This window comes from Squalius cephalus (assembly GCF_949319135.1).
Source record: "Squalius cephalus genome assembly, chromosome: 7".
Lineage (NCBI taxonomy): Eukaryota > Metazoa > Chordata > Actinopteri > Cypriniformes > Leuciscidae > Squalius > Squalius cephalus.
Genome location: NC_137128.1, coordinates 4,220,365 through 4,292,453, shown reverse-complemented (window position 1 = coordinate 4,292,453; position 72,089 = coordinate 4,220,365). Strand labels below are relative to the sequence as shown.

The 72,089-nt window shown below is 40.5% G+C and overlaps 1 protein-coding gene across 2 annotated transcripts; it reads right to left on the bottom strand.

The window, feature by feature from the left end:
• Window positions 1-43,444: 43,444 nt before the first annotated feature.
• On the bottom strand, window positions 43,445-59,653 carry LOC307162255 (peroxiredoxin-6-like). Of its 2 annotated transcripts, XR_013821885.1 has the most exons (6): window positions 59,323-59,653; window positions 46,296-46,452; window positions 46,078-46,224; window positions 44,515-44,661; window positions 43,911-44,421; window positions 43,445-43,733 (listed from the first exon to the last, which is right to left on the bottom strand). XR_013821885.1 is itself a non-coding variant. In XM_079877466.1 (5 exons), exons 1-5 carry the CDS (start codon window positions 59,412-59,414, stop codon window positions 44,278-44,280), a joined length of 687 nt encoding a protein of 228 aa, XP_079733592.1. In that variant the 5' UTR covers window positions 59,415-59,653; the 3' UTR covers window positions 43,445-44,277. The 2 variants fall into 2 exon arrangements, 1 of the variants encoding a protein (XP_079733592.1); XM_079877466.1 differs by having other exon boundaries at window positions 43,445-44,421.
• Between the last annotated feature and the right edge of the window lie 12,436 nt (window positions 59,654-72,089).

Below are 72,089 nucleotides of genomic sequence, written 5' to 3'. Positions count from 1 at the left end.
ACTATATTTTGAAGCAATTAAGAAACTACATATAAAGTTGTATTTAAGTTCCACTTAAGTTATTGAAATAAATCACTCTTAATTTCTACTAATTGCATTTAATATGAACTTGATCTATTATACATTTGAAATCAATTACATGAATGTAACGGCACCAGCTCAAAAGAGGGGAATGGACAATTATTGATTATTAATTATCAATTATTAATTATTAATTATTAATTATTAATTATTAATTATCAATAATTAACAATACTGGTTATCACTTACACCCTTTAAATCGCCCAAAAAGGGAATTCAAAGCCCATATTGTTGTATCTCTATATATAAACAATTAACCACAACGAATTACAATTAATTATGAATACAGATGGGCTATATATCAAATGTGTGAATGCCTACAAAATTTATGTCCCATCGAATAATTTGTTTGTCCGCCAAACGAATCATGCGATTTTTAATAAATGAAACTATAAGTGTACAACTACATCTAACAAAGAATACATATATGACAATAACGAAAGTACAGAAAGGAAGAAAGAAAGATTACAGAATAGCAAATAAATCGCAAAGAATGAACCTTTGAGAACCAGACAAAGAAACCAAATTCCCTTTTATCATTCATGTAAACACCTTGTTCGGATTCATCAATCGTATTAATTTCATTCCGATTGTGTCCATGTAAACGTAGTGACTCAAGATTAATTTATCTTCCAGGTACTTACAGAACTTCTAGAACAGAGATTAATGCGCATTTAAAAACTATACTGTTAAAAGTGGTAACCTGCAATTGTTATGTAGAGAGCTATTTCTACCAGTCCTTCTTGGTGTAGCGTAATATATTTAGTTTGAATCAGCAATATTGATTGTTTGCCCACCATCGACAGATTGTTATGTCATTTATGAGACAATGTTTTAACGCCAAAGACTCTATTTTGATATAGTGTTTGGGTCATTCTATGAAAATGGTGGCTTTTTGAACAGACAACTTTTTAAAAATGTAATTCTTTTTTTTATACCAAAACCTATAGTCAGATAATAGTTAACCTCTTAACATTATAAATCAACTTAAATGACAGCTTAATGTATTTTTATATTTTTACTACATTAGGCCTACATTAAAAAATGCTTGCGCTGCTTTTTTGTCACTGGTGTTACCTATATTTTAGATGACAATTCAGGCTTCCCAGAATGTAATTTGACTATTTAATTTGCATACATAATCAAATAAAGAAAAATTTAATGTAATATTAAGAAATTGTCTTAATTAGTAATAATTTACTTTAAACAGGCATTTGTAAAGTTCTATTGTGTGACATTTTTCTATTTCTACCATTGTGGTTTTTGTTGTAACATTAGAAATAATTGAGGTTGAGTGATCAAAATTGAATGATCATATCCTTAAAATGCTTACTAATGAATGCAGCAACAGTTAGGTAGATACAAAAACCATATTCTATGAAACTGGGCAACTCTGATGCCAGAAAACCAATATGCCATGCGGTAACACCAGTGACGCAATGTAACACCAGTGACGCAAAGTGAAACCAATGACAAAAACATAAGATTATTTCAAACAATTTGATACGTTTATTAGTAATATTTTACATTACAAATAATTTCGTATTCCATAAAATGTGTAAATTTAATATGAACAATAAAGTAAAGGTTATTGGCCAGATTAAGACCGAAAGATGAAGCCTTTTGACTAAAATGTGTCTTTCATAACACAACATTGTCATAAACAAAACATGTCTACTAGAACATTAGAAACAACTAACATTGAACGCAAAACTAAAACTGTTTTCCCAACAGCACTGATACGAACATTTTGTATGCAGTAAAACATGTTGATGAAATATTTCCTATACTTACTGTTCTTCACTTTTACTTGAGATATGTTTGTCTTTGCCATGTTATTGTGCTGCGTCCATCTGTTATCATTTCCGAGCCAGTCTCCATTGAAGCCACTGATGGCTTCTTCACTAGTAGCCAGTTCATATCTGACACTTTCATACATTCAGGTGCTCCTCCAAGTACTTCCAGATACTGTGGTCAATCTGAACCGATCTTTTGTTCACTGGCAGCGGCTCTGGCATCAGACAAACAATCTGGTCATCTCCATAACAGTTGATATCATCTCTTGGGCTTGGCCAGTAGAACTTGTTTACTCCATTCCTGTGCATGCACTTAACTTTCACATTATGTTCTTCGACATCCAGTATAATGCCAGGGTATGGTTGTTCGTCATAGTTCACGATGCACCACTGTCCACTGTGGTGAGACTCGATGACATCTGGACAAAGTGGAGCTGAGGTATCCGGGTTGATGACACCTGGTTGATGTGGAGGTGAGAGATCATGGCCATTAGCCAACACTGTCGGGAGGGTGACTTCTTGGAGTCCATAACATGGGCAATCCCACACGCCTTCCACTGCTTGGCAGATGCAACTTATGTCTCTAAATTTTAGGATGCCAGGTGTGATACTTATAACCTGGTGCATTCGCATGGTTCCTTTTATGGTTACCAGCTGTACCCCAGACATCATCTGTGCCTTTCTTTCCACCTCTTCCTCGCTGACATAATACAACTGTATTTGACTGCCAGAGTTCCTCAACTCCTGGTAGAAAGACATTGCATCCGTTGTTATGTCTCTCCCGTGGCGGACCAAGAGGTCGGCTGACCTCTTTAATGAACCCCCCACTCCATCCGGGGCACCCTTTCCGTGACTGGCCTCGAAAAAATTCCATGTAGTCCCCTGGAAGCCCTTGTTGTAGGGTTCCGTGCAAACCATGTAAAAGTTGCCCTTCTGTTTATATTGTGTGGCCGGACCATCACTGAAGAAGTGAAGGTGTTGAACGGAGGACAACCAGGAGAGACTGGTGGCAGCAGGATAGACTGCACCGGGAGAGGTGGGCTAGTAACCATAACCTCTAGTTTTCCAAGAGGAAGACACCCAAAGCCTACTACGAAGAAGAAACAAAGAAAACAACCCGAAGGCCCTCCGAGAGGCGGGATGAAAGAAGGGCCAACAAGGACGGACCACACGGTAACGAACGCAAGGATATCGGCAAAAGAGAAGATCCCAAGGAAGTGTAGGTGTGGCTGGGAAAAAACAACAACTTTGAGGGGACTTCACATCCACATGGGAAAGATGAAGTGTGGTGGCGGTAGCCTGATGCAACCTTGCACTGCTCTGGTAAGGGCAGGTCAGACAAATGGGATCCAAGGCCGGGTTGACAACCACAGTGCCAACGGGCCCAATGTTGCAGAGGTAGAGGAGGAGGAAGAAAGGGAGGTTGATTTACCCCAAGAAGTGAACCCAGTAGCACCCCCGAGTGACTCAAGAACGGAGTTGAGCCAGGGGCCCAGGAACCTGAAGAACCCACTCCGAAGGAATAAGATCAAGTGGCCAAAGGCCAACGAAGCTGAGGAGTGGAGAAAGTTGGACGAACATCTGAGCAGGCTACTGCAAAAAGCTCTGCGTGGGTCAGTGATAGCCAAGCTAAATCTGTTCGGAGAAATCCTGTATGAAGAATGCAGCAACAGGTATGGCGAGGTGACCATCAGAGAAGCCGCAATTAGATCAAAGGGCAGAAGGGAGAAAGAGATCGATGACCTGGTGGCAAGCAGAAGGCAGCTTCGAAAACGTTGGAGGAAGGCAGAGGAGTCTGAGAAGGAGGGCCTGAAAGCTCTCTGGGATGAGATCAGAAGACGCCTTGCTAACCTCCGGAGGGCAGAACGCATTAGAAGACGGAGAAAAAGGAAGGAGAAGGAAAGATCAAGTTTCTTCAGGAATCCATTTCGGCATGCACACGGGCTCCTGGAGGAGAAGACAAGTGGAACCCTGGATATCTCTAAAGAAGAACTACAGGAGCACATTCGCACTCAGTACAGTGACCCAGCAAGAAACAACCCCCTAGGCTCGCCAGGGTATGTGCCTAGACCCTCAGAACCATCAGCCCTGTTTGACGTATCACCACCCAAGCTCAGTGAGGTCAGGCAGGTGATCCAGCGGGCAAGATCTGCTTCAGCACCAGGCCCTAACGGAATACCATACAAGCTGTATAAGAACTGCCCAGGAGTGCTGAAGCTGCTATGGACCCTGATGAGAATCACCTGGACTAAACAGACCATACCATCTGAGTGGCAGAGGGCAGTGGCAGTCTCTATTCCCAAACAACAGAACGCTAAGACCATCGAGCAGTTCAGGAGTATAGCTCTACTGAATGTGGAGGGGAAAATCTTCTTCTCCGTGATGGCAAGAAGAATGTCCATCTACCTCATGGAGAACAGCTACATTGATACCAGCTGCCAGAAAGCTGGGATTCCAGGTTTTTCTGGCTATGTAGAGCATGCTTCCATGATTTGGGAACAGATCCAGACCACTAAGAGGGAGAAGAAAGATCTGCACGTCATATGGTTAGACCTAGCCAATGCCTATGGTTCAGTGCCACACTTGCTCATAGCCTACGCTTTGGAATTCTTCTACATCCCAGACAACATCAGGACCATGATCATGAACTACTTCCAAGACATGCACATGTGCTTTGCACTGAAGAAGTTCACCACTTGTTGGCAACAACTGGAAGTAGGGATCGCAATGGGATGCTCCATTTCCCCCATACTCTTCGTGGCATCATTTGAGGTCATCCTGATTGGGGCAAGGCAGGTGGTGGGTGGGGTCCGGTTGTCTGCAGGCCAGAGGCTCCCGCCCCTAAGGAGCTATATGGATGACATCACCTGCCTGTTACGAACTGCCCCATGTACATCTAGGCTACTTAAGAGGCTGGATGAGCTGATCACCTGGGCCAGGATGAAGTTCAAGCCACAGAAGTCAAGGAGCCTCTCATTGCGAAAGGGGGAGAGAAATGACAGACTCACCTTCACCATCAGTGGGGAAGACATCCCCCGCATCGTGGATCAGCTCATCCGAAGCCTAGGGAGGCTTTATACATCTAGTCTCTCGGACAAGGATATGGGGAAAATCATCCTTCTGCAGCTGTCAGAAGGCCTATCCAAGATTGACGCAAGCCAGTTACCAGGAAAGTACAAGGTGTGGTGTTATCACTTCACCCTGTACCCAAGGGTGATGTGGCCTCTGAAGCTGTGCGAAGTCACCTCATCAGCCGTAAGCCGGATGGAGGCAAAAGCCAACTCCTTCATCCGTAAATGGCTTGGCCTACCACGGTGCTTTTCAGCTACTGGCCTGTATGGATTGAACTCACTCCAGCTACCCCTGAAATCCATCACCCTGGGCTATAGGCAGGAGAAAGCAAGGCTGGTAATGGAATTAAGGGACTCTTCCGACAGGACAGTGGCTGATGCAAATGCCAGAGTTGAGACTGGAAGGAAGTGGAGGGCCAAGGAGGAGGTGCAGAAGGTGATGGTAAGACTGCAACACCAGCAAGTCGTGGGCATGGTCCAGACAGGGCGGGCAGGCCTTGGATGGAGCAAGCCACCCATCCCATGGTCCAAGGCAAGTAGGAAGGAGAGGAAGGACCTTGTTGTTGCAGAGGTCACCAGGATTGAGCAGGAGGAGATCAGAGTGAGGTCTGTGGTACAGGGGCAGCAGGGGCGGTGGACAACCTGGGAGGGTGTAGCGAGCCGAGAAATCAGCTGGGCAGAGTTCTGGAAACTGCCACAGGCTCGGCTCAGCTTCCTTATTAGGGCAACGTACGACACCCTCCCGAGCCCAAAAAACCTCCACCAATGGCTTGGAACAGAGCAATCCTGCGATCTCTGCGGGACCATCAATGCCTCACTCCAGCATATTCTGTCGGGCTGTAAAACAGCACTGACACAGGGTCGGCTCAGATGGCGGCACGACCAAGTGCTCAGGAAGCTGGCAGAGGTGCTGGAGGAAAGTCGACAGGAGGCAAACAACCAGAGTCCACCAGGGAGCCAATGCAGGATCCACTTCATTAGGCAGGGGGAACACGCAATGCATACCACCAAGAGACAACCCACCAAGCTGTTAACACCAGGGTCGGTGTGGAAGATGGAAGTAGACTTGGGAAGGCAGCTCCAGTTCCCACAGGAGATATGCAGCACTACCCTAAGACCAGACGTGGTGCTGTGGTCTGCAGCTGTGAAGACAGTGATATTGATCGAGCTGACAGTGCCATGGGAGGAGGGACTGGAAGCTGCCTATGAAAGAAAGAAGGCAAAGTATGCAGATCTGGTTGCGGAGTGCAGGGAAAGTGGATGGAGTGTGAGGCTGTACCCGGTGGAGGTGGGAGCTAGAGGTTTTGTGGGCAGATCAACATCACGTCTGCTCAAGGACCTGGGACTACGGGGAGCCAAACTGAGCAGATCCACCAAAGAGCTCTCTGAGGAAGCTGAGAAAGCAAGCCACTGGCTCTGGCTGAAGCGACAAGATAAGGCTTGGGGTGTAAGATCTAATTAGGGCTTGCTGCAGGGGGTGTCAGGGAGACGTCCCTGTTCACTGCCCCGCCACCATGAGACGTTCTGGGTTAAGGGGCGAAACGTCAATGAGCGGTGGTCCCCAGCTGAAGACCCTGTAGCAAACCCTTGTGGTATGCGGACAGGTTTAGGCCTGCCTCAGAGAAGAGGACGCCTCTGCCATGCATAGTCCATCAAAGGCACCGTTGGAGGTGCGACAGGCCTAAGGCCCAGCAGAAAGACCATCTCGCTGTAATGAATAACGGCAGGGTACTGATGTTTTATCATGTCCAGGATGGGGTCCAGGTAAGCCCATATGGCTGCTGGATCATGCCTTCTGCTGGGTGAGATGGTGCAGAAGGAGATGGGGGGCTCCTTCCCCACATAGAGGACACCAGTGTGGAGCGTCACTTGCTTGTGTGACCCCCCAAAGTGAACTGACTGGATCTCTGAAGCGTACTTGCAAGTGAAGTTCTCACTAAAGTCTATATGGATCAGGCAATCATTGGTCAGGTTTTCCCTCAGGGTCCGGTAGATGCTGTACTGCCATCTGATGTTAAACAGATGTCTCCTGAATTTAAAGAGCCTATTTTGGAATTGGTTCACCAGCTCTTCCTCTGTTATGGTTATATCCTTCTTCACAGTGATTAAGCTACTTTTCTCTTGTTCTTCATTTGCTCTGGTGTGCTCTATCTTCTCCAGACACCACTGGGTGAGCGACACCTCTTTGTTGGATTGCTGTCTGGCCGGTGGTACAGTGGTGTATTCACATTTTTGGCATTCACCATAAGCACATGTCTTTGAATTGTTACAGACTGTGCTATCTGCCATCTCCTCCAGATTGCTGGACAGTGAAAGACCAAGTTTGTGAATTTTTTCCACCATAAACTGTAGGTTCTCATGGGTCTTGCACTGGCAAGTTTCTCGGTCTCTCTCCTTCGGTGTCACCACCCAAAATGGTCTCTCCCTACAGAAGAAGGCATATGAAATGTTTTGCCCATGCTCAGCAACAAATTTCCTGTGAAGGTTTTTCTGGGAATCACAAAGGAGCCTTCTCTGTTTCTTAATTTTTCTTAGTGTGATTGTGTTTTTCTTGCCAGGGGTTTGCCTGCTGACATCATCTCTTAGGTAGAACTGTCTTACAGCTCTCTTGTTTATTTCGGCCAAACTTGTTTGTCGAGCTCTGTTTTGTGGCTTCCAGGCTTTGTATGAAAAACCAATCATCTGCTCGCACAACCTTTTGAATTTGTATTTCTTTATCAGCTTTCCTGTCAGTACATTTACAACCCCCTGTTTGGCTTTGTCTGCTTTGGCTGCTTTGTACTTTGCTCTTAGATCCCCCAAGAGAGCATAATGGAAGTTTAAAGTTCTTCTAATTGATGAAGAGGCAGGACAGTCTTGTAGAGTGCTTCTCGTCTTCGTTCTTGGACTTTCAATGTCTTGATTTTTACCCTGCAAACGGTGACAACGTTTCTTGTATTTGTGGTATAGTCTTTTGTGCTTTTCTAACTTCTCTTGCAACTCCTGACATTTTCTTCGGCCTATCTGTGCTACTCTCCTACGCACTCTACGCCCTTGGATTCGTTGTCTGTAAAGCATAAAGATGTAATATAAAATTGTATTTGATTTCCAATGTGAGATGCATACAACATAATACAACCATGAAATCTTACTCCATTTCTGTCATGCTTTGGTTTTGTGTCACAAATGCTAAAAAGTTAGCATACATACAATGCACAATGCATTGTCTTAAAACCTGACCTTGCAGTACTGGGTTGACTGTCTGGAATGGATGGGGGGGGGTCAACACTGTTTTTCCTGCTCTCAATCTCTCTCTGTGTTTTGCCTGTCTGACCCACCATTTCCTTTGCTCCTGTCTTTTTTCCCTTTCTGTGAGATCCTTCACTCTCTTTCTTTTTTGACCCTCCAAATCTTTTAAGTAAGTCTGGTGTTTCTGTTTAAGGTAGGCTGCCCTGCGGTCTGGGTCAGCATCCCTGCGCTGCCTGTTGAGTCTTTGCTTTTCAGCAGCACTTAATTTCGCCATATCTGTCAAAAGGAAAGCAATTTTATGTGTTTACAATATTAAAACAGTAATGAAATGCTAACAAGTCTTTATTAATATAATTGTTGAGGCTTTTATGAAACCTTATGTTGAGAAAAAAGTTAGTGGTGTTATTGATTGTCACTGGTGTTATCATCATGTCACTGGTGTTACCAGCAGCAACAGTAACACCAGTGACGATAACACCAGTGACAAATCTGCAGACAACATGGCATATCTAAGATGGCGGCCACAGTAGCTCAAACCACACTTCTTAAATTGTAAATAAATCACTTAATCATGCAATTTGAAAAATTATATTAATAAAATTTCCTTTCCCCTTACTATAAACTGTAGAACACCAGTGACACATCTTAAGTCCTCGCATGAAATTATCAAATTATTTATCAAATTGCTAAAAGATGAAGAGAGAGTTCACACTCACCATGTGCTTTTCAAAACAGCCACGCCTACAATGAACTTTTGACCCAGGAAGAAGTTGGCAAGGATGTTGAATTTTTTCAAAGTGGTGTTTTTTTTAAATTGTAACACCAGTGACATGAAATTGAGGGACAGGTATTCCCTGTAAATTATTTATAATATTTAGTTTATATTTTAGTTTTTTAAATAGTCCACTAAATAACTATACTACTTCCCTTTGTATTATGACATTTAAAGGGGGAGAAAAATATATTTTTTAACTCAAAATATGTCACTAAACCACGACTCCTGACCCGAGGGACAAGCCAATTTCATGGTGCTGACCGTGTTCTACAATATATATAAAAAATAGTTTGCAATATAACTGTCTTACATATGTTTTATTAACAATAAAATACTTAAATTAAAACAAAAAACATATGTTTTGTGTCATTATCTGACACTTTTAAGTGTTTTTCCTAGTGATTGAGGCCGGGACAGGAAAGCCACCATTTTCGTAGAATGACCCGTTTGTGCAGATATTCATAGAGAAAAATATTGTAGGGCCATGAAAGTTGGGGTAAAAATCGTAAAATTCAGGTGGAGGTTTTAACTTTGTATAAAAAATGCTGGCATTGAAGGAGTTAACATGCTGCATTTAAATAAAATCAATTTATTTACAAGCTACCACATGAAGCACTTTTTTTTTTTAGGTTAACATTTATTTAGTTTAGCTGTCATCTGTATAAATCTAGGAAACAACAAACATACCGATGAGCGCATTCACTTTGATGGAGTCCAGTGCTGTTTTATGGGTTTTTTTGCCCGTTAGACTTGATGTCGCCAGAGCCTCGCGTCTGCCAGCTCCTGGGTAAACACTGACATTTTGGTCTTAGACAATCGATCAAATGTCTTTGTTGGAATGGTGATTCCTTCACCCAGGGACATCTATTTGAATAACAGTAAAATACAAAACAATTAGTGTGCATGTGTGCGCATCAATGACATTAAAGGTCCCATGACATGAAATTTTCACTTTTTGAGGTTTTTTAACATTAATATGAGTCCCACGAGAGATATCATGGCTTTTGAGCGAGTGAAGCATAACAATTGCTCAATAATTGGATGTACAAATGAACACTGAAGGGTCAATACAGAGCTGGGCTTGCTGAACGTCTGAAACTAAAGTCTGGATCACTCTCTTTAGCTCAGCTACACACCTCGGACAAGTAAGTCAACTAATGATATATAAGTGTGTTGCTTTACTGTTTATGGTTACCTAGATTGTTACACGTAGAATGTGGCTGTAACATTAGCTATGCAGCTATGCAGTTTATGTGTGTGAATACACACACTGTAACGCGAGTGTTGTACACTTCTTTGTTATTTGGATAACCGTTTTCCTGTTGGTTATATGGCGCGCGCGATATCCGCATTTCAAGATCGCAGAGCTTGATGTAATTGTAATAAGATAAATACAGACGTTACAGATCTCTCATGAAAAGGCAACAGTAGGTTCACGTTAGCTACATGATAATAACTGTAAACCATCCGAATAAAGTTCCGTATCCAGACATAATATTTTAAACTAACCATTCGGAGACGTCCTGCTGGAGCCGCTGAGTTGCAACTTCTTCATCCGTTGCTTCTCCATCCGGATCAGATTCTGGGTCAAACAAATGCTTGAAAGACTGCGTGTCTTCATGCCATTGCTATATCCAACGTAAACATGCACGCCACGGTACCGTTGCGCAAGATGGTCAAGGCCACACCCACCCTCCACCTTGCGCCGCCTTTCTCCTCCTCATTAGTATTTAAAGCAACAGACACCGAAACGGCCCGTCTGAAGGAAGCTCATTCTGGGACTGGCTTGTAGTGGCTATAATTCTGCACCGAGACTGAATTTTTGGAAAGAGATTTCAGATACAGTACTAGGGACCACTAAGGCCTATATTAAAGCCTACAAAAAGTAGCATGTCATGGGACCTTTAACAGTGGCTATATTATATATACACTCACTAAAAAAGAAACTTGCCTTTTCAGGATACTGCAATTAATTAAAGATAATTTTCATACATTTCATACATACATACAAAAAGTACATTTACAGATCTCTTTTGGTAAAATGTTTAAACAATATTTGGCTTTTGCAACGACTTAGAAACAATTAATAAAAATGCAACTGTGGAACAGTTAAGGGATAGCTCACCCCAAAATGAAAGTTCTGTCATGATTTCCTCATCCTCATGTTGTTCCAAACCACTCATATCTTCCTTTGTGTTCGGCAGAATAAAGAAATGTATACAGGTTTGGAAAAATTTATGGCATACCGAGCATGACCGAACTTCCATTTTGGGGTGAATCCCTTTAAGACACTACCAGTTATAACTTAAAGGGATAGTTCAGCCAAAAATGGAAGTTCGGTCATGATTTACACACCCTCAAGCCATAGGTGTGTATGATATTCTTCTTTCAGACGAATACAATCGGAGTTATATTAAAAAATGTCCTGGTCTTCCAAGCTTTATAGCGAGAGTCAATGGGTATATATTTTTGGAGGTTTATCAAATCGCATCCATCCATGATAAAAGTGTTAGAAACTGCTCTGGGGGTTAATAAAGGCCTTCTGAAGCAAAGCGAGGAGTTTGTATAAGAAAAATATTAATATTTAAAACTTTAAAATAACTAGCTTCCGGCAGACGGCCGTACGCATCAATTTACACCAAAAGAGTAATACTGCTGGGCAATTCCACGCAAAACGGTCACATCCATAACACCAACACAATGCAATGGTATTTAGTTGACGTTATGGATGTGACATTTTTGCGTGGAATTGCCCTGCTACGTCAGACATCGTCAAGTGTTACTCTTTTGCTGTACAGTAAGTCGACTTGCGTACGCTGTCTGTTGGAAGCAAGTTATTTTAGTCAGTAAAGTTTTAAATATGAATATGTTTCTTACACGAACGCATTGCTTAACTTCAGAAGGCCTTTATTAACCCCCCAGAGCCGTTTCGAGCACTTTTATCACGGACGGATGCGCTTTGATGGACTTCCAAAAAAAAAAAAAACATTCACTCAAGAGCCAGGACATTTTTTTAATATAACTCCAATCAGGGCCGGAGTGGGGCCACTTTTCAGCCCGGGAGTTTCAGGCCCAAGACCGGCCCACTTTTTCCATGGTGGAATTCCAAATTAGCACTTTTTTAAAATTGGATAAATGAAGCAACAGTTCAGCTCGTACTATTGTGTAGTTAGTATTAATACCATGGGTTAACAAATAATGTAAAGGTTAATTAATAATTCACTTAGACTTTATAAGAAGCATAAGAAGCAATTGCAACTTTTTCACACAATTCTGACTTTATATTTCGCAATTCTGACTTTATATTTCGCAATTCTGACTTTATATTTCGCAATTCTGACTTTATAACACGCAATTGCTACTTTATATCACACAATTCTGACTTTATATCTTGCAGTTCTGACTTTATAAGCAATTGCGACTTTATTTCACACAATTCTGACTTTATAATTTGCAATTCTGACTTTATAACACGTTTTATGATTTTATATCACACAATTCTGACTCTATATCTGGCAGTTCTGACTTTATAAGCAATTGCGACTTTATATCACACAATTCTGACTTTATATCTTGCAGTTCTGACTTTATAAGCAATTGCGACTTTATTTCACACAATTCTGACTTTATATTTCGCAATTCTGACTTTATAACACGTTTTATGACTTTATATCACACAATTCTGACTCTATATCTTGCAGTTCTGACTTTATAAGCAATTGCGACTTTATTTCAGGCAGTTCTGATTTTATATCTTGCAATTCTGACTTTATAAGAAGCAATTGCGACTTTATATCACGCAATTCTGACTCTATATCTCACAATTCTTTATAACACGCAATTGCAACTTTATTTCAGGCAATTCTGACTTTATATCTCACAATTCTGACTTTATAACATGCAATTGCGACTTTATTTCAGGCAATTCTGACTTTATATCTCGCAATTCTGAGAAAAAAAGTCAGAATTGCGAGATGTAAACTCGAGATAAAAAGTCGCAATTATCTTTTAAAATGTTTTATTCTGTGGCGGAAACAAAGCTGCATACCTCCTGGCCTCTTCCTCTCATCCATCCTCCCTGACGCGTACCGTTACGGCCGGCCCAGCTATCAGTAGGCGCCGGCGGAGCCGCGGTAGCCTCCCTGAGAAAACGTTTTGAAAAGACGGGCTATGGACCCAACCATTTCTATAGGAGGGGAGGGGAGAACTCCCTCACATGGTACAACCCATGCTGAGTTGCGCGCTGTGGTGGCAGAATGCGGAACGTGTGTATCCTAATGTAACTAATGTGACATTGAAATGTAAAAAAAAAAAAAAAAAAATTCTCGACCGGCCCAAAAGTGAAGCGGCCCACCGGGAATACTCCCGATTCTCCCGATTACCCACTCCGGGCCTGACTCCAATTGTATTAGTCTGAAAGAATAATGTCATACACACCTAGGATGGCTTGAGGGTGAGTAAACCATGGGCTAATTTTAATTTTTGGGTGAACTATCCCTTTAAGACGGACCTTTGTACTAACTCTGATAAACACCTTAATAAACTGCATTTAAAAAGTTAATTTTCTTTTTTGGCTGAGTTTATATTTCTTGTTCACAGCATTGTCGATAATGTATTTAATTTTAGTAGTTTGCTTGTATTTAAGCATACTGCACGTGTGAATGTTTAATATGTTAACATTAGAAACATATCTGTGCATGCAACCATACCATTTCTGCTGGTGGCGATACAGCTTATGTATGTTGCACTTCTCTTGATGAGGCTGGAGCCACCATCATGGCCACCACTATATATTTTAGTGTTTTACTACCTTTGGCAACTCTAGTGATACAAACATGGTGAACATTATATTGGTTTTAAACTCATGTGCTTCGTCAACTATAAAACAAACTACACTTCATCTTAAAATACCTTTCAATGCACTGACAATTTCATCGTCAAGCTTTGGTTTCTTTTTTGGGCACTGTGATGAGCTATCATCCTCACTTTCTGTTTCAAGCTGTCAGAGAAAAAGATTTCAGCATTTTGTTTAATATAAAAGTATTATTTTGATATTATTTCTTGCAACACTTACAATTCTTAGTGGTTCCTTCATGGGAGAGGATTCTGCATCAATGGCTGTTGCGTCAGAGTCATAAAGTGGTGGGGCCGTGTTAGGATCAGGTACCTTTTGTTTTCTCAGTTCCTCCTTCAGGGCATCAGCCATGTGTGTGTGTGTGCCTGTTTAATCAGGGTCTCAGCACAGGACAGTGTCAAGGTCAAGACTTCAAGACAATGTACCACTACACAGTAAAAATGTTGTTACTACAATCAAAATAAGAAACATATAATCTGTATCATTGTGACATAATCCTGTGATATAAGTCTCTTACATTCAGCTGGTGAAATTAAGTTTAAAAATAATAATAATAATATTAATAATTACAGTTCTTGTTAAGTCTCTCTTGTGTGGTTGCTTTGGTATAGGGGTTGAATCTGGGGGTTGAAATAATAATAATAATAATAATAATAATAATAATAATATATATATCTGTAAAAGAAAACATGCCTAATAATTCTGCACACCTGAATTAAAGGCGTTTTTCATTTCCAGCCCTCATGAACAATTATATATCACTTATAAATGATTAAATACAAAATCAATAGTAGTTATTAAGATTAATATGGTTTGGAATTGGCTAAATGTTCCTGGGAATAAAATATGATCAGAAAATCAACGTGCCTAATAATTCTGCACGCACTGTATATATATATATATATATATATATATATATATATATATATATATATATAGACACTTTCCAAAAAATTAGAATATCATGGAAAAGTTTATTTATTTCCATAATTCCATTCAAAACGTAAAACTTCCATAGATTATAGATTCAGGGCCCACAACTTAAACGATTTCAAGTATTTGGTTGTTTATTTGTACATAATTTGGGCTTCCAGCTCATAAAACCCACGAAAACAGGATTTCTAAAAATTAGAATATTACATGAAATCACACAGTAATTACACAGTGATACCATGGTCATTGAACCAGGTTTTGGTTATTTTGGCAGTGTGGGCAGGTGCAAATCCTGCTGGAAGATGAAGGAAGCATGAAGTGCTCTGGAAAAGTCCTGGTAGACGGCTGCGTTGACTCTGGATTTAATAAAGCACAGTGGACCAAAGTCCTCTTTTCTGATGAGAGCAAATTTTGCATCTCTTTTGGAAACCAAGGTCCCAGAGTCTGGAGGAAGAATGGAGAGGCACACAATCCAAGATGCTTGAAGTCCAGTGCAGTGGCGGCTGGTGCTAAAAAAAATTTGGGGGGGGCACAACAAACTGAATGATTAATTCAGGACTGAATGTAGGCTTATTGCTAAATAACAATTTAACAGTGATAATAATGTAGCTATCATTAGCCTAAAGTTTAGCTAAAACTTCAGCCTGTAGGGTTGGGAAATAGCCAATTGCCAAATAAATCTGAATTTTTGGGCTAAATGGCGATGTATGGTATAATCTGAGTATTTAATTATTATTTTTCTATTTGAATAAAAAAACCCTGTATTTAATTTTTTTTTTTAAATATTTTAATATCCTGATCAATATTGTCCTACAAACAATGTTCATATTGAAGGTTATAAAAACAAACATAGTGTAACCTTGCTGTCTATCTGCAGTCTATCCAAAAAAGGGGTCAAATCACATTACATTCTAACATTGCAACATTACAATCTAAAAACAAAATAATGCTTTTTAAAGAAGTAATTTACTAAACTTAAAAAAAAAGAAGCTAATATCATAAAAGTACACATGTAGGTTTGAAATTCTCTAGCACATTTATGTTCACCAACAACAACAAATATTCAACAACAAATGTTTTAGCTAAATATATTTATAATTTAGTGCTAATGTATATTTTAGTCAGAATAATTGCGCTCCTATTCAATTGCGCTTAGTCTGTTCGGCGCGCATGCACGCGGCGGCGCTCGTTCACGGAAGTATAGCTTGCAGAAAGCTCGCCCACTCATGACAGCAAACTGGAAATATTGACTTTCTAACATTTATAGATGGAGAATATGTCCGTGAAATGTAAGTTATGCACTGAGAAAATTATTGGATGTTCAGCTTATGGCTAAATACTATTAGAGGTACATTTGTTTCCACCAATCGTTGCACAAGTGAAGTTTACGTATGATGACGAAAGCACGTTAGTGCGAGCCCTCCCGGAACCCATAGAGAATTTATTTATTTATTTATTTTTTTATTTTTTTTATTAAATGCTTGTAGAGGATAAAAGGAAAAAGAGGGGAAAAAAAAGAAAGAAAAAAAACAAAAACACAAAAACATTAACAACAGCCATTGTCATTACATTACAACCATACTCCAGAGACCCTCAGTCCAGATTAAGTTCCTTCAGTCTTTCAGTCCAGATTAAGTGCCAAGTCCTTAAACACAGCCACTGTTCTTATAGCTTTTAAGTTTTTAGAGAACTCAATAGACTCTAAGTAAATTTTCATTTCATGTTTAAATCTCAAAAAAAGAGGATTACATTTAGAAAATTTACATTTGTGAATGTGAAATTTAGCTAACAGAAAAATAAGGTTTATAAAATAATTATCACTTTTCTTTTCACATTCATGAAAACCAAAAATTACATTTCTATATGTTAATTCAAAGTTAGGATTCACATAACATTTGATAAAATCACAAATGTCACACCAAAATGTCACTGTGAAAGAGCAGTTCCAAAATAAATGTAAAGTAGTCTCAGGTTTCTCTGAACAGAAAGAACAGAGGGTATCAATGTCATTCTTAAGTCTTTTGAGAGAGCACTTATCTGGGTAAAACCTATGAATCAATTTAAAGGTAATTTCTCTCATTTTGTTAGTTATCAGGTATTTGTGAGGTAATGTCCAAACTTTTTTCCATGGAATATCACTTACAAAACCATTCCAATAAGAAATTACATATGGCACAGAAACCAACTCCTCCTGAAACAAGACTCGAATTTTCTTATTGTTTTTGGATTTAGAAGAAAGGCATTGTTTACCAACAAATGTCTTACACAGATCCACTGAGCGACAAAGAGATGAAAAAGAAAATCCTTTATAAAGCATGATAACTCCTTGTGGCACTGCATCAGCCACGATTGCAAACTCTTTTGGAGTAACAGGAATTCCATGCTTTACCAAGAACTCAGAATAATTGCAAATTGAACCATATTGATTGAAAAGTTGAGATACAAAAATAATTCCATTACTAACCCAATTATCAAAGAAAAGAGATTTATGTTTATACAGTAGGTCCTTATTATTCCAAATTATATAAGAGTGAGGAGTAAAATTGTGTTTAAAGATGAGGGACCAAGCTAATAACATTTGCCTATGAAAAAGGGATAATTTGACAGGGATTTTCATTATGCTATAATTACAGGTTAATAAGAATTTTAAACCCCCTAGTTTGGAAAAAATAACATTAGGGATCAAATTCCAGATAGATGCAGGCTTATTGATAAAGTTTATTATCCAGTTTATTTTAAAGGTCTGGTTTAAAGTAAAGTCTAGAAAGTTTAACCCACCCTTCTCAATAGTGTTCATAAGTACAGATTTTCTGACAAAATGAGTTTTATTCTTCCAAACAAAGTTGAGGAGCATGGTATCAATTTTTTTAAGAATGGCGGTGTCAACACTCAAAGAAAGAGCAGCGTATGTTAAGCGTGACAAGCCCTCAGTATTGGCTAGTAAAATTCTTCCCTTTAATGACAGATCTCGCTGGAGCCATATATAAAGTTTTTTTCTGTGTACTCTCAATTAGTGGATTAAAATTTACAGAGCATCTTTCTAGTTCATTTTTTGTTATAATAACACCTAAATATGATACCTGATCTCTAATTTGAATATTACAAATTTGTGACAAATTACACTCTTTGATGGACATGAGTTCACATTTCGAAAGGTTCAAGACTAAGCCTGATGCTTTGGAGAATTGCTGGATATATTCTAGTGCTAACGGAACTTGACTAGCATCATGCAAAAAAAGTGTGGTATCATCAGCCAACTGACTGATGAGTATCTGTTTGTCAGCAATAGAGATACCACGAAGACCACTAGAAACATAAGATGCAAATATCTGGGAAACTAGTAAAAACAGATAAGGGGATATTGGACATCCTTGTCTAATACCACGTGACAAGTAAAATCTAGGAGAAGTACCGTATTTTAATTTGATTGAACTATTACAATTATAATAAAGGGTTCTTACAGCCTTACAAAAATACTCACCAAATCCGAACTTTTGTACCGACTTAAAAATAAAATGATGCTCTACTGAGTCGAAAGCTTTATAAAAATCCAGGAAAAGAATAAAACTATTATGTTCCACCAAGTTTTTATAATCAAATAAGTCTAAAACTAATCTAATGTTATTCATTATGTGTCGGTCTCTCATAAATCCAGACTGAGTCTCATCTATAACGCTATCCAAACAATCTTTAATTCTTTTAGCAAATATTATGGCAAAAATTTTATAATCGTTGTTAAGGAGTGTGATGGGCCGCCAATTGTCCAAATTGGTAAGATCTTTCTTTGGTTTAGGAATTAGTGTGATGATACCCTGCGTTAACGTAGGAGGTAGAACTTCTTTATCAATACTCTCTTTAAAAACATTTGTTAAAAAAGGAGAAAGTTCATTAGCAAATAATTTGTACAGCTCAGCTGTGAGTCCATCACATCCTGGGGATTTATTGTTTTTCAAGCTCTTGATTGCACTTTGTACTTCCTCATGAGTTAAAATTCCATCACAACACATTCTATCATTTTCGGAAATAGCTTTAACATTATTAACTGAGTCCAGAAACAAATTCGACATCTGCTCTGTACATTTTGAACTATACAGATTTTTTATAAAAATTGGCACTGAAATTGGCTATATCCCTTGGATCTTTTATAATTTTGCCATCAACACATAATTTCTCAATTGTTGAAAGGGTAAAATTTCGTTTTTCAAGCTTAAAGAAATATGCCGAATTGAGTTCACCTTCTTCAAGCCATCTTTTCCTGGATCTTATATAAGCACCCCTAGCCTTCGATAAATATAAATCATCTAATTTAGTTTGCAGAGCTGCAAGTTCAGATTTCTCCTCCAAAGACAGACAACTAAAGTTACGGGTTTGAGATAATTTCATGATCAGGCTGTCCTCAAGAACTCTTCTCTTTTTAGCTAAGACTGCTCCAATGTTTCTTAAGTAAACTCCAATTTCAAATTTTAGAAGCTCCCAGTTGGTACAAAAAGAATTTTGAATTGTGGCTGCTTTCCAATATTGAGCAATTAATTCTTTAATTTTATCATTTACATCTGGTAATTCTAAGAGTGAACTGTTCAGTTTCCACAAAGAGGCTTTGCTATGGCCTGGTGCATAATCTGCCGTTAAAGGGGTATTAATAAAGATAGTTTTATGGTCGGTCAAAGGGGTATATTGAATGCCAACATTTAAATCAAAATTGGACATACATTTTGATATGAGCCAATAATCAATTCGAGATTGACTAGACCCACTTTTGTTGGCCCAGGTAAACTCCACATTGTTAGGGTATCTTTCTCTCCAAATGTCCACCAATTCAAATTTATTTATTAATCCTAACAATGCAGGGCTAAGACACGCAGTTCCCTTTGGCGGATATCTATCCAAATAATTATTTAAAGATACATTAAAGTCCCCTCCTAGTATGAAAAAAGCATTAGGGAATTTATTCGACCAATGTGTGAGTTTCTTATCTAACTTATCATAGAAACATTTATTATCCTGAGAAGTATTGTACCCATATATATTTCCCAGAATTATTGTTTGTTGGTTAAGTGAAATCACTAATAAATGAAAGTGGCCCAAACTATCTGAATCCGAACCTAATATATCCCCATTAAACGTATTTCTCAAAATGCTTACACCAGCAGAGCGTTCAGTGCCATGTGAACTCCAAATATCACTACCCCACTGAGATTTCCACCATTTGTAATCATCTTTAGTAGAATGACATTCCTGAAGAAAACAAAAATCTGACTTGTGTTTTTTAGCAAACAAAAAAAGAGCTTTCCTTTTGACACTATCCCTGAGCCCTCTGGCGTTAAAAGATACTAGTGACAATGACATAACAAACGAACAATATTAAAGAGAAAATAAATCAAGCTAAGTAACTGAATGAACCACTTGTTCAACTAACTTTCCTCAAAAAGTGCAAACAACCACAAGAAAAAAAAATTGCACACCCGGTACTTAAGTATTCATATTTAAGTTCAGGAAAAAAAAAAAAAAAAAAAAAAAGATTAAATATAAATTTCTGTTTTCAAGTAGTAACCATTTCAAAGCATAAAAAATAAAATGAATAAATAAATAAAAAATAAAAAAAAATAAAAAAGCCTTCAATAAAATAATATTTATCTGTGTATAAGGGAGATTGTAGCTATTGATATAAAGTAATCTATTGCTTAAAACCATAAGAAAAAAGCATCCATTCCCCTTCAAAAAAAAAAAAAAAAAAAAAAAACTGATCCTAAGCAGATCGCACGTTAATCATTGAAAGAAACGGTTGCATATGAATAAACGTTACTACTAAGTAGGTTTGTTGGCTAAATCTTTAGCAGACAGTCTTTTACCCTCGATGACAGTGAAGGGACCGTGAAAGCCAGCCCTCTTCCCTTCCCTCCTCGCCTTCTCTACTGTCGACCACAGAAGAGTCCTTGCATCCTTATCTTTCTGCGAGAGATCCTCGAAGACCTTAATCTTCTTCTCCCTGAGCAAGTCGGAGGTTTTGGCGTCTTTCCAAACTGTGTCCCACTGGGAACGCGATGAGAAAAGGACAATTATGCGACGGGAGGACTTTTCCGCAGCAGAACGAGGGCCCAGTCGATGAGCGATGTCAATTCCGAGGTGCAAATCAGCCGCGATGCTTGGGGAAACCTGGCTAAAGAGGTCGATGATCATCTGCTTCACGTTCTCTCCTGATTTCTCCGGAATACCAGCGACACGCAGATTCCACCTTCTCTTGTAAGCATCCAAATCGTTACACCTATCACGAAGTTCGACGTTTTCTTTCTCCAGTTTTCCGATTTTCCTTTGCATCTCGTCAGATTTTTCATTTAAACACTCCACCTGTTCACCGTGGAATTCGAGAGAGCTGATTATCTGTTTAATAGAGTTCGAGTTCTCAATCACCGTCTTTTCAACTCCTTGAATTCGGCGCAAAGTTTCTTCGTGCATGGCCTCCATTCTCTGCATGAATCTCATTAGCATAGTATCACTCACCACTGGACTATCAGAACTCGGTTTGCTTTTTTTGGCAGGATTGGGTTCAGGTGTATCGGGTAAAGGCACGAAACCGTCAGACTGTCCAGCAACTGTCTCCATATCAGTGCTTAGAGTTCTCCTTACATAACTGTGCATAGCGAGACGAGTTTCTTCTTTCTCTTCCATATTCTCAAGTCAGTGCAGTAGCTGTAGCAAAAGAACGTGCGAGCACGTCGATAACTAGCTATAGCTTGGAGAAAAAAGTGCGTCTGCAAAGATTAATAAAAATATTTACAAAGAAAAAAAGACTGTTAAAGTGCGGCTATTCAAAATTATTTCTGAACATGACCATTTTAAAAGTAAAACCGGGATTTGAGCAAAAGTTTTTAAGAGCTACTGCAAAACCGTCTTGTCACGACGCCATCTTGGCCCCTCCTCCCGGAACCCATAGAGAATGCATTGCAGTGCCTGCAGTTCGAAAAAAAAAATCTTTGAATGCAAGTCTATGGGAACACTCTGGGCGATTCTCGGCCAGAGTGAAATCTCCCAAAAAGAGGCGGTACTCCACAGAACGAGACTTGGCGCTGATTGGACTATATCCAGAGGCAGAACAACAGTGAGTGACTGCTGCTAGCGTAACTCTGTGGTTGAATGAGATAGTGATTGAAAAAGTCCCTTTCACACTTTGGTGGTGCGTCGCCCGATCGCCCTAATGAAGAAACCGCCGCTGGTCCAGTGTGAAGTTTCCACAGTCTGTGTTGGTTTGGGGAGCCATGTCAGCGGCTGGTGTTGGTCCACTGTGCTGTCCACTCAATGCAGCCGTCTACCAGGACATTTCCAGAGCACTTCATGCTTCCTTCAGCAGACAAGCTTTATGGAGATGCTGACTTCATTTTCCAGCAGGATTTGCACCGGCCCACACTGGCAAAAGAACCAAAACCTGGTTCAATGACCATGGTATCACTGTGTAATTACTGTGTGATTTCATGTAATATTCAAATTTTTGGAAATCCTGTTTTCGTGGGTTTTATGAGCTGGAAGCCCAAATTATGTACAAATAAACAACTAAATACTTGAAATCGTTTAAGTTGTGGGCCCTGAATCTATAATCTATGGAAGTTTATCGTTTTGAACAGAATTATGGAAATAAATAAACTTTTCCATGATATTCAAATTTTTTGTAAAGGGTCTGTGTATATATATATATATATATATATATATATATATATATATATATATATATATATACAGTGTGTGCAGAATTATTAGGCACGTTGATTTTCTGATCATATTTTATTCCCAGGAACATTTAGCCAATTCCAAACCATATTAATCTTAATAACTACTATTGATTTTGTATTTAATCATTTATAAGTGATATATAATTGTTCATGAGGGCTGGAAATGAAAAACGCCTTTAATTCAGGTGTGCAGAATTATTAGGCATGTTTTCTTTTACAGATAAAATAAGCCAAAAAAGAGATTTAACTAAGACTGAAAAGTCAAAAATTATTAAATGCCCATGAGAAGGATACAATACTAATGCAATACTAGAGATTGCAGTTAAGGCATGACCATTGGACAGTGAAATGCTCATTGGGTCAGCAGGGTCAGACAAAAACAGGTGGAGAAGAAAAGACACATGTTAACTGCAAAAGAATTAGGAATTAAGGTGAAGAATTAAGTGTGAAACCATCAGGAACCCTTTAGTCTCCAGCGCCACCATTTTCCAGAACTGCAGCCTACCTGGAGTCTCCAGAAGAGCAAGGTGTCAGGATCTCAGAGACTTGGGTTAGGTAAAGAATCCTAAAAAATGACCTCCACTTAATAAGAATCACAAGCTGAAGTGTTGTGAAATACATGAAGACTGATTTTATATAGACTTTATAGACAGACAGATTGAGAGTGACTCTTGAAGACCAGCACCACATCCTCTTGTACCACTGTTTGAAGAATTCATCTTCCAGAATATGTTTTAATACGTTTTGGGAGTTCATTTTTTGTCCATCTCTGCAAAACGGACTTTAGGGTAGGAGATGGACAAAAATGAACTCACCTGCTCCGCCCTGGTTGCCTCCGCAGCCTGCTCCGCCCTGGTTGCCTCCGCAGCCTGCTCCGCCCTGGCCCTCCATCCCGCCCCCGGATCCGCCTCCGCTCCACCTCCCACCTGGATTATATTGTTTTAGGAGCGTCTGGAAGCCGCTCCTAGGAGGGGGGCTCTGTGACACATTCTACGCCTGCTGTTTCCATCCTATCACCACTAGAGGTCACCCGTTCACTATTAAGACTTTTTCACTGCACACACAGTTACAGGTTACTTTGGACTACGTTTCCCATACTCCATTGAGGAGGGACTCCTCCAAATAGGATCGGACCTCCATTATGGCATCTGCTGAGGAATTCCTTCGTGCTGCATTCCCAGTTGCTCTCTCATCAAACAGCACCCAAACAGCAGACGTTTGTGGCACTACTGCTGGTGCTTCTGCTCCTTCTGCTCCCTCTGCTTCCTGTTGCCCTGGTGTCTGAGCCAGCTGACTGCTGGGGCCGTCCCTCCCTGCTGCTGGGGTGATTCTTTGAAGAGCCTCATCAATCGCTCTGGCATCACTGAAGGCTAACTTCTTAAACCTGGGGTCAAGTGCAGCGGTTTCTGATAGCACGTGATTATATTCCATTCTATGGAACTTTCTGTCCATTGATGAACATAGGGTGTCCATCAACTCTATCACTTGCCCTTGGTTACATTTGCTTCTCTCTGGCGGTTGGCTGGGATTCGCTGCAGACCCTTACATAGGAGTATTATTTTTGAGGCTGTCACATAGCTAAAAAGAGAGAACAGATTTTATATAAATGTAATATAAAATACAGGATAAAATGTAGAAATAACTGCTTACTGTACCTCTCTCCACTGATCTCCACGGTAACCTGCTCAAAGGGCTCCAGGACTCTGCACACCTCCTCCACCACCTCCCACTCCTCTTGGGTCAGAGGATCAACAGGTGGACTGACAATGGCCAGGGTAGAGAAGATGGCATCCTTTGACTCGAGAAACCGTTTCAACATATAAAATGTTGAATTCCACCTTGTAGGGCAGTCTTGTTTAGGCCTTAGCTCAGACATTCCCATCTGGCGTTGTGTAGACTTTAGTTTTTCAGCACCTACTGTGCTCCTGAAGTATTCCACAGCTGCTTTCACTTTGTCCACAGTGGGCTTCATCACCTTCAGAGCAGGTTGATTGTGTGGGCATGACATGGATGATGGGTCCACTTTAATATTTTCACGGCTTTGGTAATGTTAGCTGCATTGTCAGTAACACAACAGACCACTTTTCCATCTACATGCCATTATTTTGCCACTCTCAACAGTTCCTCTGCCAAGTTCTCTGAGGTGTGTCTGTCGCTGAACTCAAAGCAGTCTAGAAGACAGCTAGACATTGACAAATCTTCAATAAAGTGACATGTAACTGACATGTAATTAGTGGTTATCCTTGACGTCCAGCAGTCAGTGGTAAGGCAAACTGCACTCTTTCCTGCACTGAAGCCCTTGTGCTCTCATACAGTTGTGGAATAAGTGATTTTGAAATTATTTTACTGCTTGGAATTGTGTACATTGGATTTAGCTATACTATTTACTGCCATAATTTCTAAAACCTCTGTCCTCCACGATCGAAAATGGCTGGAAATCGGTGGCAAACATTTTAGCCAATGCAATATCAATTTGGCCTTGTTTTGCTACAGACATTGACTTTTGCATAAACTGGTCCATTATAGAAGACTGCGTTGCTGTGGGTCGTGGATTAGGCCTACTTGACTGAGTGGATACATCTCCACGTGAGGTGCTGGCTCCAGTCGCTCCACCACCATCACTATCGGGACTGCTAGTTTCTCGAGGCTCCGCTAGCTTCACAGTTGGGTGCACAGTTTGCATATGCCGGTGTAGGTTGTGCGTAGAACCGGCTTTATGTGAGATTTTGTTTTGGCAAATTCTACACTGTGCTTTAACATTGTCTACATTATTCAAAGGATTCCAAATGCTGCTGTGCTTCCGACTCATTTTCCTGCTTTTGTTTTGTTTTCACAGCTGTTTTTCCTCTCCTCTCCTCTCCTCCAAGTTTGACACTGTGTGTGTGTGTGTGTGTGTGATTGCTCGGCCCCTCCCTCATGCCGTATAATTGGTTGACACCTCGTGTATGATTGACAGGAACAGAATGTGAGGCTGATCAGACAGTCAAAACGAATGTGTGCGCCTTTTGGCCTATATCATTTTTTTTTTTTTTGTTCTTTAAATTAGTCAATTATTTTAAATAAAATAAAATTCATTCATTATTTCATAATTACATAATGATTTAATTTCTGTAGGCTATATTTTAAAAAATAGAGTCGGCTCTTCAGCTCTCCCGTCGTTCACCTACACCTCATTCGCGAACGACCCATCACTAATCTTTAGTTTAGCTTTGTGAAGTTAGATAATGTCAGAAGCATTTACTATAATTTTTTGGCTGGGTTTTTACCCTGTGCAGAAGACCACAGGAGAGAGAAACAAGCATATATTATCAGGGTGGACACCACCATTATTTACATTTTATATACTTTTCCATATATACAATCATACAGACAACCTTACTTGATGCACACTATGAGGACAATTTCTCTGAGACTGGTAATGTTACACACATGTGATGGACCGCATTGGTTTACAATGACACAAATACACATCAACACATCACATCACTTTTTTTAAAGCTGTGCATCAAATCACACTACAGTAGTAACAGCAGCACATAGCAGGTATTGTGACATGATTGTGATTTGTGTGTACTTGTGTAACTACACTTGAGGACCAAATGTCTTTACACATACACACAAACACACACACACACACACACACACACACATATATATACATATATAAATATAGTGAAGTATTATGATATTAATACTACTGTGCATATTACTGGTCCTAACAATTTAAAAGGCTTCTAAATCAACCAAAACATGATTTTAATTAAATAACATTTTGCAAGTGTCCATCATGGGTACACCAACGTGTGTGTGTGTGGCTGCGTGTGTGTGTGTGTGTGTGTGTGTGTGTGTGTGTGTGTGTGTGTGTGAGAGAGAGAGAGAGCATACATATGTTTTCTTGAAACTGATTCAAATTCTGTAAATGTCTTTGAGACTTGTATTCAGTGGCAACTCCTGAGTAATTGTTTTGGTTTAAAGGACTTTTGTAATGTTCCTTAAATTTATTGAAATACCAAAACATCTTATGGTTTACTAGAAATCAGCAGTGACCACCAGACTGCCATTAATGTCATTGAAAGCTGCTGTGGTCTTGTAGATTATGCTTAGTATTTCCTAGGTGTTTTAATTTTAATGCAAAATATATAACAGACATTTGTTTTATTTGTTATTTATCATACAGACAACCTTAACTGAGCTTCACTATGATGAGACCCTATCTGATGCCACCCAGAGACTACCAGATAAAGTTGTAGAGTCTCAAAGCAGCAAATCACAGGTAAATGCATGGATTATGGATTCACTGTAAAAAATAAAAAATAAAAAAAAATCTCCACTATAAATCAGATTCTGGGAATGACTTATTGGCTATTTTAAGGTACTGGATGAAAAAATCCATAATTGCTGTAACTATAATTCAAATCAACAAACCAGTCTGCCCTAGCCTGGAAATCCAGACCTAAATCTGAAAGATTAATGGTCTGGCGTCGACTAATGAAGCTTGGCCAGCTCGAGGGGCGGCACCAAGCGTGCATTTGAAAATCTCACTGCACACAATTGGATAACACTACGACCAATCACAACAAGCCCCATACGCTCAGCTTCCAGCGGAGCTCACTGGTAGATTAGACTCTTACCGTATCCGGTCGGCAAAACAGCAAAAACGCCCTTCTTGCAAATGAACGATTCGAGCGGCGTCTTCTGTTCCTCTTTTAGAGAAAAGGTCTAACTCGTTCATTGTAGCGGCCAAAGCCATTTCAAACAACTGGTGTTCATCCATAGCCATCTTGCAACGTTTACTAATGACTTCAACGTCACAGTGCTGTCGTCATCTCGCCTCTGGCCCGCCTATATCAGATAACCCGATGTGATTGGTGCAGCTCGGATACAAGGGCATATTTAATGAGCATCATTACTCGACACCAGAGTAACTCGCTGAGCAAATTCAACTTGTGCTCTCGCGAGAACTCTGGATTACCAGGGAAAGTCGGCCCCACAGCATGTTCAAAAATCAAAATAAGCATTAAAAACTGTAAGCAAGAAAAAAAAATTACACACACACACACTTCTTCGGTTGTCCATCGAAATCCGATGATGACGTCCACGCCTTTAACGGTGAGATCTTTGATGACTGAACAGTCCTATCCTGGACCCACAAGCTCTATTGCAGGTGGGACATATGTATGTGATGGTGGTGGTGGTCACAGTGGCAGCTATGGCTGCATTTCTCCTGGCTCGCTTCTGCTGTCTTCTGGTTGTCCTCTCCATCTCTAGTGTACGAACCCCATCTCCACATAGCTGTCGCCAGATGGTGCGCTCAGCAGCAACATCCTCCAGATCCTCAGGTCTGATCTTACACTTTCTCAAGGCGTTCTTCATCTGATCTTTATAGCGCTTCTTCGGACCCCCAGCTGATCGTCGACCATGATGTAACTGGCCATATAGCACTCTGCGGGGCAGCCGACATGGGGGCATCCTTATCACATGCCCCAACCACTGCAGTTGGCGCTGGGTAATAATGGCCTCAATACTTCTGCAGTTCGTCTTTTTAAGTATTTCAGTGTGAGGCACATGATCGCGCCAGGTAATTCCCAGAATGCGCTGAAGGCAGCTTATGTGGAAGTGCTCTAAAGACTTGATGTGACGAGAGTAGGTTACCCATGGTTCACAGCTATAGAGGAGGGTGGTGACACAGACTGCTTGGTACACGGCGACCTTTGTGGAGGGATGAAGGTTCTTATTATGAAAGACTCTACATCGAAGTCTCCCAAAGGCAGCTGATGCCTGTTTAATGCGGCTCTGGATTTCATTATCGATGCCGCTATCCTCAGAGAGAAAACTCCCCAGATATTTGAAAGATGGCACTACTGACAGCTGTTCATCTCCAACAGTGAAGGCAGTAGATGTGGGTGGGACATTGGAACTCCATTGGCAGACCACTTCTGTCTTGGTGGTGTTGACAGTCAGCCCCATCCTGCTGTACGCCCTCACCGCCACATCAAGGACAGTTTGAAGATCCTCCGGAGTATGGGCTACAAAAGCACAGTCGTCTGCATACTGTAGCTCCAGGACCTGCTCTCTACTGATTTTTGTTGTTGCATTTAGCCTCCTAATATTAAAGAGGTTGCCATCTAATCTGAAGTCCACTGCCACACCACTGCTGTTTTCAATCTCATTGTGGAGAAGCTTGGTGACACACAGGAGGAAGATGTTAAAGAGCACTGGCGCTAACACACACCCCTGCCTCACCCCTGTGCGTACAGGGAAGGGCTCGGACTCTTGTCCGCCTATGGTCACCCGAGCAGTCATCCCATCATGGAATTGGCGGAGGATGATAACAAACTTTTCTGGACATCCAAACCTGAGGAGGACAGCCCATAGGAGCTCTCTTTGCACAGTGTCGAATGCTTTCGAGAGATCGATAAAGGCCATAAACATGTCCTGATGTTGCTCCCGGCACTTTTCCTGAAGCTGCCGGGCTGTGAAGATCATGTCGATCGTGCTCCTGTTCTTTCTAAACCCGCACTGTGATTCTGGCAGCATTGACTCAGTGATGTTGTTAATAAGTCTCTGATGCAGCACTTTGGCCATGACCTTACCACCAACAGAAAGGAGTGATATGCCCCTGCTATTGCCGCATACGGCCTTGTCACCCTTGTTCTTATAGATGACTACAATGTTTGCATCTCTCCATTGCTGTGGGATGTTCTCATCAGTCCAGGCCTGGGTGATGTACTGGTAGAGGGTGCGCATACATATGTACCCTCCTTCCTTCAGTAACTCAGCAGGGATGTTATCAGCGCCAGGGGACTTGTTGTTCTTAAGGGAACGGACAGATGATAGAACCTCCTGGAAGGTTGGTGGTAGACTGAGATTGTGGATGGGAGGAAGTTCAGGCAGTTCGTCCAGGATGGTGGGGTCTGCATCAGAGTCCTGATTAAGCAGGGTGTCAAAATGGTCAGCCCACCTCAATAGGATACTATTCTGGTCCTTCAGAAGTGTTTGACCATCAGCTGTTTTCAGGGAAGTGACACAGCGATTTGTTGGACCGTAGATGGTTTTGACAGCATTATAAAAATTATGTATGTCATTTTTATCTGCAAAGGATTGGATTTCATGTGCCTTTTCAGTCCACCACTCATTCTGTATGGCCCGTATATCCTTTTGCACTTTCCTCCGAGCTGCCTGCCAATGCTGTCTAGTCTTAATGGATGAAGGGTTATCTAAAGTTTCCCAGTGTGCTTTCCGCATATCCTTAAGCAGGTTGTGGATGATGTCTGAGTTATCGTCAAACCAGTCCTGGTGGTTCTTGCTCTTATAGCCGATGGATTTGGCTGCTGCATCATAGAGCACAGAGCTAATATAGTTCCACTGTTGTTCCATTGTGTTTTCTGAGCTCAGACAATTTTCTGACTCCCCAAGCTTCTCAGCTAGGAGACGTCGAAACTCACTTCTTGCTTCTATGTTTCCAAAGCGGTTACAATTTAGCCTCTTTTTTTTGGACTTTTGTCGCCGCAAAGGGGAACGTACTTCCATATTGAGCTTGGCCACAATCATACGATGGTCAGTCCAGCACTCTGCACCTCTCATGGCACGAGTGATGAAAACATCCTTGATGTCATTACTCCTCACCATGATGAAGTCAATCATGTGCCAATGTTTAGAGCGAGGGTGCATCCACGAGGTCTTATATTTTGCCTTCTGCTGGAAGATGGTGTTGGTTATGGTAAGGTTATGCTCAGAGCAAAGAGTAAGTAACCTCATACCATTTGCATTCTCCCTGCCAATGCCATGCCTACCTAGTACTCCATTCCATATCCTGTAGTTCTGTCCCACCCTAGCATTAAAATCCCCGAGCAAGAGGATCTTATCACTCTTAGGGATCCGGCGAAGAGTTTCATCCAGTGCTTGATAAAAGCATTCCTTGGCTTCATTTTCAGATGGCAAAGTTGGTGCATAGGCACTGAGAAGTGTGGCATAACGTTTTTTTGACAGAGGGATACGGAGGGTCATTAGCCTTTCACTAATGCCTACAGGTGTTTCTGTGATACTTGGTAGAAGCGTGTTTTTGATGGCCAGTCCTACTCCATAAAGATGTTTCCCACCTGGGGGGAAACCTTTCCAGAAGAAGGTATAGCCCATCCCTTCCTCTGTTAGAGATCCTTCATCCAGAAGCCTAGTCTCACTCAGGGCAGCAATGTCGATGTTGTAGCGGCTCAGCTCAGCAGAGATCAGGGCTGTTCTCCTGTGAGGTCTGTCAGAGATGCCATGCGAGTCCAGGAGAGTCCTTACATTCCATGTTGCCAGTTTTAAATGGTATTGTTTCTTATTTTTCTTATTTCGACCGCAGTAGTGGAATAACCCGATAGGCGCGGTAACCTATCCAGGTAAATGGTTGAATGGGCAATTTTTAGGCCACCTTTTCTAGGCCCTTCCCCAATGGGGGTGAGCAGTGCGGTCCCTAAATAGGGCTGCTCAGTCGCACAGGGGTCTGCCGAAACACCTGCCACTCAGTCCCAGTTGATAGCGACCAAATACCCTGTGCCGCTGCCGTGCAGGGCTCTGACTAAGAGCTCCCAGTCTATTCAAACCTGCCCCCGTCGTCAGATTCCCCATCGCCGTCAGACTTTAACCATATGTAAGGTCCAGGTATTGTCACCGTGGTCAGAGGTGGAGACCTGCGCAAGGAAGGTTTTAAAGTGCCAAAGGAGGTGCGCCATCCCCAGTAGCACTATCTTCACCATGATGAGGTTAATCCCGATGGCAAGGGTGATCCCAGGACAACCGGTTCCCCATCTTGGCTGCAGGAGGCTGTCGGGTACTTCGTCTGTTAAGGCCCGCCTATTGCGCACCTCCAGCGCATTGCTTTTCTGTCAGGGTATGCTCCCTTAGCCTTATCTCAACAGACTAGCCACAAGGCAGTGGGGCTATTTTCCCATAGCTGGGACAGTGGTTGACGGGCGCCAGGGCATGTCCACACAGTGGTGGGCCTGCACACCGCGTCACCGCGACTGTAAGGCGTCTCTATAATATATACATAATATATACACATAAATGATATATACACATATATGATATTTCTTTATGAGATCATTTACGTAAAAATAAGTATTGACTAATCTAAGGCATGCTATTAATATAAACATGAAAGAAAAAAACTACTTACAAATCTCTGTGCATGTCCTTTTTAGGAGCCGTATAACGGTGATGAGTTGCTGTATCCTGGATCATCTCTTACCAAAGGCCAGAGTTTGCTGCTGTTGATGTCATATGTGTTACGACATAATCTAACAGGAGTTGCCTTAGAACATCTTCTAAAAAAATGTAATGAACATTTTCCAGGATTGGTACCAGAAACCGTAAACCTGTTTAACAAATCATATGGTGAGTTTGGTCATTATGAACCTCATTTTTACTGTGTGTCATGTTGTAACTGTAGATTTAAAAAAATCATCATGCTTCCCCCATTATGGTTGAATCACTGAAGCTACACCAGTTACTTTTGCCAATATATTTATTATCAATACATGTGTCAGCATAGGAGAGAAACAGGCATATAAGAATATAAGGCTACATGAGAGGTCTTCATTCTAGATTTCTCTGTTCCCCATTTGTCTATCTTCTCACCCCATCATACTATCTGTAAATGGTTTCTCTGGCTTTCTCCTTCCTTACCCCATCATCTCTATGTTCCTCTCTCACGCTCTCATGCCTTTATGTTTCACTGCCTTTATGTTTCTCTGAGGTGGTACAGTAAGATTGAGCTAATATACATTACAGAGAGACTTACAGCTTCCTTTTATGGTAACAAACTATGTTGCTTGAGCTTTAAAAATGGAAGATATATGTCATGTTCACACATGGCACAATCCACTTCCATTAAGAAACTATCCTTGTTGTTTACATCTGCATCAGTGGAAACATGTAATAGTGTACATACCCCTCTACAAAATATAGCTTCCCTCTGTCTGATTGATCTTCACATGAATCCATGCTATCTATAGTCTCCTCATGCATTCAAACTCATGCATATAAAACTCTGACTTGAGAAAATACATATGAAATTATTATGAAAATGAATAATGAAAAATAATACAGATACATAACATTAAACAGTAAAGTTTTTAGTCTTCAGTAACTACTTAGGTACAAGAGAGAAAAGCCTGATGCATTGTGCTGACTGTAAGGCAGCATTTGATTGAGATGCTAATCTTTTTTTCTAGTATTGAGCTTGTCATCACAGCTCAAAGATATTCTTGAAAATCCAAGTTTAACTTTGTCAAGGCACACTACAGCTGAGAAAGATGTACTAAATGGCATACAGTGTGGAGCTGAATATAGAAAATTGAGAGAAAATGGCCAATTAGGTGATTGTGACATACTGTAAGTTTACTGTGGAATTGTGATGGAATTCCCATTTTCAGAAGCTCAGATTACCAGCTGTGGCCCATTCAATGTCAGGACATAGAACTACGGCCAGCAGACAGAAAAAACAACATCTGTGTGCCATGTATTTGGTTTGGTGAAAAGAAACCTGTCATGTTTGTTCTGCTAAGCCCTTTTGTGAATGAGCTGTGTTCTCTTGAGAGGAAAGGGTTAATCTGAAAAGACTCATATTCAAAAGAGCATATTTCCAAGGTGTATGCACTAATATGTAGCTCTGACTCAGTTGCTCGCCCACTCCTAAGAAACACAAAACATTTCAATGGACAATATGGGTGTGATTTCTGCTATCACACAGGTGGAGGTCCTTATCCATATAGAACACCAGAGTGTCTTCTCCGATCTGAAACAGAACATTATGACCATGCTATGGCAGCTACAGTACAACTGCCAGTCAAGGGTGTAAAAGGCCCAACAGAATTGATGAGACGTTTTGTCCCAGAATATCAGCACAGTGTTTGTCTTGGTGTCACTCGACAACTGCCAACTCTGTGGCTGGACTCCAACAATCACAACGAAGAGTGGTACATAGGCACGAAAGCAGACATGATTGACCAAGAACTGCTGGCTATAAAACCTCCAGTAGAGATAACAAGAATGCCCAGGTCAATACAAGACAGGAAATACTGGAAAGCCTCAGAATGGCGGTCATTTCTTCTTTTCTATTCTTTGCCAGTTCTAAATGGTGTTCTAAAGAAGAAGTATTGGAACCACCTGTTTCTTTTAATTTTTGCTTTGCACATACTTCTTTAACAGAAGTTCAAACGCTGTGAAGTCAGTGTAGCGGAAATAGCACTGAAGAAGTTTGTGATTCAGTTTGAGGTGCTGTATGGCATTGGTTCCCAACCTGGGGTCCGCACCCCAGTTCACAGGGGGGGCGCGGATATGCTTTGATGTGAATAAAGATGCATAAAATGTTCCACTAATAATTTTATATAAAAATATAAAAATATTTTTTCAAAGTTTATAAAAAATCATATGCTTACAATGCCGATTTCAATTACAATTTCGTTATTTCAAATGTAGGCGCGTTGCGCGTGGCAAGCGCGCTCATAATGTAAGAGACGCCGGCGCGACGACCACAACATTGCCCAACATCAAATGGCAAACATAATGCAAGCGGAACGAAACTGCTCGTTATTGTGTGGTTGAAGGACCGTTGTTTATCAGTTTGGACGTGATCATGCGACACTGTTACTACACAGCGCTAAGAGATCCAGTAAAGAAAGCATTTGAATTCGCCAAGTAATAACATCGCTGCGAGATCTAGTGAGAAACATTCACATTTCTCCGTTATTAACGGATCAAACAGCGCTGACGTGGAAACCAGGAAGAAATGTGCCATGAATGAACTATCCAGTGTCCACAGATCAGCAACATTGACCATGGATTTACTGTAGTCATGGATTGTTAAATATGTACATAGGGGGGGCCCCAAGGAAAAAGGTTGGGAACCACTGCTGTATGGTATTAAGAATGTGTCATTCAATGTACACCTGTTGACACACCTTGCAGACAGTGTTAAGGGTCCTTTGTGGGCAACATCAACGTTTTCATTTGAATATTTCAATGGTACTTTATTAAGCAGTATTATAGCAAAAGGGGCTTTGATAGATGCTCGTTTTTATTTATTTTATTTTTTTACTTGGAATGGAAAGAAAGAGAAAGAAAACTTGTTACATTTTAACAACTAATCCAAAAGAAATGAGAAACCATGTAAAGGACTTCTATACTGATTTATTCAAAGCAAGAGACTGACAGTAATTGCATGGATGACCTACTAAGAGATTTGCCAAAGCTCACTGATGATCAGAGACAATGGCTTGATGCCGATTATTCAATTAGATGAAATATAAGGCGGTAAAGGAAACTCTCTAATGGTCTGTCTCCTGGCATTGATCGACTTCCTTCTGAATTCTATAAGCAATTCTGGACTCTTTTAAAAGAGGATATACTCAACATTTTAAGAATTTCCGAAAGGAAAAATGAATTACTGACCAGTTGTAGAAGAGCAGTTCTATCTTTATTTCCCAAAAAAAAGGTGAACTTGGACTGTTTAAGAACTGGAGACCAGTAGCTTTACTGTGCACTGATTACAAAATTCTTGCTAAGTGTCTTTATAATAGATTACATTTTTTGAGTATGTATTTTTTTTATTGTGTGCCAAAACGAAGAACAAACTTTCTCTTGTGCGTGATATAATGAATATAGCAAATGCTACTGATGAGGATGTAGGTTTTCTTTCAGTTGATCAAGAGAAAGCTTTTGATAAAGTTGATCATATTTATTTATTTGAAACTCTTAAAACGTTTGGTTTGATGAGAACTTTATCTCTTGGATCAAACTGTTATACACTGGTGCTTCTGCATTGTTAAAGGTTGGAGATGGGCTAAGTTATCCAGTGTTAGTTCATAGAGGAATGAGGCAAGGCTGTCCTTTATCGGGACAGTTGTACTCTTTGGCAATTGAACCGTTACTTTACAAACTTAGGAAGATATTGCAGGGGTTTCTAGTGAAGAGTTGTGAAAATAGGAAAATCAGTCTTTCAGCCTATGCTGATAAATAACTGTTTTTATAAGAAGTGATACAGATGTTATGACATCTGTATCACTTCTTATAAAAATAGTTATGAATTTAAGAAATGCTTTAAACATTTATGAAAAGGCTTTGTCAGCTAAAGTAAATTGGGAAAAGAGTGAATGATATTTATTAGGAGATTGGCAGGGAAGGGCCCTCCTGTGCTTCCAGGGGGAGTTAAATGGGGAAAAGGGGGTTTGAAGAAGCTGGGAGTGTTTTTAGGAACAGAGCAATATAGGCAGAAGAACTGGGAGGGTATGGTGGAGAAAATGTGACCGGTTGTCCTGATGGTTGTGGGTGCTACCACAGCTAGCGTATAGGGGCATGGTATTGGTCACGAATAAACTGTCTGCATCTGCATTATGGCATAAAATGTTCTGGATCCCCCAGAAAGTGTTGTTGAAGAGCTGCAAATAAAGATAATTGACTTTTTCTGTGATGGGCAGCATTGGAAAAAAAATCTGCTGTACTCTTCCTACCTATTCAAGAGGGAGGACAAGGCCTGATGGACATTAAAAACAGAATAAAGACTTTCAGACTTCAAGCAGCACAGAGATCGCTGACTGCGGAACCGTGCTGTGTTGAGAAAGATAAATGTCTTCAAGTATAATGTGCTGTAACTGTTTTTGATCAAACTGGCTAACATGGACTTGAGGGATGTTTGCCCATTCTTCAAAGCAGTTTTGAGAGCATGGTTTTTAAAACCAAACCATGTAAAAAAAACAAGTTTTTAAGGTTAAAAGGGTTTTCTCAAATATTGGACTTTGGACAGAGAAGGAACCTCTCTTTAATGACCCGCTGATACCTCTTGTCTCATCTGAGGCTGGAACTGTCAGTAGTGTTTAGTGCTCGTCTATGCTCAACGACAGAACCGTTTGCTGCTTTGCTAAAACTTTTGCCATTGCGTAAGAACTGGTCTCTGTTGTCACTTGCGAAACCAAATGTCGACTGGTGGGTGTAAATGTGCAGATTAAGGACCAGTAATATATAATAATATTATAATAAGATCATCTTCCTACGTCAGAAGGGGATTGAAATCTGATCGGCTTATTTTGTGGCATGCTTGCAGAGAAAGGCTCAGCAAAACAAAGGGTTTTACTGGATTTCACTTTTCACGTTTTCTTGGTTGGTAGAACCACCCAATTATAGTACTTAAACACGGGAAAAATTAAATTTTCATGATATGTCACTTTAACAAATGAAAGAGATTTATTGAATGGAGGCACAAGACAAACTTGAGTATTAAACCATAGACAGACTTTCAGAATACTGCGAATGCGCCTCATTTAGTTCTGTAATGAACAACTTCCAGCAGACAGACACAGAGGAAGAGGTAAGAGCTATAAATATTAGGGATGTCCCGATCAGGTTTTTTTGCCCTCGAGTCCGAGTCCGAGTCATTTGATTTTGAGTATCTGCCGATACCGAGTCCCGATCCGATACTTAATACATAAAAAAAGAATAAAGAAGAGCGAAAAAACAGATCCAGGATGTTCCTTATTTTTTATTTAATTCACCTTATTTTAACATTCAACAACTCTGTTAACAAACAGAGCACTTCTGTGAGGTAGCTTGAACAATCAAGTAATAAATAAATTCTTCACTTTTGGACTTTAGTGCAACAGTAAATATAAAAAAAGGCTAATATATAAACAAATAGCACCTCAACTTAAAATACCCGGCAGGCATGTAAACAAATAAAAAATAAAAGTGCTACAGTGTTTGCAAAGCCAGTAATGTGCTTTTAGGAACTGCACTCCTAACTCTTACACCGGTTTCACACTGCACTGTTAGCAGAGCGTGCAGCGCGTATTTTTTTTCGCCGCCCATGTTAACAGATTAAACCAGGCTTTAGAGCATTCACACCGCGCGCAGAGGCGGCGCGGCAGTGCGTAGTAGAGCAGAGCAGCAGTGCCGCGATCGTTTCGGCGCCGAGTCTATTTTTGCTGCGCCGCTTTTGCTGAATTAAAGTGACAATACATTGATCATGGCCAAAATACACCGCAGTTTTATCCAAAAAGTGCATTGATGATATCTATTGTGTTTTAAACAGTCAATCAAATGACCAACAGCAATTTAAAAAGAAAACAAATGTCCAAAAACAAACTTGTTGCCATAACAATAAAAACAAAGATGAACCAAAAGTTATATAAATGAAATTATTAATAAAATAAGCTTCTTGACAAGTCTTTTCTCTTAAATGTATTTGAAAACGAAAAAAAGCAATGCCAACTTATCCATTATGGAGTACTCTGTCTGTAGCCTACACAACCCGCGGTTCAGCCGCGCGTGACAAACGCTGCCAGTGTGAAAGCAAAACGCACGTGTCCTGCTCCTGCTCACCATACGCACTGCTCCTGCGCTGCTTACTAACGCGTGCAATGTGAAACCGGCGTAACTCTGTGCCACCACATAGATATCGATGTGTTAAAATATAATGAGAATATATCCGAGTCCTGATCGGGAGGTAACGTCCGATTCCGATCGAGTCTGAAAACACGTGATCGGGCCCGATTTCCGATCATGTGATCGGATCGGGACATCCCTAATAAATATGCTTTTATTATTATATTTTATTATGACGAATGGATGCACTTTTTTGAGCTTCAATCTGTTGGTTGCAATCCACTGCCATTATAAAGCTTGGAAGAGCCAGGACATGTATTAATATAACTATGATTGCATTCGTCAGAAAGAAGAAAGTCATATACACCTAGGATGACTTAAGGGTGAGTAAATCATGGGGTAATTTTCATTTTTAAAGTGAACTACTCCTTTAAGACATAAACCTTCTTGGTTTTGGATTCATCAAGAGTCTTAATTTTGTCCATTGTCTTCAATGTTCAAAACTACATTCAATCCTTTTGGCTATAAGAAAATAAACCTCTTGGTTTTAGCTTGAACAATTGTCTTTAACTATATTGTGAATAGGCAATCTGATATATGTGTTATATATATCAGATCAAATATGTGTTAGTGATTGTATTTTGTCCTTTAAAACGGGTGATCCACGGCGCCACCATGTAATAGTTTGCTCTTCAGTGAATCAGAGTTGTTGAATTTACAACACGCAAATTCACCCACTTCTCCCGAAAGACATGAAAGTAACTGGGAGAAGAATAGAGTAAACTAGAAAATGTGAGTGGTGCTAGTGGTTTAGTGGTTTGCAATGATTAACATGTTGCTAGCATGATGCTAACACAATCGCCATGTTGCTTGCATGTTTAACAAGATGCTAACATGATAACAGCATGATTATGAATGAACAAAATCTAACAAAAATTATGAATCTGGCTTTATCTAGTGTTCAGGTTTCTGTAAAGGAAATGTATGCAAATGAGTGCATATTTAATTAGATGATGACTCATTTTCATATTGCAATACAAAAACAATAGTGTTACTGTACTGTGATTAATCATCTGGGGAAGTATGGTGAGATCTGAGAGTTTACATTAGTGTAGTTGTGTCATGTAGTGTCTAGTCTCAGCCACGGACCGTTGGCTGAACGTCTGATGCATACGGCACACTTTTCTGGAAACACTTCAGGAGTTTCGAAGTCGCGATCTGATTGGTTGAATTCTACAGGATGGCCCTGTCCCAAATCGCGCACTTCATGTGGACTTTCGGTCTCGTGGCCTTGAATTGCGTGTGCTCGCTGAGTCTACGAGTCCGTAGGCCGTCCCATTCAGCATTTTACCGCTCTGAAGTGTGCTCAGCAGCGTCCCCTTTGTACCCTTGAAGCGGTCTTCCACATGGATGCAGGCTCCACGCACTTTAACTACCCAGGAATCCTTGCGAAAGGCCAATCAGACAACGGATGGGAGGAGATTTCACTCACGGATAATTGTTGACATGGCTGAGAAGAAAATATTACGGCTTTTATGACCTAGATGTATATTTTACTAGTTGTTACCTACAGTTTATACAAACATTATGGTCATCGACCAGTGGTTGATGTCTCAAACATAATAATAGTGTGTTGAATAATACGATCACATTATAATTCATTAAATAAATAGAAACGAATGTCAGGGCTTTACTGAGTCATATGTAAACAAAGTATGAATATTGAAACCTGTAAATTCATCTGAATCTCATGCACATTTTCATTATGTGTTAAAATTGTAATCTTAGTTCAAATGGAACATTATGTATTATTATGTACAACTGTATACATCATTTAAATAAGCATGATGTATCTATTGTCTAATGCCCAGGTGATATGCACAATATGAAAATATAGAACTGTAAAATTAGGCTGTGTAGTGGACATGGAGATAAGACGTCGGAGTGCAAAAACGTGATTTCTCCTGTCCAACAACAACCAGGCTGTTATTTCCGGTGGGACGATCGAGTCTGTCCCAAACATACCTCTCAGTGCGCCCTCGTGGACTCGCGCCAAGGGCCCTATAGGTCTGCACTACATTACGTCACCAAAGTGTGGACTCTGAGGAAGTCCACAAGTCCGGAGTGTGCCATTTGGGACAGGGCCGATGTCCGGGAGACTTGTGTGTTGCGTTTTTATCGGTCCGCCGGGAAACAAATGCCATGACGCCAAAACCCCTCATGGAAGAAGAAAGCCTTGTGTTTACAACTGTGACAATGAGCGCTTGCCAGGATTGACTAAACGCTGGATTTTCAAAAGTATGTGAAGTTTGCGGCTCCACTGTTGCAGTAAACTTGCATAAGGTGTCAGGTTCTGTAAGAGAGAGGACCCAGACGCAGAACGAACGTGAAGGGAAGTTTTATTAACACTGTAGACAGGGCACAACAAGGAGAGTGAGGTGTGAAATAGTTCAAACAGTAGGGCAGGGCAGATGACACGACGACAGGCAGGAAGTATGATCACAGAAACCAGAACTGGGGTGACGAAGAGCTTGAAGACTGCAGAAGAAGAGGCCAGCACCAGGTGGGATGATGGTGTGGAACACAAACAGGAACACAAGGATCCAGAGGCTTGAAGATCTCTTCGATGTGGAAGGTGGTACAGTCTAGCTGTCAGACAGTGGGGTTCAATGGCCAGTAAATCTCAGGATGCAAGGCCGGGCAGGAACAAACACAAGACTCACAATGAACAAGAAAAGACAAGATAAACAGACAAGGCACAAGAGAATAATTAAATAGGCAAATAAGGAATTAAAACTAAAACAGAACAAGACTAGAAGAAAAAGAAAAGAGCTAGGACTAAAACAAAAAGAACTTGTAATCAAAAAATAAATAAAACAAGAGCAAACTAATAGGGAACTAGAAACTGGAGAAGATAACCTAGAGAAGAAATAAAACTAAAAGAGAAAAAACAAAATCTAACTAGAACAAGAATTGAAGGAAAAACCAAAAGGATACACAACTGCTAGAAATGATCGAATACTCAACTAGACCAGTAACTATGTTTAACCATACAAAGGCAAGCGAACAAGACTACACCACAAAGCACACAAAACGAACCAGCAAAGACATGAGGGAAAAAAGGCACAATATAAAGGGACCAGAGCACACAAGGAACAGGTGAGCACAATTATTGAAACGAGGGCAAGATGTGGACTAAACAAGGGGGCGTGGTAACAGGAAACAAGGAGGCAGGACAAGAGGAGCACATGGCAAACACAAACAAAGACAGAGCCATGTGCTCAGACACAAGACAAACAAGGAAACATTAAACAGTGACAAAACAGACAAGACTGTCAGAGCAGGACCCTGACATAAGGTTCTTGAATTAATCATTTATTAGATGCACGCCGGTCTGTTATTGTAGGGACATTGACATTATATTGCCACACCCCTAAACATGACGCGGAACAAAGCAAACTGCGATAGAGTCCAGACCTGAAGCTCTGGCTAAGCGAGACTATATAGTGTCAGTAGTGTTTAGTGTGACACAGACGGCCAGATTAAACACTAGAAGAGTCTTGACATTGTTTTATGGTGCTTAATTTAACCCCTTGTTTGGGTCTTAAATAGAGACACCTTCTACCTTATTTTGTTTATTCTCAGGTTAGGTAAAGTCAGTCGAATTCGTCCTAAACAATAAGCATGTAAATTTCCATACTTACAATTCAGTCGAAAGACTGCTCCGTGGTTTAGTTCAGCTCAATATTTTGTAAAACAGAGACTTAAGGCAGGCGAGCTTCTTAATTTAAATTATATGTATTTTTTATTAAATACAGGTTAACTAGTTTACATAAACAGTACTAATATATAAAATAAAAATAAAAGTAAATCAAAACCAAATAATTTACAAGCTTTCATTTTCATGAGGCACAATGGCAAGGCATCTAACACCGGAGAGGCCGTCCTTGGTGAATCAGCGTCTGACTGGACATGTCATTCCAGCTCTTTTAAAGTCCATCAACTTTTGGACATCTTCAGAAATCTCCTCCTGGAATCTCCCTAAAACTTGTTCATTGGTCATCCTCTCCTGGAAACCCCCCAGGACTTGGTTATAAAGCCTTTGTCTCTCCATCCTCCTTCTTCTGGACCTTTTCTTCATCGCTTTATCTTCGGTGTCTCGTCCGCAACACATAGACGGTAATGATTGCATTTTTCTTCCTTCTTTAGTAAAGCTCTTTCTAATACATTTTCAATTTCTCTCTACTCTGCCATATGCTTAATAAATGCTTACAACATTCAGTGTGGTCTGTTTTTCTTTATAAACCAGCTTCTCAATAAATGACTTTATATTACCAATTGCAGTGTCTCTTTTTTATAAACCATTTTCTTAATAAATGTTTTTACAAACAACAGTTGTGGTGTCTTTTCTATAAACCAATAAAACAATTTATCAAAACACATCTCAGTGTCTTTTCTATAACCCAATAATAATGGTTTCCTTTACATAAAGATTTCCCTTATAAGAAATCTATTACAGTGTTTTCCTTTACATAAAAGACATTATTATAGCCAATATAAGCCTGTTTATATGAGTCATAACAGAATAAATTGCATGTTTCACACAACAACATGAACACTGCTTCAAATGACCAAAAACACTAGATTTTCATTCACCTGTCCTTTAACTGAACATTACAAGTGTTCAGCCTTTTACACCTGCACAGGTATTTTACACAAATGAAGACGAGTGAGGAAAATATCACCAGATAAAACCAGTTCAAAAACAAGTGTTCAACCATAACTATTAAATATGACTTTCAGAGCAATAAAAGGCTTTAAAAACTCAATTGTGTGTGTGTGTGAGAGAGAGAGAGAGAGAGAGAGAGAGAGAGAGAGAGAGAGAGAGAGAGAGAGAGAGTGTGTGTGTGTGTGTGTGTGTGTGTGTGTTGTTTTATGGTGCATAATTATAAACACCTTTTACCTTATTTTTATTATTCTCAGGTTAGGTAAAGTTAGTAAAATCTGTCCTAAATAATAAGCATTTGAATTCCCATACTTACAATATTTAGATCACAGAAGACTTCTCCGCTCAGTTCAGCTCAATCTTTTGTAGAAGAGAGACTTGTGGCAGGCGAGTTTATTAATTTCAATTATATATTATAAAAATTATAATATATATATATATATATATATATATATATATTTTTTTTTTTATTTTTTTTTTTATTATTATTATTATTAAAAACAGGTTAACTAGTTTACATAAAAGGTAGTAATATATAAAAAATAAATAAAAGTAAATCAAAACCAAATCGTTTACAAGCTTTAACTGCAGGAGGCGCAGTGGCATCTAACACCGGAGAGGCCGTCCTTGGTGAATCAGCGTCTGACTGGACATTATCTTTCCAGTCCTTTTAAAGTCCATCAACTTTTTCACATCTTCAGGAATCCCCTACTGGAAACTCCCAGGACTTGTTCATATAAAGCCTTTCGCCTCTTCGTCCTCCTTCTTCGTTACATTCTATGTCTCGTCCGCAACACATACGACGGTAATGCTTGCATTTTTCTTCTTTCTTTGGCAAAGCTCTTTCTAATACATGTTTTGTTCCTCACTATGCTTTTTAATAAAGGCTTAAAACATTAAGTGTGGGATGTTTTTATTTATAAACCACTTTTTCAACAAACCATTTTACAAAAACAATTGCAGTGTTTTTCTTTATAAACCACTTGCTTCATATATGGTTACAATGATTATTACAAGTGTCTTTCTTTATATAACACTTCCTTAATAAATCATTTAACAACAACTTCTGGTGTCTTTATAAAAACACTTTCATTATAAAAGGTTACCATTATGGTTGACTACAATACATAAGTGCTTCATACACAAAAAGGCATATTTATAATAGAATAATTGTATATTCCATAACTCTGAGTGTGTGTGTGTGTGTGTGTGTGTGTGTGTGTGTGTGTGTGTGTGTGTCGCCTTTGGCTTGCTTCCCTATTTTCTGCAGAGCTGCTTTATAGATGAATTAAACTCATTAACTGATGGACTTTACACAGTTATTGAACAAAACTGAACTGAGTTTCAATGACGTGTGTGTGTACACTGTATGTGTGTGTGTGTGTATATATATTTATATATGTGTGTGTGTGTGTGTGTTTTAAAATCTATACTTGAACTATATAGTATATGCAATTGTGTTAATTATGAAATACATAATTTGATGTTAGTTGATAAAATACATAGTTTGAATAAATAAAACATTACATTTAAAATGTAAAAATACAAATTAGAATTGTATTGTTTATTTATTCTTTTTTTTTTGTAAGTGTAAGTAATGTTAATTTAAGCTGTAAATTGTGTGTGGAACATGTGAGGACTTTGCCTCTTCCTGTGAGAACAGCACTGGTGTTTTACGAACAGCTGCTCACACACAGCATCACTGAATCCACACATCAGCCGTCTGTGCGTTCACTCCTGATGGGGGTTTGGTTGTGGTGTGTAGCGCAGGTACTTCTTCCCGGAGGGCAGGTCTTTGGTGTAAACTCCAGCGGGGAAGAGCGTCACGGCCTCCTGCTCAGGGATGCTGGGCGGCACCATAACACTGTCTCCAGGCTTCAAACAACAGCAGATGAGCGTCACTCATTACACACTGATGACAGGAACAGACACACACACTCCAAACAGACCAGGCCTGACATTTCTCACCCGCCAGTCCACAGGTGTGGCCACACGGTTGTGTGCCGTTAACTGCAAAGAGTCGACCACACGCAGAATCTCGTCAAAGTTACGTCCCGTTGTTGCAGGATAGAGAATGGACAGCTTCAACTTCTTATCTGGACCAATCACAAATACCTGAACGAAAAATGCACACATTAAGAAATCAATTAGTGCAGTGTGAAGGGTTGATGGCTCTGTCCAAACCAGTGACCCAACCTTTTCAGATATGTTAAACTCTTATCTTATTCAGTAAACCACCAAGCATGCAGAGCAGGTTGAAATGGCATCATCCCCGTACTCCCTAATCGTCCTCGGTTTGAAACTATATATTTAGGCAGACCAAAAATACGGAAGACATGCTTGAAAGTAGCTCTGCTGTTTCCATAGCCATGGGGAGACCCTCGAGGAGCATCATCTTGCATGATTCAGAGAATCTATTCAATATGACGAGAACACAAGTAATCAAGGGCTGATCGGGGATTAAATCCACTCCTAGATGTGACCATGGATGGTCTGGAATGGGCAACAGGAGAAGTTTACTAGATGGTAAGTGGCAGGGACTCTCAGAGACGGCACATTCCCAGAACAAGCCTTCTGATTAGGCCACGAGTACCAATCTTGGAGGAGCAAGAGGGTTTGATTGGTCCCAGGGTGGCCAGTGCCCAGTGAGGAGTGAGCGGTGTCCATGGGATCCAGACGGAGTGAGGATGGGATGTAGACATGTTTGGCGGGGCAGTCAGGTGGAGGAGGCTCGGTTAGAGAGCCGTCTGCGATCTCATGGTTCAGGGTCCAGTGTATGGGACTCACAATATTGGATGAAGGCAGTATTGTGTCAGGAGGTTCTTGTGGCTCTGATGTAGAGTCGATATGGGACAGGGCATATCTCTTCACAATTACATTTAATCATTTAGAAGAAGCTTTTATCCAAAGCAACTTACAAATGAGGAGAACAATTGAAGCAAAGTCCTTGATTGTGGCTGTGATTGTGACCGGTGTCTGTGATCAGAATTTGGGTGTATTTGGAGGGATAGTCAGGCATGGGCATTTTTTTTTTTTTTATTAATTAATTTTTTCTTGCTGCAAAAATAACAGAATCAACAAACACACAACCAGGTTCACACTCTTTTCAGGCATGTTATGTTAGTCCCAGTAATTGTAGCTACTATTGTTGGCCACAACATTCTCTTTTTATTCACCATTTTTATTTGAAATTTGGGTCACACTTTAGATTAAGGTCCAATTCTGACTATTAACTAACTATTAACTATGAGGTTTGCTCCTAATTACTCCTAATATAAAATCCTTATTACTGCTTATTAATAGTTAGTACGGTAATGGTTAAGTTTAGGTATTGGGTAGGATTAAAGATGTATAATATGGTCAAGCAGAATAAGGCATTAATATGTGCTTTATTAGTACTAATAAACAGCCAATATCCTAGTAATAAACATAATAATCAACTAGTTCATAGTGAGTATTGGACCCTAAACTAAAGTGTTACTGAAATTTGCTCTGTTTTTGAAGATTTATTCATGTGTGCAGTGCACTTACGCATCGAGCGCTGAGCGGCATCCCGGTCTGATCCTTCTCCTCCGGGTCCAGCATGCCCAGTGTCTCCACCAGATGCCTCCCAGCATCCGCTATGATTGGGAAAGGGAACTCGCTTCCGGACTCCGCGTTATTGTAAGCCAAGATGTCCTGAAATCATCCATGGAGACTCATTAGCAGCAGGTCATTCAGAGAGACACTACAGACTGAAAGAAGCGAACCTTGCTCCAGCCGTGATGGTCTTGGAGGCTGTCGACGGAGAGCGCGATCAGCTTGACGTTGCGTCTGCTGAACTCTGGACTGAGTTGAGCTGCTCTGCCGAGTTCAGTGGTGCAGACAGGAGTGAAGTCTCGAGGATGAGAGAACAGGACGCCCCAGCTGACGAGGAGAAACTCAGGTCACTCAAGGGGAATGACAGAACTGTGGAAGCCCATTACCGCCACAGGAGAATAAAAGAAATCAGGCTTTGTAAATCATAGATATGAAATTATGACATTGAAAGTATGTATTTAGCATGCAAGTATGTAGTAAAAGTATTTAGTATGTCAAAATTATGAATTGGTATGTGATATTTTTGACTTTCCCACAATTCCAAATTTTAATGTCACAATAATTAGTATGTCATAATTTTTACTTTTAATGTAATAATTTAGATTCTAATCTCATAATTATGACTTAGTCAAAATTGTGACATACTAAGTAATAATTATGAGATAAAAAGACAAACATACTATCTTATTTTGACTCATGTCAATTTTTAGTATTTCATAATTATGACGTTTCATGCCATAATTTCGATTTATGTCATAGTTGACTTAGTGTGCCATAACTTTGACTTTTTAATTGCACAATTATAACTTACTAGGCTATGTTCATCTTTTTTATCTTTGACTTACTAATAATTGACAAATGTCGAATTAATAAGAATGTAATAAATTACTTACATTTTTATCTCATAATTATGAAGTTTAATGTCTTAATTAAGATTTAGCAAAGCATGATTTTCTTCTGAGGCGGAAGTGTGCATTCATACATATCTGAGTAAGAATCATAAACACATTTTAAGACATACAGCATTTCTGTGCATGTTGCATGTTTTAGTCATAGACACACAGACACTGTTTGTTCACAAAGAACTGTAGATTATTACAGGAGTTTTGGTAACACTTTATATTACGACCCGCAAACAACTGCGTAAGTAAACCGAAACTACGGTGTACGTTTCTGTAATTATAGTGTACTTCCGTGTAGGTATAAGGGAACAATATGTTAAGTTTTGGGTAATAAAGGGGTAACAAGCAGATATACAACCTGCAAAGAACTTAGTAAGTAAACCGAAATTACGGTGTACGTTTCTGTAATTATAGTGTACCTCCGTGTAGGTATAAGGGAACAATATTTTGGGTAATAAAGGGGTACAACCAGATATACAAGCAAATTATTTATAATGTAATTATTTTAAAACTAACAGGTACCTATTCTGTTAATATATTCCAGGCAAAAATTGTACGTCTGTTGTATATAAAAGTTTTTATCACATTTCTGGAAAAATATGTTCTTGTGCAATGTAGTTACAGGGTAATTTTGACATCTGTGGGTTGTAAATTAAACTTTTTGGCAATGCTATGTATTGGCTTTTCTTACTAAACTACTTAACGTTAAGCCAAAAAAATTGCTTTTGCTATGATTTTAATTTAAAACGTACCATGTAGTACTTAGTACTATCACATTGTATTGCAATGACACTTAAATGTCAGGGCAAATATACTGTGTAATTAAAAGTTTTTTTGTTTAGTTTTTTTTAATAAGAGTAGCCTACCTTTCTCTGTAATTACTGTGCAAATAGTGTTGTTTCGTATTGTTACATAGTAAGTAGTGTTTGTTACCCGTTTCAACTGTGTATTTACATGGTAAGTGTAACTCCTGCGGGCTGTAAATTAAAGTGGCGCTTGTTACCCCCTTGTTCTGTGTATTTACAGGGTAAGTGTAACTCCTGCGGGCTGTAAATTAAAGTGGTGCTTGTTACCCCCTTGTTCTGTGTAGTTACAGGGTAAGTGTAACTCCTGCAGGCTGTAAATTAAAGTGCCGCTTGTTACCCCTTGTTCTGTGTATTTACAGGGTAAGTGTAACTCCTGCGGGCTGTAAATTAAAGTGGCGCTTGTTACCCCCTTGTTCTGTGTAGTTACAGGGTAAGTGTAACTCCTGCGGGCTGTAAATTAAAGTGGCGCTTGTTACCCCCTTGTTCTGTGTAGTTACAGGGTAAGTGCAGTAAATATACAATAAAGGATCCAATTTAATTTCTGACTTTTATTTTACAAAAAAATGTCAAAACACTTTTTCATCTTAATAAAACATTGTCTTTTCTACAGAATACTCAAACAACAAAGTAACACATTATACCCCCCCCCCCCCTTTTATTTGCATCCCTTGCTTTTCTTCTTCTTTCTTTTCTTGCTCTTCTTTTTCTTAACTTCCACTGGGGACTCTGAAGTTGAGGAGTTGATGGAGTCCCATTGGTCTTGCTGCACTGCAAAAATATGAATATACAGTAGCTACACCTTCAATTTTAAGTTGTCGAACAACCCTCCACTCTATACCACCTGATATTACTGTAGTAACTGTAGTAACTGTAATTTTGAAGAAAACACATTTTGGTGAAGTTTGAGTCAGATCATGGTGGGGTTGTGATATTTTATAGTGATAATGACTGTAGTGCAGCAGAAAATGTTTTTTAAAAAGGCATAGTTGTTCTGACAGCAACAAAAAAAAAAAAAAAAAAAAGCATGAAACACAAACCTGAGGGCTGTGTTCAATAGTTTGGATTGAGCTGATCAACAAACGGACAGGGAACTACGTCATCACGTTGAAAAGTCACGCCTGCGCCGGCCGAAGTACCGCCCCACTGTTTACAATGCGACCGTACGTAGGAGGATAATTCAAATAGTATTGTTTGCGATTATATATATAGAAATAGTATTCAGTGAATATGAATAGTATATGAATAACATTCTGATGAATATGAATAGTAGTTCAAATAGTATTGCCGGCGCAGGCGTGACCTTTCAACGTGATGACGTAACTTAGTTCCCTGTCCGTTTGTTGATCAGCTCAATCCGAACTATTGAAGGTAAAAAGTCTATAAATTATATATTTCTTTTTTTTAAATGACCTATCGTTTCGCTAGATAACAACCTCTTCTTCAGCTGTGATCGCGTACAGCCCTTTTAAACACTTAAAAGACTTCTGAAACTGCATTGATTTGGACTTAACGATGGTGACCAATGAAGTCCGTTGAAAATTTTCATTTTGGGGTGAACTAATCCTTTAACAAGTGCATTTATAATGTACAGTACCAGTGATGTTTAGTTCTTAAATTTGATGTTTTAAAAAATAGGAAAGTGGTCACAAGTATAGCTAAGCCCTGGAGTAGGGCAGGAGTAAAATTTAAACGTCTAACCTTTCTTTCTTTCTTTCAAAGATAAGATTATCACTCTTAAAGCAGAGATCACCTTGCTCAAAGATGAGTGTGATTTTTTGAAAAAGGAAATTGAAAAGATGAAGTCTGCTGTCCCATCTGCAATGACACAAAGATATGCTGTTCCTATAGTGCCACAGCCCTCATGTTTGTGTTTCATGCTTTTTTGTTTTTTTGTTGCTGTCAGAACTATGCCTTTTTTAAAAACATTTTCTGCTGCACTACAGTCATTATCACTATAAAATATCACAACCCCCCCATGATCTGCCTCAAACTTCACCAAAATGTGTTTTCTTCAAAATTACAGTTACTACAGTAGTGGTGGCACAAAATGTTTTAGAGTGGAGGATTGTTCGACAACTTAAAATTTAAGGTGTAGCTTGCTAAGAGCATGTATATATATTTATATTTTTGCAGTGCAGCAAGACCAATGGGACTCCATCAACTCCTCAACTTCAGAGTCCCCAGTGGAAGTTAAGAAAAAGAAGAGCAAGAAAAGAAAGAAGAAGAAAAGCAAGGGATGCAAATAAAAGGGGGGGGGGGGGGTATAATGTGTTACTTTGTTGTTTGAGTATACTGTAGAAAAGACAATGTTTTATTAAGATGAAAAAGTGTTTTGAAATGTCTTTGTAAAATAAAAGTCAGAAATTAAATTGGATCCTTTATTGTAAATTTACTGCACTTACCCTGTAACTACACAGAACAAGGGAGTAACAAGCGCCACTTTAATTTACAGCCCGCAGGAGTTACACTTACCCTGTAACTACACAGAACAAGGGGGTAACAAGCGCCACTTTAATTTACAGCCCGCAGGAGTTACACTTACCCTGTAACTACACAGAACAAGGGAGTAACAAGCGCCACTTTAATTTACAGCCCGCAGGAGTTACACTTACCCTGTAACTACACAGAACAAGGGGGTAACAAGCACCACTTTAATTTACAGCCCGCAGGAGTTACACTTACCCTGTAACTACACAGAACAAGGGGGTAACAAGCACCACTTTAATTTACAGCCCGCAGGAGTTACACTTACCCTGTAACTACACAGAACAAGGGGGTAACAAGCACCACTTTAATTTACAGCCCGCAGGAGTTACACTTACCCTGTAACTACACAGAACAAGGGGGTAACAAGCGCCACTTTAATTTACAGCCCGCAGGAGTTACACTTACCCTGTAACTACACAGAACAAGGGGGTAACAAGCACCACTTTAATTTACAGCCTGCAGGAGTTACACTTACCCTGTAACTACACAGAACAAGGGGGTAACAAGCGCCACTTTAATTTACAGCCCGCAAGAGTTACACTTACCCTGTAACTACACAGAACAAAGGGGTAACAAGCACCACTTTAATTTACAGCCTGCAGGAGTTACACTTACCCTGTAAATACACAGAACAAGGGGGTAACAAGCACCACTTTAATTTACAGCCTGCAGGAGTTACACTTACCCTGTAACTACACAGAACGAGGGGGTAACAAGCGCCACTTTAATTTACAGCCCGCAGGAGTTACACTTACCCTGTAACTACACAGAACAAGGGGGTAACAAGCACCACTTTAATTTACAGCCTGCAGGAGTTACACTTACCCTGTAACTACACAGAACAAGGGGGTAACAAGCGCCACTTTAATTTACAGCCCGCAGGAGTTACACTTACCCTGTAACTACACAGAACAAGGGGGTAACAAGCGCCACTTTAATTTACAGCCCGCAGGAGTTACACTTACCCTGTAACTACACAGAACGAGGGGGTAACAAGCGCCACTTTAATTTACAGCCCGCAAGAGTTACACTTACCCTGTAACTACACAGAACAAGGGGGTAACAAGCGCCACTTTAATTTACAGCCCGCAAGAGTTACACTTACCCTGTAACTACACAGAACGAGGGGGTAACAAGCGCCACTTTAATTTACAGCCTGCAGGAGTTACACTTACCCTGTAACTACACAGAACAAGGGGGTAACAAGCGCCACTTTAATTTACAGCCCGCAAGAGTTACACTTACCCTGTAACTACACAGAACGAGGGGGTAACAAGCGCCACTTTAATTTACAGCCCGCAAGAGTTACACTTACCCTGTAACTACACAGAACAAGGGGGTAACAAGCACCACTTTAATTTACAGCCTGCAGGAGTTACACTTACCCTGTAACTACACAGAACGAGGGGGTAACAAGCACCACTTTAATTTACAGCCTGCAGGAGTTACACTTACCCTGTAAATACACAGAACAAGGGGGTAACAAGCACCACTTTAATTTACAGCCTGCAGGAGTTACACTTACCCTGTAACTACACAGAACAAGGGGGTAACAAGCGCCACTTTAATTTACAGCCCGCAAGAGTTACACTTACCCTGTAACTACACAGAACGAGGGGGTAACAAGCGCCACTTTAATTTACAGCCCGCAAGAGTTACACTTACCCTGTAACTACACAGAACAAGGGGGTAACAAGCGCCACTTTAATTTACAGCCTGCAGGAGTTACACTTACCCTGTAACTACAGAGAACAAGGGGGTAACAAGCGCCACTTTAATTTACAGCCCGCAGGAGTTACACTTACCCTGTAACTACACAGAACAAGGGAGTAACAAGCACCACTTTAATTTACAGCCCGCAAGAGTTACACTTACCCTGTAACTACACAGAACAAGGGAGTAACAAGCGCCACTTTAATTTACAGCCCGCAAGAGTTACACTTACCCTGTAACTACACAGAACAAGGGAGTAACAAGCACCACTTTAATTTACAGCCTGCAGGAGTTACACTTACCCTGTAACTACACAGAACAAGGGGGTAACAAGCGCCACTTTAATTTACAGCCCGCAGGAGTTACACTTACCCTGTAACTACACAGAACAAGGGGGTAACAAGCGCCACTTTAATTTACAGCCCGCAAGAGTTACACTTACCCTGTAAATACACAGAACAAGGGGGTAACATGCGCCACTTTAATTTACAGCCCGCAGGAGTTACACTTACCCTGTAACTACACAGAACAAGGGGGTAACAAGCGCCACTTTAATTTACAGCCCGCAGGAGTTACACTTACCCTGTAACTACACAGAACAAGGGAGTAACAAGCACCACTTTAATTTACAGCCCGCAAGAGTTACACTTACCCTGTAACTACACAGAACAAGGGAGTAACAAGCGCCACTTTAATTTACAGCCCGCAAGAGTTACACTTACCCTGTAACTACACAGAACAAGGGAGTAACAAGCACCACTTTAATTTACAGCCTGCAGGAGTTACACTTACCCTGTAACTACACAGAACAAGGGGGTAACAAGCGCCACTTTAATTTACAGCCCGCAGGAGTTACACTTACCCTGTAACTACACAGAACAAGGGGGTAACAAGCGCCACTTTAATTTACAGCCCGCAAGAGTTACACTTACCCTGTAAATACACAGAACAAGGGGGTAACATGCGCCACTTTAATTTACAGCCCGCAGGAGTTACACTTACCCTGTAACTACACAGAACAAGGGGGTAACAAGCGCCACTTTAATTTACAGCCCGCAAGAGTTACACTTACCCTGTAACTACACAGAACGAGGGGGTAACAAGCGCCACTTTAATTTACAGCCCGCAAGAGTTACACTTACCCTGTAACTACACAGAACAAGGGGGTAACAAGCGCCACTTTAATTTACAGCCTGCAGGAGTTACACTTACCCTGTAACTACAGAGAACAAGGGGGTAACAAGCGCCACTTTAATTTACAGCCCGCAGGAGTTACACTTACCCTGTAACTACACAGAACAAGGGAGTAACAAGCACCACTTTAATTTACAGCCCGCAAGAGTTACACTTACCCTGTAACTACACAGAACAAGGGAGTAACAAGCGCCACTTTAATTTACAGCCCGCAAGAGTTACACTTACCCTGTAACTACACAGAACAAGGGAGTAACAAGCACAACTTTAATTTACAGCCTGCAGGAGTTACACTTACCCTGTAACTACACAGAACAAGGGGGTAACAAGCGCCACTTTAATTTACAGCCCGCAGGAGTTACACTTACCCTGTAACTACACAGAACAAGGGGGTAACAAGCGCCACTTTAATTTACAGCCCGCAAGAGTTACACTTACCCTGTAAATACACAGAACAAGGGGGTAACATGCGCCACTTTAATTTACAGCCCGCAGGAGTTACACTTACCCTGTAACTACACAGAACAAGGGGGTAACAAGCGCCACTTTAATTTACAGCCCGCAGGAGTTACACTTACCCTGTAACTACACAGAACGAGGGGGTAACAAGCGCCACTTTAATTTACAGCCTGCAGGAGTTACACTTACCCTGTAACTACACAGAACAAGGGGGTAACAAGCGCCACTTTAATTTACAGCCCGCAGGAGTTACACTTACCCTGTAACTACACAGAACAAGGGGGTAACAAGCGCCACTTTAATTTACAGCCCGCAGGAGTTACACTTACCCTGTAACTACACAGAACGAGGGGGTAACAAGCGCCACTTTAATTTACAGCCCGCAAGAGTTACACTTACCCTGTAACTACACAGAACAAGGGGGTAACAAGCGCCACTTTAATTTACAGCCCGCAAGAGTTACACTTACCCTGTAACTACACAGAACGAGGGGGTAACAAGCGCCACTTTAATTTACAGCCTGCAGGAGTTACACTTACCCTGTAACTACACAGAACAAGGGGGTAACAAGCGCCACTTTAATTTACAGCCCGCAAGAGTTACACTTACCCTGTAACTACACAGAACGAGGGGGTAACAAGCGCCACTTTAATTTACAGCCCGCAAGAGTTACACTTACCCTGTAACTACACAGAACAAGGGGGTAACAAGCACCACTTTAATTTACAGCCTGCAGGAGTTACACTTACCCTGTAACTACACAGAACGAGGGGGTAACAAGCACCACTTTAATTTACAGCCTGCAGGAGTTACACTTACCCTGTAAATACACAGAACAAGGGGGTAACAAGCACCACTTTAATTTACAGCCTGCAGGAGTTACACTTACCCTGTAACTACACAGAACAAGGGGGTAACAAGCGCCACTTTAATTTACAGCCCGCAAGAGTTACACTTACCCTGTAACTACACAGAACGAGGGGGTAACAAGCGCCACTTTAATTTACAGCCCGCAAGAGTTACACTTACCCTGTAACTACACAGAACAAGGGGGTAACAAGCGCCACTTTAATTTACAGCCTGCAGGAGTTACACTTACCCTGTAACTACAGAGAACAAGGGGGTAACAAGCGCCACTTTAATTTACAGCCCGCAGGAGTTACACTTACCCTGTAACTACACAGAACAAGGGAGTAACAAGCACCACTTTAATTTACAGCCCGCAAGAGTTACACTTACCCTGTAACTACACAGAACAAGGGAGTAACAAGCGCCACTTTAATTTACAGCCCGCAAGAGTTACACTTACCCTGTAACTACACAGAACAAGGGAGTAACAAGCACCACTTTAATTTACAGCCTGCAGGAGTTACACTTACCCTGTAACTACACAGAACAAGGGGGTAACAAGCGCCACTTTAATTTACAGCCCGCAGGAGTTACACTTACCCTGTAACTACACAGAACAAGGGGGTAACAAGCGCCACTTTAATTTACAGCCCGCAAGAGTTACACTTACCCTGTAAATACACAGAACAAGGGGGTAACATGCGCCACTTTAATTTACAGCCCGCAGGAGTTACACTTACCCTGTAACTACACAGAACAAGGGGGTAACAAGCGCCACTTTAATTTACAGCCCGCAGGAGTTACACTTACCCTGTAACTACACAGAACAAGGGAGTAACAAGCACCACTTTAATTTACAGCCCGCAAGAGTTACACTTACCCTGTAACTACACAGAACAAGGGAGTAACAAGCGCCACTTTAATTTACAGCCCGCAAGAGTTACACTTACCCTGTAACTACACAGAACAAGGGAGTAACAAGCACCACTTTAATTTACAGCCTGCAGGAGTTACACTTACCCTGTAACTACACAGAACAAGGGGGTAACAAGCGCCACTTTAATTTACAGCCCGCAGGAGTTACACTTACCCTGTAACTACACAGAACAAGGGGGTAACAAGCGCCACTTTAATTTACAGCCCGCAAGAGTTACACTTACCCTGTAACTACACAGAACGAGGGGGTAACAAGCGCCACTTTAATTTACAGCCCGCAAGAGTTACACTTACCCTGTAACTACACAGAACAAGGGGGTAACAAGCGCCACTTTAATTTACAGCCTGCAGGAGTTACACTTACCCTGTAACTACAGAGAACAAGGGGGTAACAAGCGCCACTTTAATTTACAGCCCGCAGGAGTTACACTTACCCTGTAACTACACAGAACAAGGGAGTAACAAGCACCACTTTAATTTACAGCCCGCAAGAGTTACACTTACCCTGTAACTACACAGAACAAGGGAGTAACAAGCGCCACTTTAATTTACAGCCCGCAAGAGTTACACTTACCCTGTAACTACACAGAACAAGGGAGTAACAAGCACCACTTTAATTTACAGCCTGCAGGAGTTACACTTACCCTGTAACTACACAGAACAAGGGGGTAACAAGCGCCACTTTAATTTACAGCCCGCAGGAGTTACACTTACCCTGTAACTACACAGAACAAGGGGGTAACAAGCGCCACTTTAATTTACAGCCCGCAAGAGTTACACTTACCCTGTAAATACACAGAACAAGGGGGTAACATGCGCCACTTTAATTTACAGCCCGCAGGAGTTACACTTACCCTGTAACTACACAGAACAAGGGGGTAACAAGCGCCACTTTAATTTACAGCCCGCAGGAGTTACACTTACCCTGTAACTACACAGAACGAGGGGGTAACAAGCGCCACTTTAATTTACAGCCCGCAAGAGTTACACTTACCCTGTAACTACACAGAACAAGGGGGTAACAAGCACCACTTTAATTTACAGCCTGCAGGAGTTACACTTACCCTGTAAATACACAGAACAAGGGGGTAACAAGCGCCACTTTAATTTACAGCCCGCAGGAGTTACACTTACCCTGTAACTACACAGAACGAGGGGGTAACAAGCGCCACTTTAATTTACAGCCCGCAAGAGTTACACTTACCCTGTAACTACACAGAACAAGGGGGTAACAAGCACCACTTTAATTTACAGCCCGCAGGAGTTACACTTACCCTGTAACTACACAGAACAAGGGGGTAACAAGCACCACTTTAATTTACAGCCCGCAGGAGTTACACTTACCCTGTAACTACACAGAACAAGGGGGTAACAAGCGCCACTTTAATTTACAGCCTGCAGGAGTTACACTTACCCTGTAAATACACAGAACAAGGGGGTAACAAGCGCCACTTTAATTTACAGCCCGCAGGAGTTACACTTACCCTGTAACTACACAGAACGAGGGGGTAACAAGCGCCACTTTAATTTACAGCCCGCAAGAGTTACACTTACCCTGTAACTACACAGAACAAGGGGGTAACAAGCACCACTTTAATTTACAGCCCGCAGGAGTTACACTTACCCTGTAAATACACAGTTGAAACGGGTAACAAACACTACTTACTATGTAACAATACGAAACAACACTATTTGCACAGTAATTACAGAGAAAGGTAGGCTACTCTTATAAAAAAATTAAAAAAAAACTTTTAATTACACAGTATATTTGCCCTGACATTTAAGTGTCATTGCAATACAATGTGATAAGGTAAGTATTAAGTACTACATGGTACGTTCTAAATTAAAGTCATAGCAGAATTTTTTATTTTTTTTTGGCTAAACGTTAAGTAGTTTAGTAAGAAAAGCCAATAAATAGCATTGCCAATGTTTTTAGAAATCAGCTGTTTATAAAATTGTTTCAGATTAAATTTTTATCATACTGTGCTTACATACAGCCATATATACAGTATATATATATATTTAATTTACAACCCACAGATGTCAAAATTACCCTGTAACTACATTGCACAAGAACATATTTTTCCAGAAATGTGATAAAAACTTTTATATACAACAGACGTACAATTTTTGCCTGGAATATATTAACAGAATAGGTACCTGTTAGTTTTAAAATAATTACATTATAAATAATTTGCTTGTATATCTGGTTGTACCCCTTTATTACCCAAAACTTAACATATTGTTCCCTTATACCTACACGGAAGTACACTATAATTACAGAAACGTACACCGTAGTTTCGGTTTACTTACGCAGTTGTTTGCGGGTCGTAATATAAAGTGTTACCGGAGTTTTCAGTCTGGCCCGTTGATGTATAAATGTACATTAAAATTTTTAAAGATTATTTTCAAAAGTTGTATTGCTTTGGTATTAAATTACAGTAAACTAGTTAATGCTGTTGCTCTCTTCTGACCAACATAAGCAATCTCTCCACGTTTTTCCTCTTTAATGTCATAGAGACGCTATAGCAAATGTATTTGAAATATAGTATATTTTGAAGTATAGTAAATGGGAACTCAAAAATCGTATTTGTTGTAGTTTCCTTTCGCCACTATAGAAGTTTATCCAACTTTGAGGACTTCTGCTTCTGAGAACCTGGAAATGTGAAGCGGGTCCATTTCCATTTGCTGAAGACATTTTATCAGTTTCTCAGTTTGACAGTTTCTCTGATCTAGTAACTCTAGCAAAGAGCAGCTGTTTAGTGCATCATTTACGCAAGTTTCTGCTTTGTTCACAGTGAAGCTTCACCATCACTGCAAAACATTCAGCACAACAGGGTCTGATATCACTAAACCCACAACTTAGTCCCAAACCCTTAATCTAACCTTAGCCTAATTATAACCTCAGCCCTAAAAGCAAGTCTTGACCCTCAAACAGGGGTCTCAGAGAGTGAGGACAGGCCAAAAGATTCTTCACTTGGTCAGTCTGTGATGAGGACTCGGAGGACAGTATACAGGCAGGGGTTGATAAACAGAGAGATATACAAGCAGACGCATAGGCAAAGCAGCAGTCGAGGTCATAACAGGAGAAGTATCAGGGCAGGTAGCAAACAAACGGGTCAATATCCAGGTAAACAGAGCAGGGTCAAAAATACAGCCAGCAAGAGTCATAAACAGTCCAAGGGTCAGAACACAGGCAAAACAGTGCTTGGAAATGTTAGCCGTGATAAGACAAAACTTCACAATGAGCCGAGCATGCTCAGTGCTAAACTAGTCCAGAGAATGAGAAACAGGTGTGTGTGTGTGTGTGTGTGTGTGTGTGTGTGTGTGTGTGTGTGTGTGTGTGTGTGTGTGTGTGTGTGTGTGTGATAAGTGGCGAACGGTAGGATTCTCAGAGATAGTGTTCATAACAGAGAGTTCAGAGTGCTTTTGTTGACTCTGCTCTTTATGTGTGTCAAGCCGTGTCAGCGTTTGGATGAAGCTGAAGAGGCGGTAACAGTGGCGTCACGAGTCATGACCGCATGACCTACAAACACAATCACCACACAGGAACACACAACGGCTTTGACCATGTACGGTTTCATCAAAGATACCTGACTAGCACATGCTGTCCATTGTGAGGCCATTACGAGAGAAACGCGTCTTATATCCAAGCCACACAATTCACTAATAACCAACACTGAATAATAATAAGAACACAGAGGAGGAGAGAAAAGAGGGAATATTGTTAGATGTGACCTCAGGAAGATGCTATTGAAAATAAAACTACTGGTATTGTAATCTATGATGAACAACACGTATCAAACAACACACTCTCATATCACAAGCACACATGATCGCATTACACTTACGAATCCCCGAGAAAATCATGAAGTTTCAATCTGCCAAAAGTGGAATCGGCTTCGAAATTGGGAACGATGTCTCCTAACAGCATCCCCGGCATCTTGAAGCATCTCTCTCTCTCTCTCTCTCTCTCTCTCTCTCTCTCTCTCTCTCTCTCTCTCTCTCTTTCTCTCTCTCTCTCTCTCTGTCCTCTCTCTTTCACTTTCTCTCTCTCTCTCTCTCTCTCTCTCTCTTTCTTTCTCTGTCTGTCTGTCCTCTCTCTCCTCTCTCTCTCTCTCTCTCTGTCCTCTCTCTTTCACTTTCTCTCTCTTTCTCTCTCTCTCTCTCTCTCTCTCTCTCACTCTTTCTCTGTCTGTCCTCTCTCAAATTCAAATTCAAATGAGCTTTATTGGCATGACTTGTACAGTATTGCCAAAGCATTGGCCATTACATAAATGGACATTACATACACAAATAATCAATAAATTCAATAAATCAATCAGTAAACAAATGTATGAATACATTTATATAAACAAGAAAAAAAAAAAAAAAAAAAAAAAACACCTATGTACATTAGTACCAACATTCAGACGAGATAAGGATGATTCTGACTTTGGTTTTGTCCTCTGGCTGACTCTCGTAGTTTGTGGCAGGCTGTCACATATTTTGCTGCTGTTGTGATTGAGCTGGAGTCCTCACCCAAAATATGATTTAATTTTTCTGAATTTGGTAGTGCCATAAAAGTTGGTTCTAGTTCTCTCTCTCTCTCTCTCTCTCTCTCTCTCTCTCTCTGTCCTCTCTCTCTCTCTCTCTCTCTCTCTCTCTCTCTCTCTGTCCTCTCTCTTTCACTTTCTCTCTCTCTCTCTCTCTCTCTCTCTCTGTGCGCATGTGCGGAGTGACTGGGAGGAACGCGTGAGTGTTTGAGCGAGTGGCGGCGTGTTTGAGTGAGTTTTTTCTCTTTTTCCCCTTTTTTTCTTGTTTCTTTAATTATTTAGTTTAGCTTAGTTTGTAGTTAGTTGTTAGGGGGTGTGGAAATGTCGACAGATTCTGACGGGTTTGCTACCTTAACAGCCCGGAACGGCTGTAAATGTATACCAGATGACTCGATCACGGTCGAAGACTGCTTGACTGCTGTTAGTAGTGAAATAGGTGCTCGGAACATTCTGTCTGCATCTAGAATGAATAAAGCTGTCGTTGTGTTTTTGAAAGAAGAGTGTATGGTTCATCATTTAGTAGAAGTTGGCTTATCTGTTGGTGATGTTTTTCTGCCTGTTTTACCGCTGTCGAGCCCTTCTAAAAAGGTAACTCTTTCTAATGTGCCGCCTTTTATTTCTAATGATTCACTTGAGCGTTTACTTGGGCGCTATGGCAAAATATTGATGCCGATTAAAATGATCCCCCTCGGTGTTAAAAATCCAAATTTGAAACATGTGATGTCTTTCAGACGGCAAACTTTTATGATTTTGAATGCCGAATTTCAAAATTTGGACGTTTCCGTGAAATTGGCTTTGTCAGGTAAAGATTATAAAATTTTTATCAGCACGGATTCAATGAAATGTTTTTCTTGTGGGATTTTTGGTCATACAAGACAAAAATGTCCATCTAATAAGGTGACTGAACAAAATGAGACCAAACCTAATACTTCTGGAGCAAGTGGCTTCTACTTCGGAAAATGTTAATCAGGATGTAACGTTAGGGAACAAAACTGATCTGGCTGTATCGGATTCTTTGTCTAAAGACGAAGAAAATCCGAAAGAACATGCAGTTAACAGTTGTGCTGTGGACGCAGAAAAGTGTTTAGTGAACACTAGTGAGTGTGACAATGTCAGCAGTGGGGCTGAGATCGCTGTTGCGGGAACCAGTGACCCAGAGTGTCCGCGGGAGTCGGGTGGGCTTGTGGATGCCGGAGAGTCGCGGGACTCGCGAGCATCTGTTGGTCTGTCACTGAGTGACGAGGAACAGCTCACCGGGAGAGGTGATTCTGACAGCGAGGAATCTGATATTGTAGATTATCTCACTGATGTTAGTTCACAAGGAAGTTATGCAGAAAAACAATGCAGCCTTCAAATGAAGCCACCTTATTATACAGTGCAACAAATTAATGATTTCCTTGATAGCACTTTTAATCAGCGAAAACCAAGATTAGAGAAGTATTTCTCTGATTTGCAACTTTTTGTTGATTCTTGTGCCATGGCTACGAGAAAAGCTTCATTGGAGGAGCTTGATCAGCCAAAAAGATATCGACTCAAGAAACATGTAAGCACTGTTAAAAAAAGACTGAAAATCAGTTCTAAGAAATACTAGTAGAGTCATGTTTATTAACAGGGTGATATCTTGGGCTTTTTTTCTTTTTTTCTTTCCTTTCCTCATGACAACCTTAAACATTGGAACTTTTAATATTAATGGTTGTCGGGGTATAGAAAAGAGAGTGGCTTTAGTCGATTATTTGCGCTTAAAGAAAGCGGATGTGATTTTATTACAGGAAACGCATTCGGATCAGCAGAATCAGACACAGTGGACTGGTGATTGGAAAGGCAATGTTTTGTTAAGCCATGGAACAAACCTTAGTGCAGGTGTTGCCATTCTAATTTCTCCATTTGTTAGTAGTCAGTCAGATATGGTTGAGGTTGTGCCTGGTCGGATTTTGAGAGCTGATATTGCTTTGGGTGATGCACATTTTTCTTTTTTTAATGTGTATGCTCCAAATATTGGTCAAGAACGTATTATGTTTTTTAAAATACTTTCTCATGCTTTATCACAGTGTCCTCAAGGAAATATTCTTGTTCTTGGCGGTGATTTTAATTGTACTGTTAATCCAGATCTGGATAGAAATCATGATGAACCTCATCCACCTTCTGCTGAGAGCTTAAAGAAATTACTTAACGATCATGATTTAGTTGATTTATGGAGGGAGGCCTTTCCTGGGGTTAGACAGTACACATGGTTAAAAGCTAATTTAAATAATATGTCAGGAGCTAGACTCGACCGTTTCTATGTTGCAAAAGGCAATAGGGGAAGGTTCTTTAATAGTTCAATTTCGCCATCTTTTTTATCAGATCATCACTATGTATCTATTAAAGTTTCTGTCTCTATTCCTAGATTATCCAAGTCACATTGGCACTTTAATAATAGATTATTGCAGGATTGCACCTTCATTCACTCTTTTAATCTTTTCTGGAAAACTTGGAGAGAGGAGAGATGCAGTTTTCAGTCATTGAGTCAATGGTGGGACATCGGTAAAGCACAAATTAAGACTTTTTGCCAACAGTACTCTGCATATAGTACTAGAGCCCTTAAAGAAGAAATGAAGTCTCTTGAAAAAGATATTCTTGGGCAAAGCAGTGACTCTACCCACAATAATTCATCCTTTATTGACTCTGTTGCAAGAGATAAGATCCTTTTAAAGAACTTATTGGAGGAACGAGGAAAAACAGCTCTTCTAAGGACCCGGTTTGCTCAGCTGAATGACATGGATGCTCCAACAGTTTTTTTTTTTGGACTTGAAAAAAAGTCAAGAGAACAGAAGATCTTTCATCAATTGAAGATTCCATGTGGTGGAGTTACGACTGATCAGCGGGAAATTCAAGCATATGCTCTTTCCTTTTATGAGGATTTATACTGTTCCGAGGAATGTGATGGAGCTGTAGCTGATGAATTTTTATATGATTTATCTAAGCTATCTGAAGAGGAACATGATGACTTGGACAGTCCTTTATCATTTGGAGAACTTTCTCAAGCTGTTCAGGAGATGTCTTCTGGGAAATCACCTGGGTTGGATGGACTTTCAGCAGAGTTTTTTAAGTCTTTCTGGAATTTAATCGGACAAGACCTATATGGCGTTTTTCTTGAATGTATTGAGCAAGGAACTCTTCCTTTGAGTTGTCGAAGGGCAATTTTAACCTTAATCCCAAAAAAGGGTGATCTTGGGTGTCTAAAGAACTGGCGTCCAGTATCATTGATCTGTGCTGATTTTAAGATATTGTCAAAAGCATTGACTAATAGACTTAAAAAATGTATGGCATCAGTCATTCATAAAGATCAAACATTTTGTATTCCTAAAAGGTCGATTTTTGACAATCTCTTTTTGTTGAGAGATACCATTACTGTTGCTAAAATGCATAATTTGGACATTGGTTTTCTTTCGCTTGACCAAGAAAAGGCGTTCGACAGGGTGGATCATCAATATTTATTTAAGACCCTGGAAGCCTTTGGTTTTGGTCCTTATTTTGTTTCTCTCATTAAGATGTTGTATAATGAAATTTACAGCATGTTAAGATTTAATGGTTCCCTTACTAGGCCTTTTTCTGTAACCAGGGGAATAAGGCAAGGGTGCCCTCTGTCAGGTCTCCTGTATGCAATATCTATTGAGCCTCTCCTGGTTTCACTTAGGAGGCAACTACATGGTGTAAATATTCCCATTTTCCCCAGTCTAGATCCAGTTAAACTTACAGCTTACGCAGATGACATAACAGTAGTTATAAAAGATTCGGAAGATGTTTCAAGATTGATCTCTTCTTTAGATAGCTTTCGAAAAGCTTCATCTGCATGTATCAACTGGGGGAAATGTGCATCCTTGCTGTTGGGAGAATGGTCGGGTGGAGGACCTCGCCAGCTGCCAAAGCAATGTAGATGGGCCCGAGATGGCTTTAGAGTCCTTGGTCTTTACTTTGGGACTAATAGTTATACAGAAAAGAACTGGGAAGGGCTATTTGACCGGGTGATTCTTAGAATCCAGAAGTGGCGATGGATTCTTCCACAACTCTCTTACAGAGGGAGATGTTTGGTTATTAACAACTTGGCAGCTTCAATGATATGGCATAAATGTACTGTTTTGGATCCTCCCAAAGAACTACTTATTGGTGTTCAAAAAGCATTTGTTAATTTTTTTGGGGATGGTTGCCATTGGCTTCCTCCAGGTGTCCTGTATCTCCCGGTGGCAGAGGGAGGGCAGGGATTAATACATCTGGAATCTAAGATTATGGCAATGAGATTGCATACATTGCAAAAACTCCTGTACTGTTCAGATCAAGTGCCTTGGGTTGTTATTGGTTTGCATATACTCAAGAGTCTTGGAGGAATTGGTCTTGACAAGCAGTTGTTCCTAATGCAGAAATCCTTTGTGGAGAAGACACTTTTTTTGCCTTTCAGTTTCTATGGATCAGTGATTAAATCATGGGATTGTTTTAAACTGCTAAGAAAAGAGGATGAGCATTATGGTATTGCAGAACCTCTTTTTTTTAATCCTCTCTTTGAAATGCCATTTAATGTGTCCTCATCTTTAATCACCAAATTTTTGAATGCTGGCATTACAAAAGTTATGGACTTGATTGATTTAACAAAAGGCCAATGGCGAACTGAATATGAACTTGCTAATCAAGTTGGGCTAACTTCTGTTAGAATTGTGGAGGGATTAGTTAGGAATCTTAAGGCCTCTTTTCCTCCGATGTTGACTTCTTTTATAAATAATGTTTTTTTGAATGGTTTTATTCCTCAGACATTTCCTGAATTTAAGGTGGTCCTTAAAGATTGGGAATCAGTTGACGATACAAGTCCAACAAACTTACTGAAAGGTTATGGGGATTTGTTTTGTTTTTTTGTATTGAAAAAAAAAAGTTATATCATATTTGTGTGAAGTCTGTACATCTTGGACAATTGAAACAAAGACTGGACACTAAATGGAGGACTTGGCTTTCTATTTCTGATGAGGTATATCCATCTTGGAGATTACTGTATAAACCCCCTATCTCCAAAAGATGCGGGGACCTTCAGTGGAGGTTATTGCATTGTATTATTGCCTCAAACTCTTTTATTTCAAAGCTTAATGAGACTGTTTTACCGGTATGCCCTTTTTGTAATACAACTGACACTGTTTTTCATATGTTTTGTGAGTGTCTTAGACTCTGTCCATTGTTTGAATTGTTGGGAGAAATCATTGTAAAATTGGGTTTCTCGTATACCGATAGTCTATTTATACTGGGTTGCCGATATAAGAAGTCTTGGCAGCAACAGTGTACACTTGCCAATTTTTTAATAGGGCAAGCTAAACTAGCAATTTATAAGACACATCAGTGTAAAAATGCTGGAGAGGATGTAAGCATGGTGCCTCTTTTTAAGTCTTTGGTGAAGTCAAGAGTGGTCATTGAATACACTTATTATCGGTACACTAATAATGTCGCTTATTTTGAATGGAGATGGGGTTTTGGAGCGGTATTGGTGACTATAAGTGAATCAGGGAATCTGGTATTTAATTGGTAATTAGAATTGTAATTGTTAATGTTTTTTATGTTCTTTTTTTTTTGGTTGATTTTTAGGTTTATTTGTTAATTTTTTTGTAAATTAAAGTGTTTTTAAAAGTCAAAAAGTCTCTCTCTCTCTCTCTCTCTCTCTCTCTGTCCTCTCTCTTTCACTTTCTCTCTCTCTCTCTCTCTCTCTCTCTCTGTCCTCTCTCTTTCACTTTCTCTCTCTCTCTCTCTCTCTCTCTCTCTCTCTCAAATTCAAATTCAAATTCAAATTCAAATGAGCTTTATTGGCATGACTTGTACAGTATTGCCAAAGCATTGGCCATTACATAAATGGACATTACATACACAAATAATCAATAAATTCAATAAATCAATCAGTAAACAAATGTATGAATACATTTATATAAACAAGAAAAAAAAAAAAAAAAAAAAAAGGAAAAAAAAACACCTATGTACATTAGTACCAACATTCAGACGAGATAAGGATGATTCTGACTTTGGTTTTGTCCTCTGGCTGACTCTCGTAGTTTGTGGCAGGCTGTCACATATTTTGCTGCTGTTGTGATTGAGCTGGAGTCCTCACCCAAAATATGATTTAATTTTTCTGAATTTGGTAGTGCCATAAAATTTGGTTCTAGTTGTTGGAATCTAGTGAAATAGTCTGATCTAATGCTGTGATAGTGATCACAGTGTATCAGGAAGTGTTCTTCTGTCTCCACCTCTCCCTGAGAGCACAGTGAACACAGTCTCTGCTCTCTCGGCTGCCATCTCTGCCTGTGCCGGCCTCTCTCTACAGCCAGACTGTGGTCACTCAGCCTGTACTTGGTCAGAGTCTTTCTCATTTTATGCTCTTTCACACAGCTCAGGTATTCTGCTGGTGTATAGTCTCTTTTCAGGTGTAAATAGAGTTCCATCTTCTTTTGTGATTTAGTAGCATCTTTCCAATAGGTAATGTAATTTTGTTTTTGTAATTTAATAATTTGGTTGGGCCAGATAGTGCTGTGCTGGTCTGGCTGTAGTTTCAGCATCAGCTGTGAGAGTGCGCTCCGGTGCCGGTTCTGCTCCTGACACCGCAGGGCCTCAGCCTGGTATGAGCTCGGGTCACTGCGCTCCGGTGCCGGTTCTGCTCCTGACACCGCAGGGCTTCAGCTGGTATGAGCTCGGGTCACTGCGCTCCGGTGCCGGTTCTGCTCATGACACCGCAGGGCTTCAGCTGGTATGAGCTCGGGTCACTGCGCTCCGGTGCCGGTTCTGCTCCTGACACCGCAGGGCTTCGGCTGGTATGAGCTCGTGTCACTGCGCTCCGGTGCCGGTTCTGCTCCTGACACCGCAGGGCTTCAGCTGGTATGAGCTCTGGTCACTGCGCTCCGGTGCCGGTTCTGCTCCTGACACCGCAGGGCCTCAGCCTGGTATGAGCTCGGGTCACTGCGCTCCGGTGCCGGTTCTGCTCCTGACACCGCAGGGGTTCGGCTGGTATGAGCTCGTGTCACTGCGCTCCGGTGCCGGTTCTGCTCCTGACACCGCAGGGCTTCAGCTGGTATGAGCTCGGGTCACTGCGCTCCGGTGCCGGTTCTGCTCATGACACCGCAGGGCCTCAGCTGGTATGAGCTCGGGTCACTGCGCTCCGGTGCCGGTTCTGCTCCTGACACCGCAGGGCCTCAGCCTGGTATGAGCTCGGGTCACTGCGCTCCGGTGCCGGTTCTGCTCCTGACACCGCAGGGCTTCAGCTGGTATGAGCTCGGGTCACTGCGCTCCGGTGCCGGTTCTGCTCCTGACACCGCAGGGCTTCAGCCTGGTATGAGCTTGGGTCACTGCGCTCCGGTGCCGGTTCTGCTCCTGACACCGCAGGGCTTCAGCCTAGTATGAGCTTGGGTCACTGCGCTCCGGTGCCGGTTCTGCTCCTGACACCGCAGGGCCTCAGCCTGGTATGAGCTCGGGTCACTGCGCTCCGGTGCCGGTTCTGCTCCTGACACCGCAGGGCCTCAGCCTGGTATGAGCTCGGGTCACTGCGCTCCGGTGCCGGTTCTGCTCCTGACACCGCAGGGCCTCAGCCTGGTATGAGCTCGGGTCACTGCGCTCCGGTGCCGGTTCTGCTCCTGACACCGCAGGGCCTCAGCCTGGTATGAGCTCGGGTCACTGCGCTCCGGTGCCGGTTCTGCTCCTGACACCGCAGGGCCTCAGCCTGGTATGAGCTCGGGTCACTGCGCTCCGGTGCCGGTTCTGCTCCTGACACAGCAGGGCCTCAGCCTGGTATGAGCTCGGGTCACTGCGCTCCGGTGCCGGTTCTGCTCCTGACACCGCAGGGCCTCAGCCTGGTATGAGCTCGGGTCACTGCGCTTCAGGTGCTGGTAGAACTTCACAGCTCTTTTCTGGATAGTGATCAGCAGGGGGTATTGTCCTAATTCAGCTCTGCACGAGTTGTTTGGTGTCGCTCTGTTAACTTTTAGGATGCTTTTACAAATTTGGGTTTGCAGAGTTTCGATTTCCTCTTTTTCCCATTTTGAGAAATCTTGGGTTTTCAGAGGTCCCCATATCTCGCTGCCATACAGAGCAATGGGTTCGATTATTGCTTTTAGGATTTTTAGCCAGGTTTGAATTGGAATTTCATGCCGAATAGTGTTTTTAATCATGTAGAAGACTCTCATTGCTTTCGCTTTCAGTTCATTCACAGCCAGATTAAAGTTCCCTGTTGAACTCAGCTTTAGTCCCAGATATGTGTATTCGTGGGTGTGTTGGAGGACTTGGTTTCCTGCTCTGAAGACATATTTCTTTTCTCTACACCTGGATCTATTTTGAAAAATCATTATTTTTGTTTTAGCTAAGTTCATTTTGAGAGCCCACGTTAGACTGAATGTCTCTACGACGTCGAGGAGCTGTTGTAGTCCCTCTTTTGTTTCTGACAGAATGACTAGATCATCTGCAAAGAGCAGACATCTGATCTCTGAGTCCGTCAGGGTTGGGCCGGGGGCAGTGGAGTTATTTAAGGCTTTGGCTAATTCATTTATATAGATGTTAAATAGAGTGGGGCTCAATGGGCAACCTTGTCTGACTCCTTGATTTTGGGGGGAAAATTCTGTTCGACTATTCCCTATTTTTACAGCACGTGTTGTTTTTATACATGGTGTTTATCAGATCAAATGTTTTCCCTCCAATCCCATTTTCCAGTAGTTTTAGGAAGAGTCCTTCGTGCCAGATCGAGTCGAAAGCCTTCTCAAAGTCAATAAAGCAAGCGAAGACTTTAGATTTATTCTGGTATACATGTTTATCAATGATGGTGTGGAGGGTGTAGATGTGGTCAGATGTTCTGTGTTTGGGCAGAAAACCAATCTGACTTTTGTCCAGAATTTTGTGGGTTTTGAGAAAGTTCTGTAATCTTACATTAATAATTGAACAGAATATTTTCCCCAGGTTGCTATTGACACATATGCCTCTGTAATTGTTTGGCTCATATTTGTCTCCTTGTTTAAAGATCGGTGTAATCAGGCCTTGGTTCCAGGAGTCGGGGAAATATCCTACACTCAAAACAATATTGAATAATTTGATTATTGCGGTTTTGAATTTGTCATCTGTGTATTTGATCATTTCGTTTAATATTCCGTCAATGCCACATGCCTTGTTGGGTTTTAAAGCATGTAGTCTCTCTGTAAGCTCATCTACAGTGATTGGGAAATCTAGGGGGTTCTGGTTGTCTTTAATTTTTTCTTTCAGGATTTCTAATTTGGTTTTTAATTCATTTCGAGCAGGATTTGTTTCAGTTGTTTTGTACAGATTTTCAAAGTGTGTCCTCCATATGTTCCCGTTTTGAATGGCCAGTTCTTCCTGCTGTGGTCTATAGAGAGTGTTCCAGTTGTTCCAGAAGTTACTGGTATTTATTGACTCCTCCATTTCTTGAAATAATTGTTCTGTGTGTTTTTCCTTTTTTACTCTTAGGGTTTGTTTGTACAGTCTAAGAGCTTCATGATACTGATGGCGGAGTTCTTCATTGTCAGGATCTCTGTGTTTTTGATTTGAAAGATTTCGTACTGTTGTTCGGATATGTTTGCACTCACTGTCAAACCACATTTCGTTGGTGTTTTTTGGTTTTCTTTTTTCTTTTTGATCTCTCTCTCTGTGCGCATATGCTGAGTGAGTGGGCGGAGTTGGCGTCTGAGTGAGTGCGTTTCCAACGGAGTGTGTGAGTTCTCTCTAACTTTTCTATCAGTTGTTGCTGTTTATGGATTTTTGTTTTTTTCTTTTTCTTTATTTTATGGTTTGTAGTATAAAGAAAGGTTTTTATTGAGAACAGTAGTTTTGTGGTACGTGGCCGCCTGCTTTTGCTGGCCGGCATGGCGGTACCGGCGTCGTCGGCTTTTGATAAGCTGAGTAGACGGCATGGGATTAAAGTACTCACTGAGGCACAATGCTCAGTGGAGCAGTGTAGTTTAGCGGTGGCAGATGTGGTGGGATGTGAGAGTATAATATCTGCGTCTCGAATGAATGGCGCGGTTGTGTTGTTTTTAGACAGCATTGAAAAAGTGAACTTAGTGGTAGCGAATGGCATTGTGATCAATGATACTTTTACCCCGGTGATGCCGCTTGTGCAACCGGCAAAAAGAATAACACTTTCAAATGTGCCGCCGTTCATTAAAGATGATACGTTGGAAAGAGAACTGTCGAGGCATGGTAAAATCATGTCAAAGATTAAAAAAGTCCCAATGCGGTGTAACTCTCCTAGTTTGCAGCATGTGGTATCTTTTAGACGACATGTGTTCATGATTTTAAATAATGAAAATGAAGAACTGAATCTTGTTATGAAATTCAAAGTTGAGAATTTTGATTATGTGATTTACGCGACTTCAAGTATGATGAAATGCTTTGGTTGTGGGAAGGAAGGTCATACTATTAGGGCATGCCCAGATAAATTAATACAGAGTACAGCTCAGGATAATGTGGCTAATGAAGGGACGAGCGCGAGTGGGGATAGAGCGCACAATCCCAAACCCGCTGCGGAGAAACACGGTAGTGAAGTTGTGGAGATGATGGATGTGAATACTACGGTAAATGTCGATGTAAATACTGTGGTAAATCCCGATGTAAATACTGTGGTAAATGACGAGGTAAATACTGTGGTAAATGACGAGGTAAATAATGTGGTAAACGCGGTCGTAGATATTGTTTCAAATGGTGTAGGAAAAGATGAATCAGTAGGCCTACAGGAAAACAATGTTGCTGCTGTTGTAGCTGAGGCGGGTGGTGATGATTTGGATATGGTGGAGGATGAATCTTGCTTTAAAACTCCCGCAATTAAGAGAAAGACAAACAAAAGAGGAAAAGGGAAAAAAGCTAAGAAAATGGCAGATCACAGTGGTTTAAATGTTAAGGAGGTTGAGGTTGATTCAGAAACTAGTTGTCCTGATGAATCTGCTCCTGGAAGTGAGAGTGAGTCTTCAGACTCTTCTGTGGCTGTAAGGAGATCTGGAAGAACTGCTTATACGCTGGAGAAAATAAAGACTTTTCTACAGAACACTAAAGGAATGAAAGGGGTGAAAGTAGAAGGTTTTTTCCCAGATAGGCAAAGGTTCTTAGACTCAGCGAAAATTTTGATGAAGGATACAGGGGATGGTGGATTTACAGAACAAGAAATTTTCAGATTAAAGAAAATACTGCATAAAATTAAACTAAATATGCTTAATGAAGAATTTGAGATTGCTTGAATTTTTTTTCTTCCTTGTTTTTCTTCTCTTTGTTTGTTGTCCTGTACAGACACTTTATTCTTCTATTATGAGCAGAATTAAAGTAGGTACTTTGAATTTAAATGGAGCAAGGGACGTTCAAAATAGGGCAATTCTTTTTCATTTGATAAAACAAAAAAAAATCGATGTTATGATGATTCAGGAAACTCATAGCGATTGTGCTAATGAAATTGAATGGAAGAAGGAATGGGAAGGTGAAATTATTATGAGCCATAAAACTGCAGTTAGTGGAGGAGTGGCTGTTCTCTTTCAGAAGAATTTTATGCCAATATCATATAAAGTTGAAAATGTGGTGGATGGGCATTTAATGATTGTAAGAGCACAGTTTGAGAAGTTAAGTTTAGTCTTTATTAATGTCTATGCTCCTACTTTAGGGGTAAATAGAGTGGTTCTTTTGAATGAAATTGACACTATACTGTCAAATTGTCAGACTGAAGATTACATGTTTATGGGTGGGGATTTTAATTGTACTGAAAATTACAATTTAGATCGAAATCATTCAGAGCCACACATGCCATCACAGAGAGCGATGATCAAGCTGAGCAATGCACATGACCTGTGTGATATTTGGAGAGTCTTTAATGGGAATGAGAGACAATATACTTGGGCACAGACAAGAGAAAATTCTATTTCATTGGCCAGGCTTGACAGATTTTATTGTTTTAAACATCAATTTAATATTGTTAAAAGTTGTGATATTAAATCAGTATGTTTTTCTGATCATTCCATTGTCATTTTTACTGGTTTTATTGCCAATATAAAATCTAAAAGTGCGTATTGGCATCTTAATGTTTCTCTTCTGGAAGATAATTTTTTTAAGGA

What these genes read in the sequence shown, in the direction of transcription:
- LOC307162255 (XM_079877466.1), bottom strand. Translation starts at nt 59,414, where the DNA reads ATGCCGGGGATGCTGTTAGGAGACATCGTTCCCAATTTCGAAGCCGAT. An exon ending in ACCATCACGGCTGGAGCAAG is followed by an intron (nt 46,225 to 46,295) that starts GTTCGCTTCTTT and finishes GGATGATTTCAG; the next exon opens with GACATCTTGGCTTACAATAA. An exon ending in CCACACCTGTGGACTGGCGG is followed by an intron (nt 44,422 to 44,514) that starts GTGAGAAATGTC and finishes TGTTGTTTGAAG; the next exon opens with CCTGGAGACAGTGTTATGGT.